General features: G+C 48.4%; 1 protein-coding gene across 4 annotated transcripts; it reads left to right on the top strand.

Moving 5' to 3' along the window:
• The first annotated feature begins 17,203 nt into the window (after nt 1-17,203).
• Nucleotides 17,204-56,131, top strand: LOC140732212 (HEPACAM family member 2-like). Of its 4 annotated transcripts, none has more exons than XR_012100019.1 (6): nt 17,204-17,294; nt 38,675-38,815; nt 44,561-44,905; nt 46,252-46,521; nt 47,901-51,084; nt 52,674-56,131. XR_012100019.1 is itself a non-coding variant. In XM_073054518.1 (6 exons), exons 2-6 carry the CDS (start codon nt 38,761-38,763, stop codon nt 52,712-52,714), a joined length of 834 nt encoding a protein of 277 aa, XP_072910619.1. In that variant the 5' UTR covers nt 34,518-34,622; nt 38,675-38,760; the 3' UTR covers nt 52,715-56,131. The 4 variants fall into 4 exon arrangements, 1 of the variants encoding a protein (XP_072910619.1); XR_012100017.1 differs by lacking the exon at nt 17,204-17,294 and adding an exon at nt 34,518-34,622; XM_073054518.1 differs by lacking the exon at nt 17,204-17,294 and adding an exon at nt 34,518-34,622 and having other exon boundaries at nt 47,901-48,023.
• The last annotated feature ends 15,747 nt before the right edge of the window (nt 56,132-71,878 follow it).

The raw sequence follows: 71,878 nt of genomic DNA, 5'->3' as shown, positions 1-71,878 counted from the left end.
GACACTTTGGATACTATCGGGCTGGGGGATTGGGGGAATGACCTAGAAGAGGAGAGCCATCAAGTCTCTGGCACTGAGTCTGATTCTATGACTGAAGGGAAGTGGGGAAAAGAAGCGAGCTGTGGTGGTAGAGGTTTCCCTTCTCCCATCATCAATGATGCCCTCACCCGCATCTCCTCCATTTCCCACAATTCCGCACTCACCCCATCCTCCCATCACCACAACAGGGACCAAGTTCCTCTTGTCCTCACCTACCACCCACCAGCCTCCAGATCCAGCATATTATTCTCCGCAGCTTCCGCCACCTTCAACAGGACCCCACCACTAAGCACATCTTTCCCTCTCTACCCCTCTCCGCTTTCCGCAGGGATCGTTCCCTCAGCGACTGCCTGGTCCACACGTCCCTCCCCGCAGAACTCCCACCTGGTGCTTATCCCTGCAAGCGCAAATGCTACACCTGTCCCCACACCTCCCCCCTTACCACCATTCCGGGCCCCAGACAGTCCTTCCAGGTGAGGCAACACTTCACTTGTGAGTCTGTTGGGGTAATCTATTGCATCCGGTGCTCCTGGTGCGGCCTCTTCTACATCGGCGAGGCTCGACGCAGATTGGGGGACCACTTCGTCGAGCACCTCCACTCCGTCCGCCACCGTCCGGGAGACAGGATCTCCCGGTTGCCACCCACTTCAACTCTGCTTCACATTCCCATTCGGATATGTCCATACATGGCCTCCTCTACTGCCATGATGAGGCCAAACTCAGGTTGGAGGAGCAACATCTCATATACCATCTGGGTAGTCTCCAGCCCCTTGGTATGAACATCGAATTCTCCAACTTCCGGTAATTCCATCCCCCTCCCTTCCCTCATCCCAGTTTCACTCTGCCTCCTCCTCCAGCTGCCTTTCACCTCTCTCATGATCCCGCCTCCTTCTACTACCCATAGTGCTTTCCCCTTACATTCCTTCTTCACCTTTCCTGCCTATCCCCTCCCTGCTTCCCCTCCCCCACCCCTTGATCTTTCCCCTTACTGGTTTTTCACCTGGCACCTACCAGCCTTCTCCTTCCCATCCTCCCCCCACCTTCTTTATAGGGCTCCTGTCCCCTCCCTCTTCAGTCCTGACGAAGGGTCTCAGCCCAAAACGTTGACTGCTCGTTTCCACGGATGCTGCCCGACCTGCTGAGTTCCTCCAGCGTGTTGTATGTGTGATAGAGGATTCGTTAGTTAGGGGAACAGAAAGGAGGTTCAGTGGATGAGAATGAGATTGCCAGATGGGATGTTGTCTCCTAGCTGTCAGGGTCCAGGATATCTCAGATCGAGCCCTCAGCCTTCTCAAATGGGAGAGTGAGCAGCCAAAGGCCATGGTGAAGGGACCAATGACATAGAAAGGACACATGACAAGGTTTTACAAAGTGAGTTTTGGGAGTTAGGTTTCATGTTAAAGGACAGGACCTCCAGGATTGTGATCTCAGAATTGCTACCTGTGGCATGTGCTTGTAAGGCCAGAAATAGGAAGATTATACACTTTAACATGTAACAAAGGATTTGTTGAAGGAAGGAAGATTTTTGGATCATTGGCTCTCTCCAGGGGAGATAGGACCTGTACTTTTCTCAGCTGAACTGAAGGGGTACAAATACACAATGTTTGTGCTGCATGGTGGGGAAGGATAGGGTGTGGGGTGAGTTTAAACGGTGGTTGCAGGGAGCTGTTCGAAAAGATAGTGGAAAGGTTGTGGAGACAGATGGTGTTATGAACTCAATACGAGTTCAAAAGGCATAACTAATATCCTGAACTGCATATATTTTAAAGCAAGGAAGCTGCATGAGCTCAGGGCATGAATGAACAGCAGGAGTTATGATATTGTAGTAAATAGCGAGACTTGGTTGCCGGAGGGGCAGGGCTGGCAGCTCAATATTCCGGTGTTCCATTGTTCCAGATGAAGCATGAGGGATTAAAGGAGGAGGAGAGGTGTTACTAGTCGGGGAAACGTCACAGCATTGCTCCATCAGGACAGACTGCAGATCTCATCTAGTGAGGCTTTATGGGTGGAACTGAGAAATAAGAAAGGTATGATCTCGTTAATGGGGTTATATTATAGACTACCCAACAGTCCGTGGGAATTAGGGGAACAAATTTGTTGGGAGATCACAGTATTGAAAGAAACTTAATGTTATTGTAGTTACAGATTTTAACTTTCCACATATTGACTGGAACTCTCATGCTATAAAAGGACAATATGGGATAGAATTTGTCAGATATATTCAGGAAGGTTTCCTTAATCAGTACATAAAAGTTTCAATGTGTAAGTGTGCAATACGTGACCTGTTTATGAGGGATTGAGACAGGGCAGGTGATAGAAGTCAGTGTAGGGGAACACTTTGCATTAGGGCCCACAATGCATTAGTTTCAAAGTAAATAGGAAAAAGCTGGGTCTGGTCCATGGGTTGAGATTCTAAATTGCAGAAAGGTGAATTTTGATGGTATCAGAAAGGAATTGGCAACTGTGGGCTGGGAGAGGCTGTTTTCTGACAAAGGAGAACCTGGTAACTGGGAGGCCTTCAAAAGTGAAAGTTTGAGAATACAAAGCTAGTATGTGCCTTTCATAATGAAAAGTAAACATAACGGATATAGGGAGCCTTAGTTTTCAAGAGATATTGAGGCCCTGGTTAAAAAAAAAGGGGTGCATAGCAGTTATGGGCAAATTGGAACAAACAAGGTGTTATGGAATATAAGAAATGCAAGATAACACTTAAGGAATTAATTAGGAGGGATAAAAGAAGAGATGGGTTTGCTCTAGGAACTGCAAGGAACAAAATTGGTCCTCTTGAAGATCAGAATGGTAATCTATGCATGGAAGCAAAAGAGATGGGGGAGAACGTAAATGGATTTTTGGCATCTGTATTTAATTATGATATGGATACAGAGTCTATAAAAGTGAGGCAAAGCAACAGCAAGGTCATGCTTCCTATACAGATTACAGCGGAGAAGGTGTTAGCTGTCTTGAGGCAAATTGGATTGGACAAACACCCTACGCCTAAGTGTTCTCTCAGACTCCATAGGCGGCGGGTACAGAAATTGTAGGACCCCTAGCAGAGATACTTAAAACATCCGGAAGTACTGGAGGATTGGAGTATAGCTAATTGGAGGATCCTCTCTGACTGGAGGGATCGGAGCTGGGTCCTTTGCTGTTGGTCATCTATATCAATGATCTGGATGATAATGTGATTATCTGGATCAGCAAACTTTTTTAGATGGCACCAAGATTGGGAGTAGTGGATGGCGAGGAAGACTATCAGAGCTTGCAGCAGAATCTGGACCAGCTGGAAAAATGGCGGATGGAATTTAAGGCAGAGAAATGCGAGGTGTTGCACTTTGGTTGGAGCAGTGTTGTGATGGAAATGAGAAAGGTTCTTTGGGTCTCAAAGGCAGCAGCTCTGGACACACAGTTTTAACAATAAGGAGCTTATTTACAAGGGAACAACACAAGCGGCTACAGTATTCGTACAAACGCGCTTAGGATAGAGGAGCGTGGGAAAAGTCGGGTCGGCAGTACAATACACGGGAAAATAGTGTGGGGACAGAGTACAGGTACACATACAAGCAGGGGAAAAGTAACTACAATACTTGCCCCCCTTGGCTATGGGCAAGCACGGCTCTTTGCTAAAGGGACAACAATAAATGCTCCCACAACCCTATTCAATGCACACCTTATCTGGAGTGAAGCAGGGTGGTCCCTCGAGGATGGCAAAAGAGAGCGAGCCAAGCCCATGTAGCACCCTTTATAGGTCAGGAGCCAACGGCTTGGTGCTAGACAGGTTAATCTAATTAAGGTGGCCAATGGTTAAGTGTGCATTAATTAGTTGGGAGGGGCGAAATGTTGACTGGCAGGTGGTCTGACCTCCGACAAGGTGAGGGCAGTACTGTCACGGGGCAGGCATGGCTCTCTGGTTACAAGCATCCAGGGTAGGTCTTACACAGGTCACTGAGGAGTGCAGTAGAACGAAGGGATCTGGAAATACAGGTCCATGATTCTTTGAAAGTGGCAGCACAGATAGATAGGGTCATAAAGAAAGCTTCTGGCACATTGGCCTTCATAAATCAAAGAACTGAGTGCAGGAGTCGGATGTTATGTTGAAGTTTTGTGAGGTATTGGTGAAACCTAATTTGGAGCACTGTGTGCAGTATTGGTCACCTGCCTACAGGAGGGATGTAACCAAGGAAGAGAGAGAGCAAAGAAAATTCACAAGGACGTTGCCAGGATTGGATGACCTGAATTATAAGGAAAGATTGAATAAGTCAGGACTTTATTCTTTGAAACATATAAGATTGAAAGGAGATTTGATAGAATTATGCAAAATTTTGAGGGGTATATACGGGATAAATACAAGTAGACTTTTTCTAGAGGTTGGGTGGGACTACAACTAGAGGTCATGGGTTAAGGGTGAAAGGTGAAAAATTTAGGAAGAATATGAAATTTAAAAGGGGATTTCAATTTTTAAGAGAAGTTTGGATAGGTACACAGATAGTAGTGGTGTAGAGAGCTATGATCCTCATGGGGTCATAGCCTCAAGATTCATGGAAGTAGGTTTAGTACGGAGATGAGGAGGAACTGCTTTTCCCAGAGAGTGGTGAATCTGTGGAATTCTCTGCCCAACAAAGCAGTGGAGGCTACCTCAGTAAATACATTTAAGACAAGATTGGATAGATTTTTGCATAATAGGGGAATTATGGGCTATAGGGAAAAAGCAGGTAGGTGGAGATGAGTCCATGGACAGATTAGCTATGAACTTATTGAATGGCAAAGCCAACGAGTCAGGTTGCATGCTCCTGCTCCTATTCTTATGTTCCTATGATCCATGTCGATGGGAGTAGGCACTTTAAATGGTTCGGCACAGACCAGATGGGCCGAAGGTCCTGTTTCTGTGCTGTACTATTCTATGACTCTGTGACAGGTCCCCCAGGCTCCAGGACAGTTCTCCTGCCTCCATAACAACCCTTCAACTCCTGGACAGTCTTCCAGCCTGCAGAACAGAGCCCCAGCCTCTAGCCTCCATTCTCCAGGCTTTGTTCACCTGACGTCTGGACCTCTGATCGAACTTTGGGTTTCAGTCATCTGTATCAACCCCCAGACCACCCGATGACAGGGTCCTAAACTTCAGGTTTGCCAACTCACCAGCCTTCCTGTCTTCTGCTCGCATGTATATCTGATCCCAGTACCCACCAGCCTGGGATAGCCTGACATCTACAGATGTCCTTCTTCACCTGTTCGTGTCACTGACTTTGGAGCACTGAGCAGAAATTTAGACTGTGACCTAACTTTAAATTCCTCAAACTCCCTAACCCTAAACCCTACGCCGGCCTCTAATTCCCCACTCTGTGCCAAAAACCAGCCCAACGAATTGAAAAATCAATTACTCCTGAACCACAATCTCAACAGAAAGCACTTCTTCCCATTCAGGAAAAGGCCTAGACTGGTTAAGTACATTCTGGAGTTACATGAAGCTCCTGTGGTTGTTGGTTATCAGCTTGCTTCAGTAGTTTATGGGAATCAGCATCTCAGAGGATCTCTGAACCCAACATATTGGTGCAATTATGAAGAAAGCACGTGAGTAGCGATACTTCATTAGGCATTTCAGGACCTTGATGATGGAGAGCATTGTCACTGGTTGCATCTCTGCCTAGTGAGGCAGCTCCAATGCACAGCGTCAAAAGCGGCTGCAAAGGAATGTAAACTCAGCCAGCTCCATCGCAGACACGAACCACCCCACCATTTAGGACATCTTCATCCATCAATAAGGATCCTCACCACCCAGAATATGCGATCTTCTCACTGCTGCCATCAGGAAGGACGTACGGGAGCCCAAAGATCCACACTCAATGTTTCAGGAACAGCTGCTTCTGCTCCACCACCAGATTTCTGAACGGACAATAAACTGATCAACATTACCTCACTATTCCCCCTTTCCTCTATATATTTTTATAATTTACAGCAATGTTATGTCTTTGCACTGCATTGCTGATGCAGGTCAACAAATTTCACTTTCTACCAGTCACTGGTAGCAAACATTATTTCAGTACTGAGTTGTTGTCGTAGTGTTGCAGCCTCTGTAGTGTAACAGTTACACTGGTGGCAGGAGTGCCATTGTAAAGGTTGTGATACTGGTGGTGTTGGAATTGCCGTTGTTGTAAAGGTTGTGATACTGGTGGTGTTGGAATTGCCGTTGTTGTAAAGGTTGTGATACTGGTGGTGTTGGAATTGCTGTTGTTGTAAAGGTTGTGATACTGGTGGTGTTGGGATTGTTGTTGTTGTAAAGGTTGTGATACTGGTGGGATTGTTGTTGTTGTAAAGGTTGTGATACTGGTGGGATTGCTGTTGTTGTAAAGGTTGTGATACTGGTGGGATTGTTGTTGTTGTAAAGGTTGTGATACAGGTGGGATTGCTGTTGTTGTAAAGGTTGTGATACTGGTGGGATTGCCGTTGTTGTAAAGGTTGTGATACTGGTGGGATTGCTGTTGTTGTAAAGGTTGTGATACTGGTGGTGTTGGGATTGCTGTTGTTGTAAAGGTTGTGATACTGGTGGGATTGCCGTTGTTGTAAAGGTTGTGATACTGGTGGGATTGCTGTTGTAAAGGTTGTGATACTGGTGGTGTTGGGATTGCTGTTGTTGTAAAGGTTGTGATACTGGTGGGATTGCCGTTGTTGTAAAGGTTGTTGTGGTTGCTGCTCTTTCTGATAATTTCTCTGGTTTCTTTGGAATTACTATGTCTATCCACTGGTGCTCAAACTGAGGTAATCACAAAACAGTATATGACTGAAAATTCCAAGGTATTGTTCACACAGACCTTTTCTCACACACCCACCCTCTCTCCAGCCTTTGTCAATGGTCTTGTAGACCATCTGAACACTAAAATTACAGATGTCATTTATGCAATTGCCCCCACAACAATAAAACTAGTTTCTGGAAAAAAAAAGAAACAGGACGGAGAAACATCTTGCTGGTTAAACTGGAAAAAGAGAGTGTCGAAAAGAGAACGTGGTGGCGGAAAACAAAGCTCCAGGTCCATTACAACATTTATAAAGAAGCTCTTCACATCTATATTTTATAGTGGAGACGTCCAAGGCGGTCCTTTGCTATTATAAACAAAAGCAGCAATAATGCATGTGCCTCATTTGCTACAGTTGTTAGGCTCACTCATCCTCCTGGATCAATAGCATCTGAACTTCCATCTATAAAGTAATGAAATGACCTTGTGTTCTTTTCTGCTGACAAAATTCAGAAGATTAGATATGCTGTCAGTGTCTTTCCATCAAGTCAGAAGTCAGTGTCATCCTCTTAGTCACTTAGAACGAATTTAGTTATGCTGACACAATTCAAACCTATTGACCATAAAATTTTAGAGGAAATTGTGCTACACTTGAAATTCTCTTCCTGTTTCCCTGACATTCTACCTACAACCTTTTCTTAAGAAGTTTTTAGTTTCATGGTGCCAGGCATCCCGCAAATGGACAACACTTCCCTTCTGTCAGGCTGCTTCCCCAAAGCCCTGAAAGCCACAGATATTAAGCCTCTTTTTAAAATGAACAACCTAGATCCTCAGTAATTAATAACTACTGGCCTATATCAAACTTACCATGTTTAAGTAAAATCTTTGAAAAGGTTGTTTATCAGGAACTCAATAGCTCGTTGGTACTGAGAAACTGTATGGATGTTTTCCAGTCTGGATTTTGACAACACCATAGTACTGAGACTGCTCTGGTCAAGGTTTTCAATAACATCTGCTTAAGCTATGATGATGGTAATATTTCACTTTTGTTTCTACTGGGTCTTAGTGTCACTTTTGACCTGTTGACCATGGCACATTACTGGACAGACTGGAAAACTGGGTGGGACTTTCCAGTACAGTCCTAAAGTGGTTCAAATTGCGTTTACAGGCCAGGAACTATTTTGAATTGATAGGCAGCTACATATCTGAGTAAACAAAAATAAAATATCTTAACCTTAATTATGTGGACAACATCCAGATTTATATAACAGTGTCATCAAGTGACGACGGCCCCATGCAATCTCAAAAGAAACTACATTGAACAGATCACAGACTGGATGAGCCAAAAAAGAGTGTTTAAAAGTCAGTGCTCACTTCGAATCCCTGTTACAGTCTGCAAACCAAGCCAGAAACCTTGGTGTTGTGATGGACTCCGACTAAAATTTTAACTGTCACATTAAGACAATTACAAGCTCAGCCTAAATACTATCTTAAAAACTTAGCAAGAGTTAAAGCGCTTATATCTCAGCAAGATCTAGAAGAACTCATCCATGCATTTATTTTTAGTAGGTTTGACTAATGTAATGGCATTTTCACAGTTCTCTAAAAAAATCCCTCAGACAGCTGCAGCACAAAACAGTGCTGCTAGAGTCCTCACTAAAACCAAGAAAGTAGAACATATCACTCCAGTTCTCAATTCACTACACTGGCTTCCTGTCCATCAGACTTTAAAATATTGCTACTGGTTTATAAAGCACTCAGTGGTCGAGGGCCAGAATACATCTCCGATCTCTTGTCGCATTATGAACCTTCCTGAGCTCTCAGGTAGTCTGGGGCGGGTCTGTTTACTGTCCCCAAGGTCAAAACTAAACATGGTGAAGCAGCTTTCAGTTACTATGCTCCGCATACCTGGAATAACCTTCCAGAGGAAGTCTGCCCCAACTTTAAACTCTTTTAAATCACAGCTTAAAACTTTCTTTTCTCTATAGCTTTTAATTAGATGTTCCTGCACTGCAACTTTTCTTCCTCTGCTAATCTATTTATCATGTCTATTTTGGGGTGATTTTATTCTCTAATCTATATTTAATGTTTGATTGTATATCTTGTTTAATGTAAACCACTTTGAATTGCCTTGTGTTTGAAAAGTGCTGCAGATAAACTTGCCTTGCCTAGAGTTGGTGATGGTGGGAGCACTGTGCTTGTAGAGGTTGTGATGCTGCTGCTATTGGCAGTGCTGTTGTTCTGGAAGTCGCTGTTGTTGTTGGGGTTGTTATATGTTGGTGGGGGCTGTAGAGGGTGTTATAGTGTTGGTGGGGGTTGTAGAGGTTGTTATAGTGTCAGTGGGGGTTCTAGAGGGTGTTATAGTGTCGGTGGGGGTTGTAGAGGGTGTTATAGTGTCAGTGGGGGTTCTAGAGGGTGTTATAGTGTTGGTGGGGGTTGTAGAGGGTGTTATAGTGTCAGTGGGGGTTCTAGAGGGTGTTATAGTGTCAGTGGGGGTTCTAGAGGGTGTTATAGTGTCGGTGGGGGTTGTAGAGGGTGTTATAGTGTCAGTGGGGGTTCTAGAGGGTGTTATAGTGTTGGTGGGGGTTGTAGAGGGTGTTATAGTGTCAGTGGGGGTTGTAGAGGGTGTTATAGTGTCAGTGGGGGTTCTAGAGGGTGTTATAGTGTCGGTGGGGGTTGTAGAGGGTGTTATAGTGTCAGTGGGGGTTCTATAGTGTTGGTGGGGGTTGTAGAGGGTGTTATAGTGTTGGTGGGGGTTGTAGAGAGTGTTATAGTGTCGGTGGGGGTTGTAGAGGGTGTTATAGTGTTGGTGGGGGTTGTAGAGGTTGTTATAGTGTTGGTGGGGGTTGTAGAGGGTGTTATAGTGTCAGTGGGGGTTGTAGAGGTTGTTATAGTGTCGGTGGGGGTTGTAGAGGTTGTTATAGTGTCGGTGGGGGTTGTAGAGGGTGTTATAGTGTCAGTGGGGGTTGTAGAGGGTGTTATAGTGTCGGTGGGGGTTGTAGAGGGTGTTATAGTGTCGGTGGGGGTTGTAGAGGGTGTTATAGTGTTGGTGGGGGTTCTAGAGGGTGTTATAGTGTTGGTGGGGGTTGTAGAGGGTGTTATAGTGTTGGTGGGGGTTGTAGAGGTTGTTATAGTGTCAGTGGGGGTTCTAGAGGGTGTTATAGTGTTGGTGGGGGTTGTAGAGGGTGTTAAAGTGTTGGTGGGGGTTGTAGAGGTTGTTATAGTGTCAGTGGGGGTTCTAGAGGGTGTTATAGTGTCGGTGGGGGTTGTAGAGGGTGTTATAGTGTCAGTGGGGGTTCTAGAGGGTGTTATAGTGTTGGTGGGGGTTGTAGAGGGTGTTATAGTGTCAGTGGGGGTTCTAGAGGGTGTTATAGTGTCAGTGGGGGTTCTAGAGGGTGTTATAGTGTCGGTGGAGGTTGTAGAGGGTGTTATAGTGTCAGTGGGGGTTCTAGAGGGTGTTATAGTGTTGGTGGGGGTTGTAGAGGGTGTTATAGTGTCAGTGGGGGTTCTAGAGGGTGTTATAGTGTCAGTGGGGGTTCTAGAGGGTGTTATAGTGTCGGTGGGGGTTGTAGAGGGTGTTATAGTGTCAGTGGGGGTTCTATAGTGTTGGTGGGGGTTGTAGAGGGTGTTATAGTGTTGGTGGGGGTTGTAGAGAGTGTTATAGTGTCGGTGGGGGTTGTAGAGGGTGTTATAGTGTTGGTGGGGGTTGTAGAGGTTGTTATAGTGTTGGTGGGGGTTGTAGAGGGTGTTATAGTGTCAGTGGGGGTTGTAGAGGTTGTTATAGTGTCGGTGGGGGTTGTAGAGGGTGTTATAGTGTTGGTGGGGGTTGTAGAGGGTGTTATAGTGTCAGTGGGGGTTGTAGAGGTTCTTATAGTGTTGGTGGGGGCTGAAGAGGGTGTTAAAGTGTTGGTGGGGGTTGTAGAGGGTGTTATAGTGTCAGTGGGGGTTCTAGAGGGTGTTATAGTGTCGGTGGGGGTTGTAGAGGTTGTTATAGTGTTGGTGGGGGTTGTAGAGGGTGTTATAGTGTCAGTGGGGGTTGTAGAGGGTGTTATAGTGTCGGTGGGGGTTGTAGAGGGTGTTATAGTGTCAGTGGGGGTTCTAGAGGGTGTTATAGTGTCGGTGGGGGTTGTAGAGGGTGTTATAGTGTTGGTGGGGGTTCTAGAGGGTGTTATAGTGTTGGTGGGGGTTGTAGAGGGTGTTATAGTGTTGGTGGGGGTTGTAGAGGTTGTTATAGTGTCAGTGGGGGTTCTAGAGGGTGTTATAGTGTTGGTGGGGGTTGTAGAGGGTGTTAAAGTGTTGGTGGGGGTTGTAGAGGTTGTTATAGTGTCAGTGGGGGTTCTAGAGGGTGTTATAGTGTCGGTGGGGGTTGTAGAGGGTGTTATAGTGTCAGTGGGGGTTCTAGAGGGTGTTATAGTGTTGGTGGGGGTTGTAGAGGGTGTTATAGTGTCAGTGGGGGTTCTAGAGGGTGTTATAGTGTCAGTGGGGGTTCTAGAGGGTGTTATAGTGTCGGTGGAGGTTGTAGAGGGTGTTATAGTGTCAGTGGGGGTTCTAGAGGGTGTTATAGTGTTGGTGGGGGTTGTAGAGGGTGTTATAGTGTCAGTGGGGGTTCTAGAGGGTGTTATAGTGTCAGTGGGGGTTCTAGAGGGTGTTATAGTGTCGGTGGGGGTTGTAGAGGGTGTTATAGTGTCAGTGGGGGTTCTATAGTGTTGGTGGGGGTTGTAGAGGGTGTTATAGTGTTGGTGGGGGTTGTAGAGAGTGTTATAGTGTCGGTGGGGGTTGTAGAGGGTGTTATAGTGTTGGTGGGGGTTGTAGAGGTTGTTATAGTGTTGGTGGGGGTTGTAGAGGGTGTTATAGTGTCAGTGGGGGTTGTAGAGGTTGTTATAGTGTCGGTGGGGGTTGTAGAGGTTGTTATAGTGTCGGTGGGGGTTGTAGAGGGTGTTATAGTGTTGGTGGGGGTTGTAGAGGGTGTTATAGTGTCAGTGGGGGTTGTAGAGGTTCTTATAGTGTTGGTGGGGGCTGAAGAGGGTGTTAAAGTGTTGGTGGGGGTTGTAGAGGGTGTTATAGTGTCAGTGGGGGTTCTAGAGGGTGTTATAGTGTCGGTGGGGGTTGTAGAGGGTGTTATAGTGTCGGTGGGGGTTGTAGAGGGTGTTATAGTGTTGGTGGGGGTTCTAGAGGGTGTTATAGTGTTGGTGGGGGTTGTAGAGGGTGTTATAGTGTCAGTGGGGGTTCTAGAGGGTGTTATAGTGTTGGTGGGGGTTGTAGAGGGTGTTATAGTGTTGGTGGGGGTTGTAGAGGGTGTTATAGTGTTGGTGGGGGTTGTGTTGTTGCTCAAGCAATCTTTGCAGTGATGGTCAGTATTTAGTTGTGAATGCTGTTGTAACTGGCGTTTTTCAGCCTGTGACTAGTTGTACCTGGTGTTTTAGTGGTAGTTGTAGTTAGCTGTTGGACAAGTAGCTCACAATCAGAATCAGTTTTAAAATCACCAACGTATGTCATGAAATTTATTGCTTTCCCACAGCAGTACAGTGTAATGCAGAATAATAAGTTACAATAGTTATAGATAAAAATCACATTCAATAAATCATGTAAGATGAGAGGGTAATAGTGAAGCAGTTCTCATGGGTTCATTGTCCATTCAGCAATCTGATGGCAGAGGGGAAGATGCTGTTTCTAAACAGTTGACTGTGTGTCTTCGGACTCCTGCATTTCCTACCTGACAGCAGCAATGAGTCAACGGCATATCCTGGGTGATGGGGGTCCTTAAAGATGGATGTTGCCACTTAGAGGCGTTGGCTTTTGAATGTGTCTTTGATGCTGGGGAGGTGAGTGCCCATGATGGAGCTGACTGAATTTACAACCTCTTGCAGCTTTTTCCAATCCTGTGCAGTGGCCCCTCCATGCCAGACAGTGGTGCAACCAGTTGAAATGCTCTGCAGAAATTCGTGTTGTGTTTGTTGGTGTACATTTACACCAACATAGAAATGATTGCACATCTAATAGACTGCAATTCATCTAATATTTATTATTCATTTATTTTATAATTTTGATTTTTAAATTTTTGTATTTACACAAATTGTGCAATTTGGTTGTTTATCTTATTTATGAGCAGTTTACATTGATTCTACGGTATTTGCATTTACTGTGAATGCCAGCAAGAACACAAACCTCAGGGTTGTATATGTGGTTTAACAATAAATTTTATGTTCAACTTTGATGATTGAGTGATTCTTGATGTTGATGTGGGTCTGCTCTGCCCTCTCCTGGACAGAGAACAGTACTGCACCTTGTCTCCCTCCACCCGCCATCCTCCCCACCCACAGAATGCACCAAGCCCCTCCCCAACTCACCTTACCCCTCACCTCTGAATCTCCACCCCTCCCAGCACCATATCATTTCCCCACCACTTCCCAAAATCCCCGCACCAACTGCCAGCACGATCTCCACCCCCCCGACCCTCCCACACTCCTAAGACCGAGTACACAGAAACCCACACTAACACCCCATCCACCCAAAGCCCATCCCTTCAACAATTGCCCATACTCTCCCCACCCTCTCAATTACATCCCATCCTACCTGACCCAGGCAGTACGAAGGATGCAAACCCACTCCCACCACACACATACTGACCCGGGACCTAATAACATGCTGAGGAGGAGGTGGTGGAGGAAGCACCCCAGCCAGTGTACACACACGCATGCACGCACACACACAATCACACATATATACACACACTGACACACACACACACACACTCACTCACACACACCAACACATTCCCAGACATACATACACACACAGACACCAACATACTGACACACACATGCATATTGACACACTCACATACACACACACACCGACACACACACACTCACAAACATACACAGTGACACACACACACCAACACACACTCACACACATACCCACACACTCACATATACACAGAGACACACATGCACACACAGACACACATACACACACAGACACACACACACAGACACCAACATACTGACACACACATGCATATCGCACACACTCACATGCACCCACCAACACACACTCACATAGACACACACTGACACACATACATAGTCACAGTCACACACACACACACACACACACACACACACACACACACACACACACACACACACACACACACACACACACACACACGAACACTGACCCATCATCTGCACAATCACCCCAACACCAGCTAATCTAACACACACCCCAAAACACCATCGTACCACAAACACACATTCCCTGCTGCACACACAGAAATGCTCCTATGTACACAGGTGATGAAAACCCACAGGTAGACATGTACACCTCCTGCACGTCACCGATGCTGCGTGTGAGACGTGCTGACTGTGACAGGAACCTGGTGGACTGTGTGGAACTGTAGGTTCTGTGGTTTCCCTCTGCTTCAACCCACATCAATTCCAGGAGAGAGTGACAGGACTTCCTGCCTCATTCCTGGGAAATGCAGGTGCCCAGCCTTATGAATCCTGAGTCTGGTTGCTGGACAGGAACAGAAGGGATCTGGAGATATTGCTGACGTGTGTCCTGACTCTGATCGCCCACCCTGCCCTGTGACTTCCCTCCCATACCCCACACTGAACTATGACATCTGCTGCATACCCCACACTGACCTGAGACACCTATCCCATCCCTCACCCTGACCCATGACCACTGTCCCATCCCTCACCCTGACCCATGACCACTGTCCCATCCCTCAGCCTGCCCTGAGACCTCTCTCCCATACCCCACACTGACCTGTGACATTTGTCCCTTCCCCTACACTGAACTGTGACCTGCTTCCCATCCCCCTCACCCTGACCTGTGTCAAGGCTCCTGTCCCCCACCCTGACCTCTCTTGTCACCCATCCCCCACGCAAACCCATTACCTCGGCTCGATCTCCACCCTGGCCTGTGTCCTGTCTTCCGGACTCCCCCTCCCGCCCTCTCCTTCTCAGAATCACTTTCAGATCCGTTTGTCGTATTTTTCAAAACATACAGTGAAATGTGTTAGAAAACAACACCCTCAAGGATGTGCTGGGGGCTGCTCGCACGTGTCTCCCCTCATTCTGGAACATGCTCATGATGTCCAGCAGAACAACACAACCTGCAACAACAAGGACGACAGAATAAACAGGAGAACAAGTCCCTTATCCTTCCTCCCAATCACTCACACGCAGAGGTCAGCAAACCCTTCCTGGGCCTCCTGCCTCAGGCGCTGGACTCACAGGCGTCAGGCTGCCACACTTCTTCCTCTTCCACCCAACTTCTGAGTCGGCTTTGAACCCATCAACATAACTTCACTACTTCTTTATTTCTGCTTTTTTGTACTTCTTATTTTATCTTAACTATCTCATGGACATACTGTATACTTACTGTAATTGAGGTTCATTTTTCTGTATTGCATTGTACTGCTGCCGCAAAGCTATCAAGTTTCATGGCACACACTGGAAATCTTCAGCATCGCACAGAAAATACCAGAGGAACTCAGCAGGTCAGGCGGCACCTGTGGAAAGGAATAAACAGTCAACGTTTCGGGCCGAGGCACTTCCTCCTGTCTGAAATAAACTCTTTATTTCACACCATAGACTCTCCCTGCCTTGCTGAGTTCCTCCAGTGTTACAACACAATGGACTCTTGATCTCCCAACCTACCTGGCTCTGGCTTTCCAGCTTGTGAGCTACCTGCACGACACGTTCTCTGCAGCCGTTACACTCTATTCTGCATTCTGTGATTCTCTGCAAGGCATGCGAAATAAAGTCCGTAACTGAACGCATGACAACAATAAACACGTTTAATTGGAACCATTCCCAGAACCTGGCCCGGACAAGCATGCGCCTCTTGAGGAAGTGGGGGTGAGGCACCCCCTTGAACCGGCACAGTCCTTGCGAGGAAGGCGCTCTCTCGGGGATGTTGGGAGGTGGGAATGTCAGTGTTCGGATAGATTTTTGAGAGGGGAGGGGGATTCCTACGTTCTCCTGCCATCCTGCAGTCCACATCCTTGTGACCAGGAGAGGTGGCGGGTTGGGCTGAGATGTCACGATGCAAACAAAATTGAGCGAGGTTAACTTCCCACTAGATTTCAACCCATTTTGACCCACTACTTTAAAACTGATAATTGCAAAGATGCTCCCTATTAAAATCAGGTACAGAAAAGGGACGACACCGGCTGCAGACAGGAATCCAGAAAAGCTCAGCCATTTGCAGGTTTCACAGAGTTTCACTCCGTGTCTGACCCCGGGAATGTGTGATGGGACGGTGTGGAGGGAGTTTCACTCTGTGTCTGACTCCTGGTGTGTGTGTATTGGGACGGTGTGGAGGAGGTTTCACTCTGTGTCTGACTCCTGGTGTGTGTGTATTGGGACGGTGTGGAGGGAGTTTCACTCTGTGTCTGACCCCAGGAGTGTGTGATGGGACGGTGTGGAGGGAGTTTCACTCTGTGTCTGACCCCAGGAGTGTGTGATGGGACGGTGTGGAGGGAGTTTCACTCTGCGTCTGACCTGAGGGTGTGAGATAGGACAGTGCGGAGGGAACTTCACCCTATGTCTGACCCCGGGAGAGTGTGATGTGAGGACATGGTCATTTTTGTTGTGTGAAGTGACCTCATTTGAAATGGTGCAATTGCGGGAATGTAAAAAAAGGCCAAAAATTCTGGAAACTCTTCACAATTTCAGCAGGATTTCTAGGAAGAGAAAGAAGTGAAATTCTCGACAGCATGATCGGTTTTGATATTGCTGTGCTGCTCGGAGCAACGTTGTGATTACCAGGGTGATGTGAGTCAGTTTGTGTTAATCTCTTCAGCACATTTTTGCTCTCCTATGGTTTGTACTGGTGCAGGGCAGCACAATGGCATAGAGTTAAACTGATCTCAATTTTTTTGCACAAATCTGCCCTCACCTAGCGTCAAACGTTGGAAACAAGGCAGGTGCCCACTGTACAATTACTGAAGGAGTTCTTATTCGCGCGCGTGTGCACGCACACACACACACACACACACTCTCTCTCTCTCTCTCACACACACACACACACACACACACACACACACACACACACACACACACACACACACACACACACACACACACACACACACACACACACACACACACACACACACACACACAGACCCAGGCAGACACATATGCACTCTCTCTCTCACACACAGACCCAGGCTGACATGCACACACATCACAGGCTCAAGCAGATATGCACTGCACACACATTCTGCTAGTCTCACACAGACAGTCACACAACCTCACCCCCAAGTCACACAAATGTTTGAAGTGAGACAGATGTCAATGGCCCCAAGCCACCCCACTGGAAGAGTGAAAGAGAAAGACTATCGCGTCCCTGGGGAATTCAGCCGGTGGCTCCCAGTCACGTGAGAGGTTTGGGGATTTTACACAACGTCGGTGCCTCGGCCCATCCCATATTAAATCAGCCGCTGTCAGTGAGGCTCACATAGTTCCGTCACCACTCTCATCCTGAGGACTACCTGTGCATACAGCCAAGGTAAGTGTGGACAAGCATAAAAGGGGGTGGTCTCTGGGGAGGGTTCAGAGGATGTTCACAAGGATCATTCCAGGAATGAATGGCATCATGGACGTAGAATGCGCACGTGTTGGCTACATGCCTGTACTTAATGAAGGATGGGGGTGGGGTGGGGGGGGCGTGAAATGCAATGGAAGCTCTTGCACACTGAAAGGCCTGGGTAGAGTGGTCATGGAGAGGATGTTTCCATCAGTGGGAGAGTTTAGGACCAGAGGACACAGCCTCAGAATAGAAGGATGTTCCTTTGGAAAAGAGAGGATGAAGGATATCTTTAGCCAGAGGGTGGTGAATCTGTGGAATTGTTGACACAGATTACTGTAGTGGCCAAGCCACTGATGATATTTAAGACAGAAATTATTAGGTTTTTGATTGGTGCAGTGTTTAAGGATTACCAGGGAGAAGGCAAGAGAATGGAGTTGGTCATGATCGTGTGGGGGAGCAGCTAGATGGGCTGAACGCCTAATTCTGTTCTTGTATCTTATGGCGTCATGAAGTGACCTGGGTAATGATACTGAGGTCACCAACAGCTTTCCTCACCCTCTGTAAAGTCTGAGTTAGACCCCAGCAGGCCTACTGCATCAAGTTCTGATCATCTCACCAAAGGACTGCGGTGACTGCACGAGGGCAGATGCAGGACAAATCCCCCAGGATGTTGCTCGAGAGGGGATCAGAATCAGAAACAGATTTATTATCACTGATGTTTTGCTACTTTGGGACAGCAGTACAGTGCTTGACATTAAATGTTAACCGAACCATGATTAAACTGACCAAAATTCCCATCAAAGCTGATCCCATCTTCCCGCATTTGGACCACATCTCTCTAAATCTTTCCTATCCATCCTACCTATTCAAGTGCTGTTGTGTTTGCAGAGAAAGTGACATGGCAGCTCCTCAAAATTCAGGTTAGACCACATGTGGAATATTGTGTTCCGTTCTGGTCACCTCATTATAGGAAGGATGTGGAAGCTTTGTAGTGGGTACAGAGCAGAATTCCAGTCCCAGATGCCACCTGGACTAATCCTTATGAGGATGGGTTAAGGGAGCTGGGGCTTTTCTCTTTCGAATGAAGGAGGATGAGAATTGCCTTGATGGAGGGGTAAAAGATGATAAGAGGTGTCAGAGTGGACAGGCAGTGCCTTCTTCTGGGGGCAGCAATAGCTAGTGCAAGAGGACAGAATTTTAAGTTGTTTGGAGAAAAGTATTGTGTGGTCTCAGATGTACATTTGTTACACAGAATGGTGGGTATGTGGAACGTCCTGCCGGGGCGCTGGTTAAGGCAGATATATTACGGACGTTTAAGAGTCTTTTAAATACGCACATGGATGATAGAAATAATGTAGGGCTGTGTGGGAGGGAAGGGTTAGATTGATCTTGGAGTAGGTTAACAGGGTGGCACAACACTGTGGACTGAGGGCCTATACTCTGTGTTGTAATACTCCACGTTAAGGAGTTGGAGCTGGAACCGGACGGGCTCCGGATCACTGGGGAGGCTGAAGGAGGGGTAGATGTATATGGGGAAATAGTTACACCCAAGGTGCCGGACACAGGAAACTGGGTGAGGTGACAGTCAGGAAGTGGAAAGGGGGTTAAGGAGTCAGTGCAGTCAGCAGGATGAGTTGCAATGCGAAAGGCGGACACAATCGAAAAGGGTGAGTACAGGGCTGCGGTATTATATTTGAATGTGTGCAGTATACAGGACAAGGTAGATAAATGCAGCACTGCTGCAGATTGTCAGGTATGATGTTGTAGGCATCATTGAATCAGGGCTGAAAGAAAATAGCTGGGAGCTTAATGCCCAAGAATACACATTGCATCAAAAGAACAGGCAGGAAGGTAGAGGCAGTGGCGATGCTCTGTTGGTGAAAAATTAAATCAAATCACTAGAAAGAGGTGACATGGAGACAGAAGGTGTTGAATCATTGTGGATAGAGCTAAAGAACTGAAAGGTAAAGACCCTGATGTGAGTAGTACACAGGTCCCCAGACGGTAGTTAGGGTGTGGCCTACAAATTACAACAGGAGATAGAAAAAGAGCAATGTTACGATAGTCATGGGGGATTTCGATATGCAGGTAGATTGGGAAAATCAGGTTGGTGCTGGATTCCAGGAGGGGGAATTTCTATAGTGCCTATGAGATGGCTTTTTGGAGCAGCTTGTGGTTGAGACCACTAGGGGATCAGCTAGTCCGGATTGGGTGCTGTGCAATGAACTAGAATTGATTAGAGGCCTTAAAATAAAAGAATCTTTAAGGATGAGTGATAATAATAAGATCAAATTCACCCTGAAATTTAGGAAGGTGCTGAAGTCAGATGTATCAGTATTATGGAGAAGTAAAGGGAATTACAGAGGTACGAGAGAGGAGCTGGACAGAATTGAATGGAAAATAATTCTGGCAGAGATGAAGGTAGAGCACTGATGGCTGGAATTTCTCAAAGCAATTTGGAAGGCACAGGATATAAATACCCCAAAGTGCAAGAATGTTCTAAAGCAGAGATGACACAGCTGTGGCTAACAAGGGAAGTCAAAGCCAAAGAGAGGGCGTAGAACAAAAAATAGTGGGAAGTTAGAGGATTGGGAAAATGATGCTGTAGAGGTTGTAATGGGGAGGGGCAAGGACATGGTGGACAAACTGAATCAGTATTTTGCATCAATCTTCACTGTGGAAGACACTAGCAGTGTGGTGGAAGTTCCAGATTTCAGGGGTCATGAAGTGTGAAGTTATCATAAGTAGAGAGAAGGTTCCTGGGAAACTGACAGGTCCGAAGACAGATAAGTTACCTGGAATAGATGGTATACGAGGGGTGATTGATAAATTTGTGGCCTAAGTTAGAAGAAGTCAATTTTAGAAAACCTAGCACATTTATTTTTCAACCTAGTCCCCTCCTACATTTACACACTTAGTCCAGCGGTCGTGGAGCTTACGGATCTTGAACCTCCAGAAAGTGTCCACAGCAAGGGTGATTGATAAGTCCGTGGCCTAAGGTAGAAGGAGATGAGTTATGCTTCACAATCTGTATGCTCCACAACCGCTGGACTAAGTGTGAAAATGTAGGAGGGGACTATGTTGAATAATAAATAAACCCCTGGGATTTGAAAGAGGTGGCTTGAGAGATCATGAAGGTATTCGTAATGATCTTTAAGAATCATTAGATTATGGAATGATTCCAGAAGAGTGGAATATTGCAAACGACACTCCACTCTTTAAGAAGGAGGAGAGGCAGAGGAAAGGGAACTATAGGCCAGTTGGTCTGACCTCAGTGGATGGGAAGATGTTATGAGGTCTCAGAGTACATGAAGGTACATAATCCATAGTCAGCATGGGCTTCCTTAAGGGAAAATCTTGCCTGGAATTGTTGAAAGAAATAACAAGCAGGATTGGTGAAGAATAAGCAATAGACAATGTGTACTTAGAGTTTCAGTTGGCCTTTGACAAGGTGCTGCACACGAGGATGCTTAACAAGCAATGACCCCAGGGTATTACAGGATGGATGGTCTGGACATGGATGGAAGGAATGAGGGATGGAGGGGAGCGATATGGACATGGACATGGAGGGGATGGAGGTGGAAGGAGTGAGAGAAAGAGGAGAGGACGATGGATATTGAGTGGAGGGAGATGGATGGAGACAGTAGAGGGAGAGAGGGAGGGAGACTGGGGTGATGGAGGGAAAGTGGAAGGTATCGAAAGGGGGCGGAGGGTTGTATAGGGAAGGGAGCTGGGGGGTATTGAGCAGGTGGGATGAAGGGGTGGAATCTGTTGGGGATGGATAGAGGAGGCAGGGGAGTTGTGTGAAACGGGGGAAAGGAGTGGTAAGGAAGTTGTTGAACAGGAGGGGAGGGACTGGCAGTGTGTGGGGGGGGGGGGGTTGAGTGAGTGAATCTGAGAAGCTTGCTGAGGAAGGGACTAACCCCACACTTCGCTGAGTCACCGGGTTATATTTATCAGTGGCTGACAGTAAAGAGCCAGCAGTTCCTTCTCAAAAGTTTGAGCTGACTCAGCATCCCATGGGAAGGGAGAGTCTTCTCAGAAATGTGACACAGTATGAGGCTGCTCTGCCCCTCTATCACCTGCACTCTCTTCCAGGGAACACTGGCACCCGCTCCAAAGCCCTTATCACTCTGAGTCCTGTGTTCTATGAGCCGTGCCCAGTGTTCCAGACTTGCCCCTGACACTGCACTGACAGCCAGAGGTAGGAGGCAATCCTAATTCCACCCTGTCATGGCCCTCCCTCACCCTTGTCCAGAAGAGGATTGGGTCCAACTCTGCTGCTGGAAATCCCAGGAGGAATTTTCCAGAACAGCCACAATTCAGACCAATGGATTTCCCCATTGGATGCCCAAAAACATCCCAGCTGCTCCAGTAGGGTCTTCCCTCCATCTTAGAGACGACTAATTCGGAGATGGTGCCTCGCTCGCTCCACCTCTTCCTCCCAACTCCAAGGGTTGAACAGAGCAAGTAGGGAAAGGGTTTGATGGGGTGGGACGGAATGGATGCTGGAGTTTCCAGATTCAAGGGCGAAGGGGGCAGAGGTTGAGAGGAAGTTGATAAGGTCTTGTTGAAGCTGCATTACAGTGCAGAATCCAGTTTTGGCTGCCCTGCTCCAGGTAAGATGCTATTCAGCTGGACAGAGTGTATCAGGAGGATGCTGGTGTGTGTGTGTGTGTGTGTGTGTGTGTGTGTGTGTGTGTGTGTGTGTGTGTGTGTGTGTGTGTGTGTGTGTGTGTGTGTGTGTGTGTGTGTGTGTGTGTGTGTGTGTGTGTGTGTGTGTGTGTGTGAGAGAGAGAGTGTGTGTGTGTGAGAGAGAGAGAGAGTGTCTGTGTGTGTGTGAGAGAGAGAGAGAGAGTGTGTGTGTGTGTGTGTGAGAGTGTGTGTGTGTGAGAGAGAGAGAGTGTGTGTGTGTGAGAGAGTGTGTGTGTGTGTGAGAGAGAGAGAGTGTGTGTGTGTGGACACATGCGCTCATGTGATAATGGCAGATTCTTCATTCAGATCAGTACCACTGAGTCCTTGGTAGGGCTAAGGGAATGTGTTATCAGTAACACACACAAAATGCTGGAAGAACTCAGCAGGTCACACAGCATCTATGGAAATAAATATTCAGTCAATGTTTCAAACAAAGAAGGAAGGCGGAAAATGCCAGAATAAAAAAGGTGGGGGAGAGGAGGGGAAAGAGGCTGGCTGGAAGGTGATAGGCGAAGCCAGATGGGTGAGAAAGGTCAAGGGCTGGAGAAGAAAGAATCTGATAGGAGAGGAGAGTGGACCATAGGAGAAAGGGAAGGAGGGGGGGACCCGGGGGGGGGGGGGGGGGGGGGATGTAATAGGTAGGTGAGAGCAGGTAAAAGGTCAGAGTGGGGAAATGCGGAAGTACAGGATTTTTTTACCGGAAGGAGAAATCGATATTCATGCCATCAAGTTGAAGGGTTATACGGAATAGAAGGTGCTCCTCCACCCTGAGGTATGCCCTTCTCTTGGCACGAGGAGCCCATGGACCGATATGTCAGAATGGGAATTAAAATGTTTGGCCACTGGGAAATTCCGCTTGAGGCAACGGAGCAGAGGGCCTCGGTGAAGCGGTGCCCCAGTTTAACTGCGGATCTCATCAGTGTAGAGAAGGCCACATCAGGGGTACTGGACACAACAGAACAACCCCCGCAGATTTCCAGCTGAAGGGTTGCATCACCTGGGAGGACTGGTTGGGGCCATGAATAGAGGTGAGAGAGGAGGTGTATGGGTGTGTTCAGCACTTAGACCGCTTGCAGTAATAAGGGCCCAGAGAGAAATTTGTGAGGACGGATGAATGGACATGAATGGAATCGAGGAGGTAGTGACCCCTGAAGAAAGCGGAGGGCAGTGGGGAGTACAGAGATGTCTAGCGGTAGAATTTCTTTGAAGATGGCAGAAGGTGCAGAGGATAATGTATTGGATGCAGAGGCTCGGGGGGGGGGGGGGGTGGGTGTTAAAAAAAGACAAGAGCAGCTCTATCACTGTTAAGGCAGTGGGAAGATAGGGTGAGTCTAGATGTTCTAGAAATGGAGGCCATACATCTTCAGAATGTAGGAGGAAACTGGAGCACTAGGAGAAAATCCACGTGGCCACAGGGAGAATGTACACCCTTCTTACAAAACAGAGTCCCTCCAGTGCCAAGGTGCATACTACATTACCAGCGGATAGCAAACTGCAGATAGCACACAGAATGACAATTTCAGAAAAACATGCAGTTAGAAAGAAAAATATAGCCAAAATCTCTGAGTGGCAGGACTGTAGATTTCTGCTGTGCAGTCTCTGCCACCCATGTGCCCTGCTCCCCTCTCTCCCTGCTCCTGTCTCCTTGCTGCCCTGTTTTTGAGATCAGTGCCCAGTTACCGGAACTTTCCTCAGCTCAGGCCGAGCCCGGTGAGTGATTTGACCACAGGCACAGCTCTAATCATTGGCTTCTATCACAAGGCTCAGTCTAAGTCAACAGCTGCTGTCAGACAGGGGTGAGCATGTCCGCCAATCCCCAGGAACTGATGTAGCCTGTGGAATGCCACAGGACATGGTGGAGGCAGGAATGTCAGGTTGTGTCTGGGCGGGGGGAAGGTAAGTGATAGGTCAGAAGGAAGTTTCCCATTGTGGAGGAAGGCTGAGGAAGCTTGGAGACCCAAGTTCAGTCCCAACCTCCAGTGCTGCATATGTCTTTGTGTGTGTGTGGATTGGGGGGTGGTGCAGTCAGCGTTTTCAGTTCATGGATCTGACAACACAAGAGATCAAATATAGATTACTGTATATAATTGGTAAGCACACCTGACGGGAGCTTCATTCTGTGTCTGACCCCGGGAGTGGTGATGGGACTGTGTGGAGGGAGCTTTGCATGATGTCTGACACCAGGAGTGGTGATGGGACTGTGTGGGGGGAGCTTTGCATGATGTCTGACACCAGGAGTGTGTGATGGGATGGTGTGAAGGGAGCCTTAGTCTGTGTCTGACATGGGTGTGTGTGATAGGACAGTGCTGTGGGAGCTTCACTCTGTGTCTGACCCCAGGAGTGTGTGATGGGACAGTGTGGAGGGAGCTTCACTCTGTGTCTGACCCTGGGAGTGTGTGATGGGATAGTGTGGAGGGAGCTTCACTCTGTGTCTGACCCCGGGGGTGTGTGTTGAGACATTTTGTTGTGGGAACTTCACTCTGTGTCTGACCCTGGGTATGTGTGATGGAATGGTGTAAAGGGAACCTCTCTCTGTGTCTGACACAGGAGTGTGTGATGGGATATTGTGGAGCAAACTTTGAACCAATATGTGATGAACATGCAACCTTTGGAGAAGGTGGTTAACCAGGATGACCATTAACCTGGTGGTTAACCAGGATGACCAAGGAAAGGTGAACCTGGAGGTTTTGGGGCAGCGGAAGCTGAAGGGAGACCCAAAAGAAATTTGTAAAGTTATCAGAGGCAGATGTAGACAGTCAGTGTCTGTTTCCTCGGGAAGAAATATCTAATGCCAGAGGGAATGCATTTAACTTGAGAGGGGGTAAATTTGAAGATGTTCCCTGTTAGTTTCTTTACACAGAGAATAGAGGGTGCCAGGGCAAGAAGTGGAGGCGGTACTCTGGAGGTGTTGACAAGGCTTTTAGACAGACAGGCACATTACAGGGACTGGAGGAATATAAACCATGTTTAATCTGGAATCGTAACTGGCCCAGACACTGTGGGCCGAAATTCCTGTAGCTGTACTGAAATATTTCAAGTTCAGTAAATGAATTACTGTTTGTTTATTCTGCCCGTCTCGTCTCACGTAACTCTTTCCCTTCCAGTACATTGTTTATCTTCCCCTCTGCTTTCCTGATAAGCAACACGTTCCTGCTCGCTGTGACCCGCCCCTTTTCAGCGACTCACTCTGGTATGAGGTTCTCCGAAGGTTGGTGGGGGGGAGGGGAAGTCCCTCCGATATCTGTCACTGTGACGTTGAATTGCTTTCTGCTGAATTTCATGGTTGAGCTTCTGAAGAAGTCTGTTTTTATAATGCAGAGTACTTCCTCTTAAAAAAAAACGTGCTTTTAATCAGCTGGTGTCAGGAGGAAGTTAAAGCTGCTGTGTTGGATTTCAGGAACTTGGAATGATCTGTTTGCACGTACTGCAAATGCAACCCTCAGGACATTTGACATTTGCCTTTCCTTTGTTGTGTTCCTCAACCATTAGGCAGAAACCTAATGGAACCCAAAGCCCTCTGGCAGGTTCCCAACATGGCTCCAGTCCTGGCGAAAGCTTGTGGACTGCGGGGTCCTCCGTTACACAGACATCCCAGGCAAGGATGATGGTGGTGGGGAGGGTGCAGGTACGGGAAAGGCCACGGTAACCCCACCAAAAATCTGGGAGGCTGCAGGAGTTACAGTCTCACAGCATGGAAAGAAGCCATTCAGCCCAATTCCTCTGCATGTTCCACAGTGAGCTAGTCCCATCTGCCGCATTTGGTCCACAGCCCTCTAACATGGATTTATCTGGATGGCTTTTAAGCATGTCAAGTGTGTCCACCTCAACAACTATTTCTGGCAGCTTATTCCACCCTTTGTGTAAAGATGTTATGCTTGCTAACCCTTTTAAATCTCTTGGCTCTGATCTTAAACCTATGTCTTCTTGTTTCTATACTCACGTCTCTGGGAAAAGGACGACGTGCTTTCATCCCCTTGTGAACTTATCAGGTCAGCCACCCCTCAATCTCCTACATCCCAGGGAATTCAGTCCTAGGCTGCACAACCTCCTTGTAACTTGGGTCCTCAACTCCACAAAATGTTCCGGTGAATATTTTCTGCCTTTTTTTCTAGATTAATACCACCTTTCCTATGACAGGGAGAGCCACACTGTACACAGTACTGCAAATGAGACCTCAACAATACCTTCTACTGTACATCTGCAGCAAAACATTGCAATGATTGTATTCAAACTTCAAAGTAAACTGATATCAAAAGTACACACACACACACACACACACACACACACACACACACACACACACACACACACACACACACACACACACACACACACACACACACACACACACACACACACACACACACACACACACACACACACACATTCATTCATGGCCTAAGGTAGAAGGAGTCAATTTTAGAAAACCTTGCACATTTATTTTTTAACATCGTCCCCTCCTACATTTACACACTTAGTCCAGCAGTCTAAGTTATTAACTTCAAACTTTCTGCATAATCACTCAAAGAGTTGACCTGCATGTACATGTAACAAGAGCTGTATAACTCATCTCCTTCTACCTTAGGCCACGAACTTATCAATCACCCATCTGTGGGGAACTCAGCAGGTCAGGCAGCATCTATGGAAAACAGTAGTCGACGTTTTGGGCCGAAACCCTTCGGCAGGACTGGAGAAAAAAAGCTGAGGAGTAGATATAAAAGGGGGAGGGGGGGAGGGGAGAAACAGCCGGTGATAGGTGAAGCCTCGAGTGGGTGGGATGAAGCAAAGAGTTAGGAAGTTGATTGCTGAAAGAGACAGAAGACCATGGAAGAAAGAGAAGTGGGTGAGGAGCACCAGAAGGAGATAAGGTGAGAGAGGGAAAAGGGGATCGGAAATGGTGAGGGGGGGGGGGTGGGGCAATTCCAGAAGTTTGAGAAATCGATATTCAAGCCATCAAGTTGGAGGCTACCCAAATGGAAAATAAGGTATTGTTACTGGAATATTGGTGAGACCTGACGTAGATTGGGAGACAGCTTCGCCGAGCATCTATGCTCCATCCGCCAGAACAAGCAGGATCTCCCATTTTAATTCCACTTCCCATTCCCATTCTGATATGTCCATCCATGGCCTCTTCCACTGTCATGATGAGGTCACACTCAGGTTGGAAGAACAACACCTTGAACATCGATTTCTCAAACTTCCAGTAATGCCTCCCACCTTCCCCCCTTCGCCATTTCCCTCTCTCACCTTATCTGCTTGCCAGCCCATCACCTCCCTCTGGTGCTCCTCCTCCTTTTTCTTTCTTTCCATGACCTCTGTCTCTTTCAGCAATCAACTTCCCAGCTCTTTACTTCATCCCTCCCCCTCCAGGTCTCACCTATCACCTGGTGTTTCTCTCTCCACCACCCCACCCCCCACCTTTTATATCTACTCCTCAGCATTTCTTCACCAGTCCTGATGAAGGGTTTCGGTCCACAACGTTGACTGTACTTTTTACATAGATGCTGCCTGACCTGTTGAGTTCCTCCAGCATTTTGTGTGTGTCGCTGGAATCAATGAAAGACTACATCCGACAGGACGGACAAACAACCAGTGTGCAAAAGACAACAAACTGTGCAAAACCAAAAAAAATAAGAAACAATAATAATGAACAAATATGCAATAAATGTCAAAAACATGAGATGAAAAGCCCTTGAAAGTAAGTCTATAGCTTGCGGGAACAGTTCAGTGTTGGGGTGAGTGAAGTTATCGCTCTGGTCTAGAGCCTGATAGTTGAGGGGTAATAACTGTTACTCAGTGCCCTGACTGTTGAAGGCCAGCATGCCCATTTAGCAATCCCGCAATGCTCAGCAGAAAATTCTTTGCACCTGGAACAGCATCTAGGGTGGTGTTGATGTTTCAGGTGGAGTCCCTGCACCAGGAGAGGGAGGGAGCCAGTATCGGGTGGAAAAGAGAGCTACTTGAATTGATCATGACCCCTTTGGAGAAGGGCATCAGGTGGGGTACGGGGAGAGAGTGGTTGGAACTGTCAGAAAATTGAGTGAGGTCAGGCAGGATGGGGAGTGGGAATCCTTTCTCCCCTGCACCTTTGTCTCAGGAGTATTTGGCTGTGATGGAACTGGGAGGCTGGAAGACATGGATAGAGATAGGAGGTAGTTTGGGGGTGGGGGTCGTGAGAGAATGAGGAAGGACAGGCCTTGAAGAGGGTGCGGAGGATGGGGGTGTGAGAGGATTAGTCAGGAGGGAAGGGGTGAAGAGGTGCACTGAGGGAGCAGAGAGGGGCGGTGAGGAGGGAGCCTTTTGTTGTGGGAGCTTCGGTGAAGAGTGAGGGACAGTGAGGAGGAAGCGCCAGTGATGAGTTGGGTGGGCCAAGGAGGGGGCGCCGCCTGCGGGATGGCCCATGAGGAGGGAGCCCTGTGCTGCAGAGGCCCTCGAATGAGGAAGATCACCGCCCAGGAAAGTATACGCTTGGGGCCCAGATTTACAAGCCAGCGCCTGATTGCCGGGACGTGGTGTGACGGTGAATCACCACTAATACAGCTGAGGCTGCTTCCTGGGGAAATCACCGGGCCGCCCCCGGAAACAGGTCCCAGGATCGGGGGTGTTGACTGGCGGTCCTTCCTTTCTGAGCGAACTCTGCATCACCCTCCGTGAGAGCGGAACTGCAATCAGGCGCCCGGCGCTGCAGCACGCATATGAACGGAACGGGCTGCGGGAGCGGGGCTGACAGAGATTCTCCCTCGTCTCGGGGTAAACCTCACGCCTCGGGACCGGTTCCCGGCGAAGGGTTGGGTGGTCGTCGGTCACAGAGACGGTGCAGAGTTGGAGTTACGGCTGAGATTTAACTCTGTCTGAACGATGGCTCCAGGAACAGCCGAGTGTGAAGAGGCGGGGTGGCGAGGGGGGCTTGATGTGGCATAGAGAGACGGGGGGGGGGGGGGCGGAGAGAGAAGAGAACAGGAAGGAGAGACTGTAAGATATAGGAGCAGAATAGGTCATTTGGCCCATTGAGTCTGCTCTGCCGTCATCATGGCTGATCCACGTTTCCTCTCACCCACCCCCATCCCTTCATGCTCTGACCAAACAAGAATCTATCAACCTCTGTCTAAAATTTACACAAAGGTGACCTCCACAGCTGGCTTTGGTAACGAATTCCACAGATTCACCACTCCCCGGCTAAAGAAATTCTTTCTCATCATTCTAAAAGGACACCCCTCTATGCTGAGTCAGTGTCCTCTGGTCTTAGACTCTCTCATCATAAGTAACATCTTCTCCACGTCCACTCTATCAAAGCTTTCACCATTCAACAGTTATCAATTAAGTCATCCCTCATTCTGCTAAATTCCAGTGAGTGCTGTCTGAGAGCCATCAAAAGCTCTTTGTATGACAAGTGGTTCAATCTGGTAAGCATTTTCATGAACTTCCTTTGTACCCTCTCCAGATTCAGCACATCCTTTCTAAGAAGGGGCACAAAACTGCTCATAATACTCCAAGTCAGGCCTCGCTCGTTCTTTATAATGTTTCAACATTCCATCCATGCTTTTATATTCTAGTCCTCTTGAAATGAATGTTCACATTGCATTTGTCCTCATCACTACGTTCATTCATTAACCTTTAGGGAACCCTGTACAAGGACTCCCATATCCATTTGCGCTTCAGTTTTCTTTTGTATTTTCTGTCCATTTAGAAAATTATCAACCCTTTTACTTCTTCAACCAAAATGCATGACCATACACTTCCCAACACATATTCCATCTGCCACTTCTTTGCCCATTCTCCTAATCTAAGTCCTTCTGTAGCCTCTCTGCTTTCTCAAAACTAACTGCCCCTCCAACTATCATCATACCATCTGCAAACTGCAACAAAGCCATCAACTCCATCATCCAAATCATTAACATATAAGGTAAAAAGAATTGGTCCAAGCACAGACTCCTGTGGAACACCATTAGAGGGGTGGGGTAAGGGGAGGGAGAGTGATGGGAAGAGACAGGCAGAGGGAAGAGAGGAAATGGGAGGTTAGAGGGGGAGAGAGTAGAAGAGAAAGAGGAAAGAGAAAGTGAGATGGATCAGAGGGAGAGAAGGGAAGAAGTGACATAGTGACGGAGGCAGAGAGGGGGTAAAATGGAGGGTGGACAGAGGAGTGTGAGACTGTGGGGCAGAGGAATGGAGAAGGGAGCTGGAACTATAAAAAAAACCCTGACCATCCACACCCCCACCCACCTTCACAACCATCTATGAGCTTCCCCCCTCAGTATCTCCCTTGTCCTTCCTGCCCCTTTTGGAAACTCCCTCAATATTCACCACAGCATAAAGGAGGCCACTTGGCCCATTGTACCTCTCCCAGCCCCACCCATCCCCTTCCCATGGGATCACCCTCCATGGCTGTGCTCCTTTCAAACACCCTGGGTAAGGACCCTTCAGTCACCCTTGGGCGGAGCTGTTCACACCCCACCTCCCCACTGCATTCCAGCCCAACACCATCTCTGGGATCCATAGGTCCTCACTCCTGTCCCAATAGGAATGTTGCCCATACCTTTACCATTAAATCCCACATCCCATACCATCCTTGGAGGTGCAGAGGAGTTTCCTAAGGATGTGCTGGGACTCACTGGATAGAGTTATGGAAAGAGGATGGGGATTTATCTGTGTTGGAGACTGAGGGGTGACCTTATTGAGGTGTAATAAAACCACAAGGGGTACAGGTAGGGTGAATGCATACAGGGCAATCAATAATGAAAGGACACACGTTTAAGGTGAACAGTACAGCACAGTACATGCCTTTTGAGCCATGATGTGCAACTAACATTTCAACGTACTACAAGATCAATCCCTCCCACATTGCCCTCTATGTTTCTTTCATCCATGTGCCAATCTAAGAATCCCTCCCGAACATTTAAAATTATGCCCTGGGAAAAAGGCACAGTCTGTGCGTTTGATCTATGCCTCTTCAATACACACAAAATGCTGGAGGAACTCAGCAGGCCGGGCAGCATCAATGGGAAAAAAAGTATAGTTTCGGGCCGAGACACTTTGGCAGGACCGGAGAAAAAAAGATGAGTAGATTTGTTGATTGGTGATGGAGATACAGGGCTGGAGAAGGGGAAATCTAATAGGAGAAGAAAGAAAAGGGAGGAGCACCAGAGGGAGGTGATGGGCAGGCAAGGAGATAAGGTGAGAGAGGGAAAAGGGGATGGGGAATGGTGAAGGGGGGCATTACTAAAAGTTTGAGAAATTGACGTTCATGCAGTTAGGCTGAAGGTTACCTAGATGCAATATTAGGTGTTGTTCCTCCAACCTGAGTGTGGCCTCATCAGGACAGTAGAAAAGGCCTTGGATTGACCTATTGCTTGGGGAATGGCAAGTGGGATTAAAATGGGTGGCCACAGGGAATCTTGCTTCATCTGGTGGACAGAGCGTAGGCGCTCAGTGAAGAGGTTTCCCAATCTACGTCAGGTCTCACTGATGTAGAGGAGTCCGTGGCCTCTTCAACTGTGGTGATGAGGCCACACTCAGGTTGGAGGATCAACACCTTATATTCTGTCTGGGTAGCCTCCAACCTGATGGCATGAACATTGATTTCTTGAACTTCCGGGAATGTCCCCATCCTTCACCTTTCCCTATCCCCTTGTCCCTCTTTTCTTGCCTCCCCATTGTCTTCCTCTGGTGCTCCTCCCACCTTTCCCCCATGGCCGCCTTTCTTCTCTTATCAGACTCTTCCTTCTCCAGCCCTATATCTTTTTCACCAATCAACTTCTCAGATCTTTATTTCATCCCTTCCCTTCCCAGTTTCATCTATCCCCTTGTGTTTCTCTCTCCCCTCCCCCAACTACCTTCTCATCTTTTTCCCCCAGTCCTGTTGAAGGGTCCCGGACCGAAATGTTGACTTTGATTTTATTTAGGCTGCCTGGCCTGTTCCTCCAGCATTTTGTACTTGGATTTCCAACATCTGAAGATTATCTCTTGTTTGTGATTGGACTATCTATGCCTCTTATCATTTTCACTTTCAAGTCACCTTTGATCCTTCTTTGCTCCGAAGAGAAAAGCCCGAGCTCACTCAGCCTACCCTCATAAATCATGCTCTCTAATCCAGGCAGTCTCCTGGCAAATCTCCTCAGCACTCTCTAAAACTTCCACCTCCTTACGATGACCGAAACTGAACACAATTCTCCAAGTGTACTCTAACCAAAGTTTTATAGAGCTGGAACATAACTTTGTGGTTTCTGAACTCAAAGGGAATAGATTTAGCAGGAACCTGAAGGGAATTTTTTTACAGTGAGGGTGGTGTGTGCATTGAATGAGCTATGAGTAGAAGTGGTTGAGACAGCTACAATACCAGCATTTAGAAGACACTTGGACAGGAATGTGGATAGAAACGGTTTAGAAGGATATAGGCCAAACATGGACAAAAAGACTCGCTCAGATGGGTGCCTTAGTTGGCAGGGTACAGATGGGCCGAATGGCTCGTCTCCACCTCTTTCAAACCCTGGCCCCTTCTTCACAACTCCCAACAATGTGGACTTCCCAGCTGTGGGCAGACCAATGTTTTCACTGTGACCTACACTGATGTTTGCTACCCTGTTAACTTTTCACCACTTCCTCAGGCCATTCTGCCAGTTTAACATGTTTGCTCTGTTGGAGTCAAGGAGACACTGGCCCTTCATCCCATCTAGTCCATGCTAACCATCCAGTCCCCTCCTACACTTGGCCAGTTTCTCACCACTCTGCCTGTACCCTTCTGTGCATTGGCCTTGTAGTTCTAAGATGTCGTGTGAGTGTTTGCCTCCCCCACCCTCTCTGACAATGTGATCCAGATCTCAAACCCCACTGCCCCCCAGCTCCCCCAATCGTTCTATCTGGAAGCCTCTGAGGAGGTTTTGATTTCTGGGCCTGTAATCAGGGAATTCAGAAGAATGAAGGGGGATCTCATTGAAACTTTCCAAATACTGAAAGTCCTGGAGATGTAAAGGATGTTCCCTATAGTGGGGGAGTCTGGGACAAGAGGACACAGCCTCAGAATAAAGAGATATCCCTTTAGAATAGAGGTAAAGAGGATTTTTTTTCAGCCAGGTGGTGGTGAATCTGTAGGAGTTGTCACATATAGCTGTAGACACCAGGTCACAGGGTGTATTTAAGGCAGAGATTGATAGGTTCTTGATTGGTAAGGGAGAGAAGTCGGGAGAATGGGGTTGAGAAAAATCTGCTATGATTGAAATTGGAGTGGACTCGACAGGCTGAATGGCCTCACCTTTCTCCTGTATCTTATGGTTTTAGACACCTCTACTACAGGGGAATGTTCCCTTCTCCCCACCCCATCTCTCTGCCTCAGTCAGTCTTGAACACCCCTATCAGATGCCCCCCCTCCACTCCAGGAAGAACAGACCAGGCCTCAAAATGGAGATTCCCATCCCAGGGGAATCTCCTTAGCACACTCTACAGTGTAGTCACCTCCTCGCCATAGTGGGGTGACCAGAACTGTATGAGTACTGCTCTGATCTAACTAACATTGTACAAATCTGTGGTGTAACCTCCATAGACCTGTGCTGACCCCCCCCACCCCCGCAGCTTATGAAGTGATAACCCACTCACCTTCCTCAACTTACCCATCTGCACTGCCACCTCCAGGGAGTCAGGTCTGAGGTACCCATGTTTCTCAGCAATGCAACTCCCCCCACCCCGACCACCATCTTCCCAGGTTCCCGTTGTTGACGGTGTACGTTGTGATCTGAACTGATGTCCTTAGGTTCATTACCTCACCATCATCGGGGTTACATTGCCCCTTCCTGGGTGAATAGTCCAGCATGACCACACGGCTCACTGTCAACACCACCACCAGCTCACAGTGGGATCGGCCAACGTGTATTATATAATGCGTACACGACGCTGGAAGAACTCAGCAGGTCAGGCAGCATCCGTGAGAAAAGAGTAGCCAACGTTTCGGGCCGAGATGTGTTTTGAGTTGTATTTTTGTGTATTATATAAGTTGCTCAGTGGGTTGGGAGATATCTGTAGAGTCTTTGGGATGGCCGAGAACCTCCATATTCCTCCAGCAGCTACATGTTCTTTGTGTCTCCTCCAATCTCTCGGATCTTTCAACTTACAGTGCTCAAGGGTTTGCCTTGGATGGGAGGGGTATGGAGAGAGAGACAAAGAGAGACAGACCAGGTGAAATGGAGAAAGATGAAGAGGGGAAAGATCAGTGAAGAGGTAGACAGGAAAGGGAAGACTTTCTGGGCAGAATGGCACACCACCCTATGGGCGGTGTACTTCAACCGTGCCCAGTTCCAGAGCGGGGAAACGGGGCGTAGTGAACTGCTTTGGGGTCGGCCGTAGGGTGAGAGGAGGGGGGGGGGGGGTGGGGTTGGTGTGACGGGAGACCGAATGTGAAAGGGACAGATCCCGTCAACCAGCCTCAGCGCTGTCCTGTCGTCCAATAAAAAAGTTGCAACATCCTGTTCCCGAAGTATGAGTCTAATTCCCGGTAATGTGGATTCCCCACTTTCGGTTTTATCTAGATTACGCATTCGAAACGCAGAAAAGCAGCGCTCCGGCTGCACACTGCAAACAGCCTCAGCCGGAGCGCACTCCAGCGTCCCGGCAGGAAGCTGAGGTGAGGTGAGCGTGGGAGCAGGAGCGTCCGGGAGTTGGGAGGACTCTTTGTAACACATTATGTTGCGCGGAGGATGGAATCCAGTACTTGCGAAGGCGAGTAGATAGAGATAACGTATCTCTCTCTCTCTCTTTAAATATATTTGTGTGTATATATATAGATGGATCGAGAGAGAGAGAGAGTGGGAGAGATAGAGTGCCGATAGACAGAGATGGAGACGGAAAGATAGAGAGTCAGAGAGAGAGAGAGAGAGAGAGAGAGAGAGAGAGAGATGCGGAGATAGGAGAGGGAGATGGGGTGGAGCGATATGGTGGGGATCTGAGAAACCGAGCTGTTGATGTGTGTTGGGATCTTTGGTTAAGGGACTGTGCGATTGTGTCTCCAGTCCCGGGACGGGGAACAGGGCTGTGTACTGGTTGTCTCCGATCTGGACTGTTGACATTATCCCGTGAGGTGGTCCAGAACTGACAACGACATGCCCGAGGTCGGTTGGTGATGTAGGAGGAGTCTCCTTGGCTAGGAACGGCGGAGGACACGGAAGGTGCGGGTTCACCACCTGAGACCTGGGTCCTGCGGAAGCTGCGCCGGGTCGGGAGCCTGTGGTCTGGGTCCGATTCTCCCGGGTGGTCCCGAGAAGAACGTGTCAAGGTCCGAGGAAGCGTGGACCTGCGACGGGAGTAGTAGAGTGAGGGAGGGAGGGGCGTATGTGGTGGTATCACCCTCCGCTGGTGTCTGTCCACCCCGGCCTATTACTGGGACACTTCAGCACCACTCTCCATCCCCCAGACCCTTTCCTCCGCCTCAATCCCTCCCAATACAACCTCATCACTCATCCTCAATTCCATTCCGTCCCCTTCCCCCTAACACTACTCAAACCTACCCATCCTTGCATTTTAACCTCCCCTCCCCTTCCCCCTAACACTACTCAAACCTACCCATCCTTGCATTTTAACCTCCCCTCCCCTTCCCCTCTCCTTTCCGCCCCTCATCCACCCCCACTCCACCCCATCCCCTTCCCTCCCCTCCCCTCCTCTTTCTTCTCTTCCATGCCCTCCCTCCCATTCCCTCCCCTTTCCTCCCCTTCCCCCTCTCCCCTCCTTCTCCCACTCCCTCCCCTCCCACACCCTCCTCCATCCTCCCTCCATCTTCCTCTCCTACACCCCTCCCGGACCAACCACTCCCCCTAACTCCCCCTCCACCTCCTCCATATCCTCACTCCACTTCCCTCCACCCCTCCCCTTAATTCCTCCTCACCCCCAACCTCCCTTCCCCACCTCCCCTCTCCCTCCCTCTCCTCCTCCCTATTCCCCTTCCCCTACCACTCCCTCCCTCTCCCTCCCTCTCCTCCTCCCTATTCCCCTTCCCCTACCACTTCCTCCCTCTCCCTCCACTCCTACCCCTCCGCCTCCATCACTCCTCTCCCACTCCCTCCTCCAACCTCACTCCCAAACTCCCCTCATCCCAACCCATCCCATACCCTTGCTCACCTCCACATACACCAAGACTCCTCCCTCCCCTACTGCACCCTCCTTCCCCCCTCCTCCACTCACCTGCTGCCCCTCCTCCACCCTCCCTCCCCTTCCCTTCCCTCGTTCCCTACCTCGCCCTCCCCTTCTTCCCCTTTTACCTCCCCCACCCCTCCTCCCTATTCCTCTACGCCCTCCTCCCCTCGACCAGTCCTCTTCCTCCCCTTTCCCCTCCCCCTCCTCCCACCCTCCACACCCATCGCCCCCTCCCTCCACTCCCTCCCTTCCCACACCCTCCTCCATCCTCCCTCCATCTTCCTCTCCTACACCCCTCCCGGACCAACCACTCCCCCTAACTCCCCCTCCACCTCCTCCATATCCTCACTCCACTTCCCTCCACCCCTCTCCTTAATTCCTCCTCTCCCCCCACCCTCCCTTCCCCACCTCCCCTCTCCCTCCCTCTCCTCCTCCCTATTCCCCTACCACTCCCTCCCTCTCCTCCTCCCTATTCCCTTTCCCCTACCACTCCCTCCCTCTCCCTCTCTCTCCTCCTCCCTATTCCCCTTCCCCTACCACTCCCTCCCTCTCCCTCCCTCTCCTCCTCCCTATTCCCCTTCCCCTTCCACTCCCTCCCTCTCCCTCCACTCCTACCCCTCCGCCTCCATCACCCCTTTCCCACTCCCTCCTCCCTTCCCTCCTCCAACCTCACTCCCAAACTCCCCTCATCCCAACCCATCCCATACCCTTGCTCACCTCCACATACACCAAGACTCCTCCCTCCCCTACTGCACCCTCCTTCCCCCTCCTCCACTCACCTGCTGCCCCTCCTCCACCCTCCCCTTCCTCCCCTCCTCCCCTTCCCTCCCCTCCTTCCCCTTTTACCTCCCCCACCCCTCCTCCCTATTCCTCCACGCCCTCCTCCCCTCGACCAGTCCTCTCCCTCCCCTTTCCCCTCCCCCTCCTCCCACCCTCCACACCCATCGCCCTCCACTCCCTCCCTTCCTACCCCTCCCTTCCACTCCTCCTACTCCTCTCCATCCACACCCTCCCCTCTTCCCCTTTCTTTCCCTCCCTCCTGCTCCCTCCCATCCTCTCCCTCCCCTCCCCGTCACCTTCCGCCCCACACTTTCTTCTCCTCCTACCTCTCCATCCTCCCCTCCTCTGCTCTCCCCTCCACTCTTCCCACACGTCTCCATTCCCCTCTGCCCTTCTTCCCATCCTTTCCTCCTTCCTCATCTCCTGACCTCCCTCCCATCCTTCCTCCCATTCCTACACTCTCTCCTCTGTCTTCTCCATCCCTCTCTCCTCTTCCCTTCCCTCCTCTCACCCCTGCCCTCCGTCCCAGCCTCCCCTACCAACCCCTCCATCCCTACCACCCCTCCCCTCGTCCCCTACCTCCCCTCCCCCACTCCACCCCTCCCTCCTCTCCAACTCCACCCCCATCCTCCCCTACCCCTCCCTCTCCACTTCCCATCTTTCCCTACCCCTACCCCTCCCTCTCCCCTCCACTCCACCATTTTTCCTCCCCTCCTCCTCCCCTTTTCCCTCTGTCCTCCCCCTTTTCCCTCCCCCTCCCTCTTCATTCTCTCACCCCCCTCCGTCCACTCCTCCCTTCCCCCTTTTCCCTCCACTCCCTCCTCCCTCCCCTCCTACACTTCCCTTCCTCCCCTCCTACAACTCCCTCCATTCCCACCCTCCCCTCCTTCCCTTCCTCTCCCTCCTCCTCCCTCCCCTCCTCTCCCTCCCTCGCCACTTCCCCCTCCCCTACCCCCTCACTCTTCCTCTCCTCCTACCCCTGCCTCCTCCCCTCCACTGCTCTCCCCTCCACCCTCCCCACACCTTTCTGTTTCCCTCTGCCCTTCCTCCCATCCTTTCCTCCTTCCTCATCTCCTTACCACCCTCACATCCTCCCTCCCTTTCCTACACCCTCTCCTTCCTCTTCTCCATCCCTCCCTCCTCTTCCCTTCCCTCCCCTCACCCCTCCTCCCCTCCCCCTCACTCCATCTCCCCTCCTCTTCCCTTCACACCCTTCTTGTTCCCATCACTCTTCTTCTCTCTCCTCCTTTCCCCCTTCCCCGTTTCCTACCCTCCATCATCTTCTTCCCTTCCTTCCCCTCCCCCTCCTCTTTCTTCTCTTCCATGCCCTCACTCCCATTCCCTCCCCCTCCTCTTCCCCTTCTACCCTTCCCCTCCTCTTCCCCTTCCTCTTCCAACCCCTCCTCTTTCCCCCTTCCTCTTCACTCCCCTCCTCTTCCCACTGCTCTCTCTTCCCCTCTCTCTCCTCCCCTTCCCTTTCCTTGTTTTGGGCTGTCCCACCCTTCTTCCTGAACCCTTTCCTCTTTCATCTCCCTCCCTTCCATCTCCCTCCCTTCCTTCCCATTCCCTGCCCTCTTCTTTTTCCTTGCCTCCTCTTGCACTACCACCTTCCTCTTCCAACACTCTTCCTCGCTTTTCTGCTCCCCCCTCTCCTTCCACCCCCTCCAGCCTCCACCTTCCTCCCTCCCCTCCATTCCTTCCTCTGCTCTGCTACTCCCTGCTTCACTCCCACCATGGTGGACCCATTCACACAGGCTGACCTTGACATTTCACAGAAAGCGGAGAGACCAGGATGAGTGACCAGGCAGATGGGGATTCAAGACAACTTGCGAGCCGGACAGTTGGATCCGCACATTGACTTATGGATTTGAGAACAGCAGCCATCTTCATTATCTGCTTCACCCTGTTGTATCTGGGTAAGGACAGAGGCGCATCAGCACAACAATCCTTGGAGCCCTCCCTGTTTTTTAACCCTCTCAGAACTCTACAGACCTCCAGAGTTCTGTAAGCTCTTCCAGGCTCGTATATCTTTGAACCCCAGTGACCTCTAAACCCTTCCCTCAGATCCCTACACAAACTGTCTCTTTGAGGCCGCCATCATCTACATCTCTCCCAGTCTTTATAAAACCCTCTGACCCCTCCACCCCGCTGTGTCTCTGTAATCTGCTCCTGCTGATTCAGCCCTCCCTCTCTCTAAGAGATCCTCTAGACTCTACATCCCCTGTTGTCTCTGTCATCCTCTCCAGCCCCTACACGTCCCTGTCTATAGAAAACCCTCCAGCCCTCACACTTCTCCCTTTCTCTGTAATCCTCTCAAGTTGATATAAACCCCCTCTCTCTATGACATCCTCTAGACCCTAAACCCCCCCATCTCTGTCACCCCCTCAGCCAAATACACCCCTGCCCATCCCTGTGACTGCATGTGTGGGAAGTGTTTGAAGATCACAGGCAGCTGTGGGAAGGCTACAGACACCACTCAATTATGCCGGTGCTCGAGAAATCAGGCTTGTAAACGTTCTGGGAGTGAGGTATTGGATCATTACTCCCACTGATTCAATAGAGCAAACAATTAGTTCACATCAATGAGTTATGGGTGAGGTTTTGGGTTACTTGGAGGCATGTGATAAAATAGGCCAAAGTCAGCATGGTTTTCTTCAGGGGAAAGCTTGCTTGACAACACTGTTGGAATTCTTTGAGGAAATAATGTCTAGTGAGGCTTTATGGGTGGAACTGAGGAAAGGTACAGCCATGTTAATCGCAGTATATTATTGACCACCCAACAGTCTGTGGGATTTAAAGGAGCAAATTTGCCAGCGATTGTAGAGTATTACAAGAAGCATAAGATTGTTATAGCAGGTGATTTTAACTTTTCAGATATTGACTGCAACTTCCATACTGTAAAAGGTCTGGATGGGATTGTCAGTGCCTCCAGTTGAACTCTGTGTGTTTTCCCCTCCGCCAGTCTGTGGTGTTGTATTGTCTTGTGCTCCTGTCCCTGCTCCTGCTCTACTCCGACCCCTGTATCACTGAGTACTCTTCTTCTTCTTCTTCTTCTTCTTCTTCTTCTTCTTCTTCTTCTTCTTCTTCCAGTTTAGACGCATCTAGGCGTATTGCTGCCCTCTGCAGGATGTATAATTAGTCTCATTAGCTAGCAGTGCCGCACACTGCTTTTCTTCCCAAATTTTGTCACATGGTTTCCAAGTAATTGCATTCTCAATTACATTGATTAAATCTGCATCATTTGTAAGACTGAAATCTTGTTTAAGAATTCTAATTACTGCATGCTTTACTTTTAATAATTGCAGTTTTTCTAGTGTGCCATTTCCAAGTTTTCCTTCACTTGAATCATAGCCTGTAGTTGTTTACTGAGATCTCGAAGTTCAATTGTTTCCACGTTTTCATTTTATAATCTGAGTGTAGATAATTCACTTTGCAACAATTCCTTTTCCTTTTGTAACTTTGTAATAAGTTCCTCCATTTTCCAATCTCTTTTCCAACTCACAGCTGTTCTTATTGAGTACTTCCATTTATTGTTGGAGTTGTGCACAGTTGCCCCGGGTTTCAACCACGTTTCTTGTGCACATAAAATCTGAGGTTTTCCGTAAGTTCTGATACATATTTCTTAAATTCTTGACCATTTGCGATAATACCTTGCATTCCATTGTATAATACATACTGTCATTGATATCCCGCCTCCCCTGCCTGTGAACTGTGTTCCTCCATTCAGCGTTTCTTCAACTACTTCCCACCTAAGCCCTGTAATGCCAAGATACTTTTCTGCAGACTTGACTATAATTTTAATTTTTTTCAGTTCTTTTGTCTGTTTGTGCTGAACAGTTAATTGCACCGAACACAAACAGTACAAAATCCTTTCTACTCATTATAAGTGTATCCCTATTTATCATCTTGTAGCCCTCACAGTTCACCAGTTTTTTATTCCCTGTATTCGTTTGCTTGATCGCCTTCTCCTTTTCCGCAAATCCTCTCACTGCCTCCGCGTAACTGATCCATTGAGTTGCTTTTCCATATTGTATCTCAGCTGCCATCTTGCTATTAACACCCTCGATAAGTGTTCCTCGCCACAATTGCAGCACTTCAGCCTAGCACCCGCCTCACATTTCCCGTATTCATCTCCCACATCTTTGTTTCCCTCTGCAGACCGCCACAATATGCCCGAATTTCTGACATTTAAAGCATCTTAAAGGCAGTGGAATACATATTCTGACCTCATAACACATATACCCTAAATAAACTTTAATAGGCAATTTCTCTTCATCAAAGTTAATCATAACCGATAAAATATCACACTTTTTCCCGTTTCTTGTAACTTTCAAACGTTTGACTTCAATAATTTTGGCTCCTTTTATGTTCTGTTTAATCTCATCCATAGTACCTTTCGTTGGTATCCCTGAAATAATTCCTTTAGTCCAATTTCTATTGTTGGGAATTGAACATTGTACTTTTTTGCCGTCTATTTTATTCAATCTTATCACTTTGCCTTGCTGAGCACTATCCCGACAAATCACTAATTTTGATCCATTTCGTAATACCTTTGCTCTTTTGACCTCACCAATAAGTTTGTTGATCATCTTCATCAAATGAATCAGGTTCCAATCACCAAAAGACGCCCTGTCTTCGCTCAATTTTATAATTGCTTTAATCTCATCTTCTTTCCATTGTTTTGCTGTCCTATTTTGATCATCCCCTTATTCCTCAGAGTTCGACACCTGATACCTCTGTTTTCTTTTCTTACTCCTTCCACTCCATTCCTCTTTCCCGCTGGCCTCCATCTCTAACTCACTTCCGTCATCCAGTTAATCTCCGACCCACGACCGACTCAAGTTCTTCCAACCGGCGCTCCATTGAAGCGACATCTTGCTCAACCCACTCAGCAGTTTCATCCCGTTCCACAACAGCCCAGCCCTCATGACCAACTGAGTACAGTACTCTGTCTCTCATCTGCTTCTCATTATTACCTGTGTCTCACTGTGCTCCACCTATCATCTGCCTCTCTGTTTATGGCTCAGTGTATGTCAGTCCTGTGTTTTCACCTGTTTGTTGCCAGATTGTGCCAGTGAATTTTCCTGAGCCTTTCCAGCGTTTGTATCTGTACTCTGTCCGACTGAGTATTGACTCTGCCTGTTTCCCGATACTGGTTTTTGAATTTCTCTAGATGTTTTGATCTCTGCCTGAACTTTGACGCTGACTTTGTTTGCACCTCAGGATTTGTTTCTCAATTAATATCACTGTGTGCACAGTGCTGGGTCTGTGATTGGATCCCTGCTCCAGTGTCCTGACAGGGATAGACTTTGTCAAATGTGATCAGGAAAGTTTCCTACAGCAGTACACACTCTACTTGAGAGAGCGTGATACTAGATTTCCTGTTAGGGCAGGTGATAAAAGTCTGTGTAGGGGAACACTTTGCATCTGCTGATCACAATGCCATTAGTTTCATGGTAATTATGGACAAAGGTAGGTATCGTCTTCTGGTTGAGATTCTAAGTTGGAGAAAGGGTAATTTTGTTGGTATCAGAAAGGATCTGGCAAGTGTGGTTTGGGACAGATTGTTCTCTGACAAAGCTGTTCTTGGTATGTGTGAGGTCTTCAAAAGTGAAACTTTGAGAGTACAGATCTTGCTGGTTCCTGTCAGAATAAAAGACAAGGATAACATGTTTATGGAACCTCGGTTTTCGAGAGAGATTGAGATCCTGGATAAGAAAAAGAAGGAGGTGCATAGCAGGTACAGGCAGGCAGGAACACATGAGATGTATAAGAAATGCAAGAGAACAGTTAAGAAGGGAAGCAGGAGAGCTAAAAGAAGACAAGAGGTTGCTGTAGCAGAAAAGGTGAAGGAGAATATGGGGGCTTCTACAGACATATGAAGAGAACATGGATAACAAGGGACAAAATTGGTTCACTGGAAGATTAGATCTCTATGCGTGGAGCTGTACAGATGAGGGAGATATTGAATACAGTCATAGAAAAGTGCAGCACAGAAACAGGCCCATAAGCCCACCTTAGTGCAAAGCTATCTGCCTTCCACCCTCCCTCCAATGACCCTCCTGTACATGACTCTAGGCCAGTACAGGGGTGGGGGGGGGGGGGCGGTGACACTGCAGTGCCCTTGGCATTGGCCATTGGTGCAGGGTATTTAAGGAAGTGCAGCCATATGCTGGACAAGACATCCCTGCCCAAATCCCCAAAATGAATTGGACCATAAGACCATAAGAAATCAGATAAGAATTAGACCATTCAGCTCATTGAGTCCACCCTGACATTCGATCATGGTTGATTTATTATTTCTCTCAATATTCTCCGGCCTTCTCTCTGTAACTTTTGACCCACCAATTAATCAATAACCTGTCAACCTCAGCTTTAAGTATACCCAATGACCTGGCCTCCACAGTTAACCGTGGCAATGAATCCTACAGATTCACCTCTTTTGGGTGAAGAAAAATCTTCCTCATCTCTGTCCAGAGGAATATCCTTGTATTCTGATGCTGTGCCCTCTGGACCTAGGCTCCCCTATTATAGAAGACATCCACACTATCTCGGCCTTTCAGTATTTGATAGTTTTCAATGGAAACCCTTTCATTCTTCTAAATACCACCACGTACAGTCATCCCATGGCAGGGAACCCTGGGTTCTACATGAGCCCTTCAAATCTGGGCTCCTTCTGATGGGGCACAAGGGTGTTTTGGATGGTTCAGTTGTAGATAGCTGGCATTTGTTGCTTAATGAAAGGATCAGAGAGGGTATCTCTCAGTGGGGACCAACCCAAAATTAGACTTAAGATTCCCATTACATTTTCCCCTTTCACCTTCTATCTAGTTGTAGACTCCTCTCCCTCTAGGGGGAAAGCTGACACCAATCCTACACCTAATCTGTTCCAGCACATCCATGTCCGTACCAACACCCCACCCACTCCACTTTCTACCTCTCACCTATACACCATAGGGGGCAATTGGTTTAACCCACTGACACCGCACATCATTTAGATGTGGGACGGAACCGAAGGCCCTGAGGGAAGCCCACAGGGTCTCAGCGAGAAGGCACCAACTCCACGCACAGATGTGTGCACACACTCATAGACACACACTCACACACACACACACTCATTCACGTAGAGACTCACATACAGACACAAACACAGAGATGCATATTCATGTGCGCGCGCACACACACACAGATGCATAAAGTCACATACTAATGCACACACGCAAACATGCAAAAATACACATGATTCACACACATGTACACATTGAACCTTGCAGACACAGACTTATACAGAGAGAGACACACACACATCACGTACATATGTGTGCAGAAGTGCGTCGAACCAAGGTCTCTGGGGCTGGGAGACAGAAGTTCTACCCGCTGCCCCCTGCCCCAGTGGGATTGACCTGAATCTTGGTCATGCCTGTGTACAGTGATGTTCTGTTACAGGGAGTCAAGTGAAGGTTCCTTAGTGGGACCCACAGAACCACTCCATTTGGTCCATCTATGCCTCACCACTCCCACTTCCCAACTCTCGGCTCCCACACTTCTCTCCACTTCGTCCGTTCCTGTGGGGGTCCAGGAGGTCCAGCTGTGTTGTGGGAAGGGTCTGGGGTGGAAAGTGCTGGGACCAGCTGACTGTTCCTGCTATCTTTCTGTTGCAGCCCCGACCTACTGCCTGGAGGTGAGGCTGAGTGAGCAACTGGTGTGGGGACAGGTGGGGGAGCCGGTGGAGCTGAAGGCCGAGTACCAGCTCGGGGTCTCCGAGCGCTTGCACAGTATCACGTGGCGGGTGGATAAGGACTTCCCCACCCGCATCCTGCAGTACATCGCCAGCAGGAACGCCACCCTCCCCTCTGCACCATACCAGCACCGCATCCAATTCAACAGCACCACCGGCTCCCTCTGCATAACCCGGTTCACCGAGAGTGACCATGGCCTCTACCACATCACCATCACCGCCGTGGATGGCACCGAGGTCAAGGCAGAGGCACGTGTGGCTGTCTACGGTGGGTCAACTCGAGGGGAGGGGAAGGGGATGAGGATGGGAGAGCAGGCTAGGGGAGAGAGGAAAAGGGAGGATCAGTGGAAAGAGGGGGGTTAAGGGAACAAGGAGAAGGAGAGAGAGGCTGGGTGAGAGAGGGGGGACAGTGGGATTGGGAGATGGAGAAGAAGGTAGGAGGCGGGGAGGGAAGGTTAGGGGGAGAAAGAGAAGGGCAAGGGGATGAGTGGAGGGGAAGCAAGAGAGTAGAAGAAGGAGATGGGTAGTGGGAACAGGGAGAAGGGAAGGGGAAAGAGGACAGTAAGAATGAGGAGAAGGGAGGGTGAGGAAGTGGGGAGGGGTAGAAGGAGTTAGGGGGCAGGGAGTCAGGGAGTAGGGAAAGGATAAAAGAGGGGGGTAGGACTGGGAAAGGGATAGTGCCAGAGAGACAGCGAGCAGGAGAAGAGGGAGGGAGAGTCGAGAGTGAGGGGAGAGGAAGGGTGAGAGGCAAGTGAGAATGAAGAGGAAAGGGAGGGATGGGAAAGGGATGGTGTCAGAGAGACAGCGAGCAGGAGAAGAGGGAGGGAGAGTTGAGAGTGAGGGGAGAGGAAGGGTGAGAGGCAAGTGAGAATGAAGAGGAAAGGGAGGGATGGGAAAGGAAGGAGGAGGGAAGGGGTCCTCTTCAACCATGAGGAAGAGAGTTTTCGAGGGGGAGAGAGAGTGATGGGCCATTTGATGGTGAAGGGGAAATTGCATTAGGGTTAATGTTAGGGTCCCATTGAGTGGGAGAGAGGGGATGGGTAGAGGAAGTGAAGGGAGGGAGATGAGTGGCCCCATGATGAAGAGGAGGGAAAGGGTCAGGAAGAGGTCTGGCCACATAATGGATGGAGTACTGGGAAGGAGCTTCACCTTCCTGTTTGGAGTGTGTGACGGGACAGTGTGGAGATAGTCTCACTCTGTGTCTGATCCTGGGCATGTGTGACAGGACAGTGTGGAGGGAGCCTCCCTCTGTGTCCCAGGGAGTGTGTGATGGGACAGTGCGGAGGGAGCCTCCCTCTGTGTCTGACCCAGGGAGTGTGTGATGGGACAGTGTGGAGGGAGCCTCCCTCTGTGTCTGACCCAGGGAGTGTGTGATGGGACAGTGCGGAGGGAGCCTCCCTCTGTGTCTGACCCAGGGAGGGTGTGATGGGCTACATGAAGAGAGCTCCTCTCTGTGGACTCATGGGGTAGGGTTTTTTAGTCATAATTCCGGACTCCGAATGACACTCAGTTCCCACATGGAATGCCTGTGATGATCTGGGATTTCTCATGGATGGGACAATGGTGGGAGCTGTCAGGGTTGAGGAGGTCTGACCCTTGTCTCTTTTTTTTCAGAGCCAGTTTCACAGATCATCGTTTCCCTATCCCCAAACAGGACATCCCCTCAGCAGAACGTGACACTCAAGTGCTCGGTGATGGGAGGGAGCAAGCTGCAATTCACCTGGTCCAAGGATGGCCAGAATGTCACGGCGAGGGGCTGGGTTGTGCAGCGGGACATGGGTCAGGACCTGGTGCTGCCTGAGCTGGGCTGGGAGGACTGTGGTACCTACACATGTACGGTCTCGAACAAAATAAGCAGGCTAAGCTTCAACCTCAGCCTGACAGGTAGGAACGTCACCTGTCTCTCTCTCACTGTCCATCTGCGCATCTCCCCTCTGTCTCCCTGTTTCACACATCTACCATGTCTTGCTGTAACCCCCTTTCATCTCCACACTCTCACGTCTCTGTAGCCCCTCCTGGCCACTACACCCCTCCCCATCTCTGTAATTCCTCCTGTCTCTGGAACTCACCCCACCCCTCCTGATCTGTGAGAACCCTCCTGGTATCTACATCCCTCCCTATCTCTGTGACCCCCTCCAGTCCGTACAACCTTCCCCATCTCCGTGATCCCCTTTGGCCCCTACACCCAATGTTCCCTCTAACAATTTCTTAGAACTGTGCGGATCAGCCATTTCTCTGAGCAAGAAATTCTTTTATATGGCCTGAAAACTGCATTACATTTTCAATGTTTGTAATATGCATACTAAGATTACTTAGAATGAAAATTGAAAAATCACATACTTCTTACAAAAGCATACAGAGTACAGGAGGATATATATCATATATCAATTACAATATATTCGAATCACACTTATAGTCTCATTACCCCATATTCATGTAAATTGAATTGACTCCTAATATTGAAAAGTAATAATTTTGTTATACAAAAAAGAATCTAATCCCACTACCAAGAAAAGCTGTTTGGTAGAGAAAGAAAAAAGGAAAAAAAATCTTTTCTTAAAAAACATATACTTGATAGCAAATCAAGGATTTTGAAAATATTTCAGAAAAGATCCCCACAATGTTAGAGAGTCTTGTCTTGATTTGGAAATTGAACAAAAAACCTTCTCTAAATTTAAGCATCGCTTAACCATTGAACATGAGTAGGGGGAGTAACATCCTTCCACCTAAGCAATAATGCCCTTGTAGCTATAAGAAAAATAAAAGCCAAAATGTGCAAATCAGGTGTCTCCAAGATAATATCTTTTCCTCCAACAATACTGAATAAGGCAGTCAAAGGGTTTGTTTTAAAATGATTTATTAATTGAAGGATATAATGAAATACAATACAACAAAGAAAATCTTTCATGTTTCGTAAACTTTGTCTGGCTGCATCCAATTCCAGCTGTGAGGCAACAGAGGATCCATGCACAGGAGCATTTCAGTTGCTACGTGGCCTTGCACTCACACAGCTTCGAGGGAGCAATGTCAAACCCCTCCCCATCTCTGTGACACCCTCTGCCTCCAACACCTCACCTGGTTGTTGGTGTGTGTGTCTGTGTCTATCTGTCTGCCACTGTGTAAGTGCGTGTCTGTGTGGGTGTTTTGTGGGTGTGTGTGGCTGTGTCTATGTTCCTGTGTCTGTCTGTGTAAGTGTGTGTGAGACTGTGGTAATTAGCTGTCCCCAGTGATCCCACTGACTGCTGCACATCTGCTTTCTGCAGCCTCCTCTGACGTGCCGGTGTGCCAGACCCAGGACATGCCAGAACGGCTCCGATTCCTGCTCCTCACTCCGGTCTTCCTGTGTTTTCTGCTGCTGGTTGTTCTGCTGTTGCTTTCCATTGGAGGTGAGCTCCCACTAACCTGGTGTTCCGGGAAATGTTCCCAGGTGTGGGCAGGAGGCGGATTCCATTCTCGTGCGCGGGACCCCTGATGTGGGACTGTCCTGGGAATGTGATGTCCCGGTCTGGTGTCTCTGTTTCAGGAAGGATGGACCTGTCACAGACGGAGGGCGGGAGAAGGTTCACTGGATCGATTCCCGGGACATTTTCTCATCCCATGAGAAGAGGGCAGGATTTCCTGCAGTTAGAATCACAGTATTGAAACAGGCCCTTTGGCCAAACAGCACGTGCCGACCATGACTTTCATCTAAGCCAGTCCCATCTAACTACGTTTGCCCATATCCCTATAAACCTTTCCTATCCGTGTATCTGTTCAGCTACCTTGTAAATGACCCAAAGTCCCTGCCTCAGCCACTTCCTCTGGAAGCTCATTCCACATTCACCCTCTGCTCCTCATTCCACCTCCACCCTGTCTGCTCCACTTGTGCCTTCCAGCTCTTTGTTTCTCAACCCTGGGAAGGAAGACAGCAATCATTCACCCAGTCTATTACCCTGATGGTTTTATACACCTGTATAAGGTCAGCCCCTCTCAGTCTCCTATATTCTAGGGAATGAAGTCCCAACCCACTTCACCATTCTCCATATCTCAGTCCCATGAGTCCTGGCACCTCCGCACAGAGAAACACAGCATTAAACACTCTTTCCAGCTCTATAACCTCTTTCCTGTAAAATGATGATTAAATATTAACACAATACTCCAAGTATCCACTCACCAATTTGTACAATTCCAATATAATGTCCCAACTCCTGTACTCAAAGCCCTGACTGAAAAAGGCTAGTATGCCAATCGCCTTCTTCACCTCCCTGTCTACTATGATGCCACATTCAGGGAACCCTTGTACCCATAATCCTGGGTACCTTTGTTCTACAACACCCTTCAAGGCACCATACAGCATATAGACCATAGAGCATATAGAACATAGAGCATATTGACCATAGTCCATATAGACCATAGAGCATATTGACCATAGACCAAATAGAGCATAGAGCATATTGAACCTAGAGATGAACCTAGAGCATAGAGCTTAGGGCCTAGAGCATAGAACATAGACCATATACAGCATAGACAGCATATAGAAACTAGGGAATACACCATGGAGACAAAAGCATAGAGTATAGAGGCTAGAGCATAGAGTATAGAGGCTAGGGCACAGAACGCAGAGCCTAGAAAATAGAGCATAGACCTTATATAGTATTGATTCTAGACCATAAGCCCTAGGGCATGGAACCTAGAGCATCAAGCATATATAGCATAGATACCAAATCGTGCATAGAGCCTAGAGACTAAAGCATAAACCATAGAGCATAGAGGCTAGAGCCTAGACCATAGAACATAGGGGCATAGGCCATATAGGGCATGTGGACCATTGAGCATAGAACATACAGCCGACAGCCTAGGGCAAAGCATAGAACATAGAGTCTCGAGCTTAGAGCATTGGATATAGGACACGGAGCATGGAAAAGATACTGAAACATACAACATGGAACAGTACGACAGAGGATCAGCTCCTTTGGCCAATACAGTTGTCCCTAAATAATTAAATTACTGAAGTTCTGCACGTACAGCTTCCATATCCCTCTGATCTCTTGCACAGAGCCTCCTAATCACCTCTATTTTATCTGCCTCCACCAGCACCCCTGGCAACACATTACAGGTACCCACCACTCTCTGTGGAAAAAATGTTGTCCCACACATCTCGTTTCAACATCCCCCCTCTCACCTTAAAGGCATGCCCTCTGGTGTTTGACATTTCGACCCTGTGGCGAAGGTACCAACTACACAAAAGGGAGTGATGAATAGTCCCTAATGGGAGTCTTTCCAGAAGCCATGGGTTCAACCAGCAGGTGTCAGTGGTAATCTCACACACAGAGACCCACCCCAGGGTGCTGCTTGCTACACAGAGCTCCAGAGGTCACAGTGAACTGCCGCTGTGTGGAGGGTGCCTCAACTAGCACTCTTCTCTGCCTTGAAGCAGCTGGACAACAGCAGGCTGCTGTTTATCGATTACAGTTCAGCATTCAACATCATCACCCCCTCAGTACTAATCAACAAGCTTCAAAATCAGGGCCTCTGTACCTCCCTCTGCAACTAGATCCTCATTGGGAGACTTCAGTCAGTACGGATCGTAAATAACATCTCCTCCTTGGATGCACCTCAAGGATGCGTGCTTAGTTCACCATTCTACTCTCTCTACGCTCACGATTGTGTGGCCAGGCATCGCTCAAACTGTACCTCTAAATGTGGCAACGACCCAACAGTCATTGGCAGAATCTCAACAAGGCAATGAAGAGGCGTATAGAAGTGAGATAAATCAGCTGGTTGGGTGGTGTCAGAACAAGAACCTTATGCTCAACGTCAATAAGACCAAGCAATTGATTGTGGACTTCAGGAAGGGAACGTCAAGAGACCACACTCTGGTCCACATCGAGGGGTCAGCGGTACAGAGTGTGAGCAGCTTCAAATCTCTGGGCATCAACATCTCAGAGGATCTGTCCTGGGCCCAACAGATTGATGCAATTATGGAGAATGCACATCAGTGGCTCTACTTCATGAAGAGATCACAGGAGATTTGATATATCACTGTGGATTCCAGCAAATTTCTGCGGATGTATCTTGAGGAACATTCTGACTGGTTGCATCACCGCCTAGTATGCAAGGCGATCAGAAGAAACTACAGAGGAGTGTAGACTCAGCCAGCTCCATTACAGGCTCAACCCACCCCACCACCAAGGGCATCTTCAAGAGGAGGCACCGATCAGTAAGGGCACTCACTGTCCAGGACATGCCCTTCTCTCGTTACTCCAGAGAGGAGCTATAGGAGCCTGATTCTTGCCCTCTGCCAACAGAATTCAGAATAGTCCATGAACACTACCTCTTTTACAATTTTAATTTATTTTTGTAACATAGTACTATTTATGCATTTGCACAGTACTGCTGCTAAGCACCAGATTTCATGTCAATGCCTGTGATAATAAACACGATGCTGACGAAGAAGCGGAGAGATTGGTGAGCGATGTTCTGGAACGGGTAGAATGGTGGGGATGGAGCAAGATGTGCGGGGGTGGTGGGAGGAGAGAGCAGTATAGCAGAATTGCATGTTGATCACAGAACGATACTGTATAGGAACAGGCTCTTCAGCCAACAATGTCTGTGCTGAACACAATTCCAGATCAAACTAAATCTTCTCACCCTGTACATGGTTCATATCTGTCCATTCCCTGTACCTCAATGTGCTTGTCCAACAACCTCTTAATTGTCTCACTTGCCCCACTACCACCACATGTAGCACATTCTGGGCATCCACCACTCTCTGTGTAAAACAAAAACGTGCCCCACACACCTCCATGGAACTTTCTCCTCTCATCTTAAATCCATGCCCTTTGGTGTTGGATATTTTGACCTTGGGGGTGGGGGAGGGGAGATACTGGCTGGCACCATATCTGTGTCTCTTATGATTTTATAACCCCCCCCCCCCAAAATCAGGTCTCCCCTCAGCTTCCTCCATTCCAGAGAGAGGAAAAAAAAACAGGTTTCCCCAACCTCTCCTAGCTCATAGTTCATGCCCTCATCCCGCACCTTCTCCGCAGTTTCCACATCCATCCTGTAATGGGGTAACAGAACTGAATACAATAGTCCAAGCCTAAGCAGAGTTTCATAAAGCTGCAACATAACTTCCCGACTCTTGAACTTGGTAACTCACTGACTCAGCTGGCAGGGTAGTCTTGGGCCATAAGGCATAGACTCAGAAAAGGACATCCCTTTGGGACAGAGATAATGAGGAATTTCTTCAGCCAGAGGGTGATGAATCTGTGGAAATGATGGCCACAGATGGCTGCGGAGGACAAGACATTAGGGATATTTTAAGCAGAAGTTCATAGGTACTTAATTATTAAAGACATCAAAGGTTACAAGGAGAAGGCCAGAGGATGGGGATTGAGAGGGAAAATAAATTAGCCACGTTCAGATTGAGGAACAGACTTGATGGGCCGAATTAATCTTATGGTACTCCTCTGTCTTAAAGTCTTAGGACTAATAAAGGCAAGCATTATCAATTCTATCCACCTCTGAAGCAACTTTCAGGGAGCTATGGACTAGTATCCCTCTGTACATTAACATATTAATGTTCCTGCCTTTACTTGTGTACTGTCCCTTGATATTTGATCTCCCAAAGTATAACACTACACTCTTAGCCAGGTTAAAACCTCTACCATTTTTCTGCCCGTATTTGTAACTGTTCTATATCCCACTGTATCCTTCTACACTAACCACATCACCACCTGTTCTTGTATTGTCTGCAAACTGATAACCCACCCATCTACATGAACGTCAGGGTGACTGATATATCTCGCACCCACAGCACAGGTTCTAGTACACAGACTTAATAGGTCCTAATGGCCTCCGCCCTCTGTCCACCGTGGGCAAGCAAGATAGGCCAGAGGAAGTAAGACCTGGGTGACTGGGACAGCAGGCTGAATGGGCTGAAGGTTGTGCAGCTGCCTTTACTGCTCTACTACGAGGTAGTCGGGCTGGGTGATGGGGTGGTGGTCATGATGGCATGGAGTCTGAAACTCTCCCCTTGTCCCTCTCTCCGGCAGTTGGGAAGAAGATGTTTCAGAAGGCAAGGATGAAGATATAGACCTTTGAGACAGAAGCTGTGATCCCTTTCCTCCTAAACCTGTCACGGCTGCCCTTCCCCTTGTTCCCACCATGTTCCAGGACCAGCAGTGTTCCATGGGGCTTGGAGAGATGCCAGGGAGAATGGTGTTGTATTGAGTCATGGTGCCTTATGGACATAACTTGACTATTTATTCGAAGGCATGAACGCTTCAACGACTTCAGGGTAACAGGGCATGTGCCATGCATGTTTGGGAGGTTTGGACCTACACAGAGACAGTGAGCATTGCGTGACCCATCTCCAGGAGCAGGAAGCATGGCTCTGTCAGGTCCCACCATCTTGCCACCCATCATCACCGTACTGGGGATCACCACTGACCAGATATTCCACTGGAGCAACCACATAGACATCAAGGTCACAGGCTGTGAATTTTGTGGATTTTGACTCTCCTCCCTGCACCTGAAGTCTTACTCCCAACTCCCTACTCACCCAGTCAGGAATGAGATGGAACACATTTAATTCCCTGGGTGGTTATAGTCAATTCTCCATCTACAAGAATGTGAGGGGACACTTCCCTAGTCCATACACTCAGCTTCCGCCGCATTTCCCAGCTCTACAGAGCAGAAGACAGGAGGATGATGGGACAGAGTTAATCCACACACTCAACACTTGCCTCATTACCTCCATCTAAAGGTCATGAGTGTGAGAGGATACTGGGTGGAAATAATCCATTCCTCCATCGACAGAGCAGGAATTCGGGAGTGTGATGGGACATTTCCCACTTCCCTGGAAGAAGATAGTCCATTTCCCCATCCACAGGGCAGGAGTTTGGGAGTGCGGTGGGACACTCCCCACTTCCCTGGCTCAGACACTTCTATCTGGTTGCCAGAGGCAGCCATGCGTGGTGAGGCTTGAAGAGAAAGGATGGAACCGCCCTATTTGTGCTGAAAGCTGTCAGCGGGAAAGGAGCCCTGCTCGGCTCTTTCTCGTCTGCCAGGCTGCTGCCTGGGGACAGTTTGTGATAATTGCTGCATGTATTAGTGTTTGTGGTTCAGGCTGATGGTATGTTAGTGAAATACCAATGAGACTGACGTGGGGACACCAGAGACAGCAGAAAATAGAACTCAGGTGGGGTGGGGCGGAGGCACATGTGACCTGCCTGACAGGTTCAGGTGGGTCGGGCGGTGTGTGGGAGGGAAGCAAGAGACTACCAGCATCTCACGTCAGGACCCTGCATCAGGGCTGAGATTAGAACTGGGTTCCATACCGACAACCCCCTGCTCAGAGTGGTGGGAAGGAAGTGGGAGCGAATGAGCAGTCACGGAGCCATGCAGCATAGGTACAGCCCACTGAGTTCCCTGCTACCTCACTTGAACTCACCCCATTCCGTTCCCTCCAGCGTTCACCCCATGCTGTAACATAATGTTGGTGAAACTCAGTGGGTCAGGCAGTATCTGAGGAGGGAAGAGTGGACAGCAGCCTTCCCTCGGATGAAAGTCAGAGCCTCACCTGTCCACCCCCAGCTCCCTGGATGCTGCCCAACCTGCTGAGATCCCCCAGCACCGTGATGGTTGTTCCAGGTTTTCAGATTCAGAATCAGAACCGTCACATGTAGATCAAAACATCCAGAGATCTGTGTTGTTTGTGTATCCACCAACACAACTGAAGGGCGTGCTGGGGAACAGTCCGCAAATATCACTGCACGTCCCGATGCCAACATAACATGCCCGTAGTGTTCGGCAGAACAACACAAGCAGCAACAACGACACAAAACTAAACAACAGCAATGTCCCACACGCACACACCGAGTTTGGGCTAGTGTTAGGGTTAGGGTTAGGGTTACAATCCGAGGACAGGCCGCCTCAAGAAATCTAACCTCCAGTCCTCGATTGGGAATGAAAAACATCGGCCTTCCGACCTCCAGATTCACTGACTTCTACCTTCACCCTTCAGTTATCGCACACAATGATTGTTGATCACAGGATTTTGATCTGGGGGCCTCAAACTCTGGACTCTCATGGGCCTCCATGTTCTTGCCTTGCTGGCGTGTGGTTCATACGTGTCCCAGACTCACAGATTCACAGACGTAGGTTCACCGACTTCTCGATTTGCCGACACAGGGCCTCGATGTCTAGAAGCCCAACTCCTATCCTTGACCTTTGGACTCGCCGCTCTCTGGACTTTGACCTTTAGCTTTTGGGCTCACAGACTTGCAGGCATTCATTCTCTGACTTCTGGACTCCCCAACATTTGGGCTTTAACCTTTGGTATTGATCCCAGCACTCGCAGATTATGGGATTGTGACAGCATGGCCCCACTGGCAAGGAGAGGCCATTCAGCCCATTGGATCAATTCCCATCCCTGCATTTGCTCTTCTCTCTCACTTCTGCCGCCCCTCAACCACAGACTTTTTTTGGGTGGGGTGATGTGGAATAGGGATGGGATTATCCACCCAGCCCCCATGTGGCAGAGGGGGCAGAAAGGGTTGGGGGAGGTGAGTCAATGTGTGAGGAATAATGGGATAGTCTCAGGCCCGGTAGATGGACGTGGAGGAGTTGACTGCCTGATCAGTGCTTTCTACTGGCTGATACTGGTCACTGCCCTATCCAGTCCGAGTAAGGCCAACTCACACACAGTAAGATCCCATGGGCCAGAAGAGGGAGCAGGAAATTCTCCGTGCAAGGACATCCCAGACGGAGGCTGGCAACAGGAGGAGTGAGTGTAGGGGAGGAGCATAACTCCTTTAGATCTCAGGGCATGGAATATCTGTATGAGTGCTTCCTCCTCATCACTCCTGCCCTCTCACTGTCCCTTCCCCCTCAATGCCCCTCCTTTCTCACTGCCACTCACCCCTCATTGCTTCTCCCTACTCACTAGATCTCCCTCTTCTCTGCTTCATCCTTTAGACTGCCCCCCTCCTCAACATCCCTCCCCCCTCGTCATGCCGCCTTCCCTAATCACTTCCCCTCCCCTTCTAATGGCCCCTCAACCCTCCCCATCCCTCCTAGAGTGCACCCTTCTCAGCCCCCATCTCCTCAGCGAACTCCTCCACCCCACTGCTCCTCAACAGCCCTCCATCCTCAATGGCCCTTCCTTCACAAGCCCCTTCTTTCCTCAGTGCCTCTCCATCCTCAACAACTGTCCCTCCTCACTGCCCCACCCCACCAAACATCTCTGTGGTCAGTCTGGGTGGGGGCTGCGCTTGCAGAGACTGCGAGCCGAGCGGAGGGAGGCCTGGAAAAGGAACATTCGGATAGCTTGTTTTGTACATGTCATCAGGCATTAACTTTGCATTGTTAAACTGTTGATCCTGCACTTTAACCCCACCTTGTGTATGCCATTGTAAATTATAAGAGCTATATATATTTCAGATTTCTTTATTGTATATTTGATCTGTATAGGTATACTAAATCTGTAATAAATGTGCATTGAGCCAAATGTTTATTCATATTCCCTCTGTGTAGATGTGTGAAAAAGCACGAACACCAAAAATAAAGTGGACAGTCACAGTTTTCTCCCCAGGGTCGGGGAGTCTAAAACAGGAGGGTGTAGTCCTACTCACCCAGATCTAGGAAGGATGTTAATGTTTTTTTAGACAGAGTGCGTGGAATGCATTGCCAGTGACGGTGGTAGAGGCAGATACAATAGGGTCTTTTAAGAGACTCTTAGATAAGTACACGGAGCTTAGAAAGTTAGAGGGAAATTCTCTGCAGTTTCTAGAGTAGTTCACATGGTCAGCACAACATTGTGGGCTGAAGGACCTGTACTGTGCTGCAGATTTCTATGTTGTATGTTGAATGTTAATAATCTGGAAGGTGTTCGTCAAGGTTCGGGACTGGAGGGTTTGACTTATAAGGAGAGACTGGTCAGGCTGGGACAGTTTTCCCTGGAGCGACAGAGGCTGAGGTTTATAAAACCATGAGGGCTGTCAATATGATGGATGGTCACAGTTTTTTCCCCAGGGTAGGGGAAGTCTAAAAATAGAGGGCTTATTTTAAGGTGGGAGGGGAAATATTTAAAGGCGACCTGAGGGGCAGGTGTTTCTCCCAGAGGGTGGTACATAAATGGAATGAGCTGCCAGAGGAAGTGGTTGAGACGGGTACATTAACAATACTTAGAGGATGTTTGGATAGGGAAGGGTTAGAGGGATATGGGCTCATGCAGGTAGCTGGGACTAGTTCAGGCAAGCACAATGGTTGGCATGCATGAGTGGGGTTGAAGGGCTAGTTTTGTCTATGACTCTTGTTTTCCAGAATGTTTACAGGACCCAGCAAAGAGCCGGAATAAACAGACTGATGAGCAAGGGGGTATGATCTGGTGGAACCAATCAGAGTGAGGCTGCTGCAGTTCTGAGTCTTGTTCTGCTGGTCTCTTATATTTAAACAATCTCTCTCAGAAGATAATTAACATGTCAGCTTTTTGAACTATGCTCCTAATTTGTGCAATTCAATGCCTATAACTAAGGGATGAAGACTCAGTGGGCACTTAAACACCAGCTCAAAACCAATTTATTTAACCTTGCTTTTAACTAACATCTTTTTGTCTTTTACTTTAATGTTTATCTTTATTTTGTTTTTTTTCCAAAATTTTATTTTCATGTTTGCACTTTATTCTGTTGTTGCGTGAATTAAGTTACCAGGGAGAAGTACTGGTAGCTATGAAGAAGTTTCCTTATTCAACAAAATATCTCAACCTTTGGAGTCATAAGCGAGAGATAGGAGAGAAAGGCAGAGATCCTTTCCGAGCAAGAAGTCTGCTTGACCCAACACTACACAAATTCATGTGCTGAAGATCAAAGATAAATTCAATCCAATTCAAACTACTCCATATTTACAACCACAGACTAGAGAAAATCTGCAGGTGCTGGAAATCCAAGCAAAACAACAAAATGCTGGAGGAACTCAGCGGGCCAGGCAGCATCTATGGAAAAGAGTACAGTTGGCATTTTGGGTCGAGACCCTCCATTAGGGTCCTGCTGAAGGGTGTCGGCCCGAAATGTCACTGTACTCTTCTCCATAGATGCTGCCTGGCCTGCTGAGTTTCTCCAGCATTTTGTGTGTTTGCCCATATTTACAATGCTCCTTTGAACTACATGCAACAAATTCAAAACACAAAGTACACTGCAGATGCTGGAGTCAAATCAACACGTACAAACAAGCTGGAGGAACTCAGCAGGTCGGGCAGGGTCCGTGGAAACGAGCAGTCAACGATTCAGGCCAAGACGTTCGGGCGTCCTGATGAAGAGTCTCGGCCCGAAATGTTGACTGCTCTTTTCCACAGACGTTGCCCAACCTGCTGAGTTCGTCCAGCCTGTTTGTACGTCTTGATGTAACAAATTCAAATGCCTGGATCTTCCCGTCATCGCACCTCCCTCTTTGCACCTATAATACAGACACCCAAATACATGCAAGTAACAAGTTTACATCAGCATTGTCAGCTCTTCCAATTTAATTTGGTCCACGGTTCTTAGGAACCAATTGATCAGAGCTGTGCTTTAGATTTAATCCATAATCCATATTAATCTGAAGGCTAGTGGCAGAAGTCAGTTAAAGTTATTTGCTTCATGTGCTAACCCCTAAAATCGCTCTAACAATTCTATAATAAAGCACTTTGAGCTAGATTGTCTGTATAAAAGTACCCTGCAGTAAAACTATTACTATTATTAAACCTTGGTTAGTTGGATGCATATCATTTACGTACATAAATAACAACTAACAAAGATCCCACACTGACCTCTGTGGTATACTACTATTCACTAAACTCTTTCAATGCCCTCCTTCGGCTTCCTAAATCTGATCTTATTAGTGGTCCACCTAACTAGTGCTCTCTGGATTCCGTGCGACATCACCTTTCCGAGCAGCCTCATGGGACCTTGTCGACGTGGAGACGATATCCTCCAGTATGAGAGTCACATTCAAGCGGATAGAATTACAGAGTTGGAGGTGATGTAGTGAGATGGGTTGGCACTTCTGGCAAGGATAGGGAATCTTGGAATTCTCTGCCCTGGAGTTGGGGTGGAAGAGGGATCACAGGGGGGATGGAGTTAGATAAACGTTTGAAAGGTTGGGATCGATTGAGGGTGATGGGGAACTGGGATAGAAAGTCTAGATAGATAGATTGATGGATGTGTACAGGAGAGCATATTGCCTGGCTGCATCATGGCCTGGAATGGAAAATCTTACAAAAAGTAATGTACACAGCTCAGTTCATTGTGGGTAAAGCCGTCCCAACCATTGAGCCCATCTACATGGCGTGTTGCCGCTGGAAAGCAGCATCCATCATCAGGGACTCCATACCACCCAGACCATGCTTTCTTCTCACTGCTGCCATCAGGAAGAAGGTACAAGACCCTCAGGGACACACCACCATGTTCAGGAACAGTTATTACCCCTCAGCCATCAGGTTCTTGAAGCAGAGGGGATAACTCCATTTGCCACATCACCGAACTGTTCACACTGAACTGGACTCGCTTTCAAGGACTTTTCATTTCATACTGTTGATATTTATTGCTTATTTATTATTACTATTATTATATATTTTTTCTCATCTCAAGCTGGTAAAACCTGAGGTACTGGCATAGCCAAGTTGCCTTTTTATCCTCGATTGCTATGTCCAGACAGTTATTCTGGATTGTCTTATCTGTAATAATGAATTGGACATTATATAATTTGTGGTATTCCAACTCTAAACTGGACCAGGCTTGAATTTAGAGAAAGGTATGATTTCTTTTATGAGTTTGCGGTTTAAAGCAAAATTTTGATGAATGATTTTTGTCACTTGATTGTGCCTGTGTATGTAATCAGATTGTGTTAAACTACTGCAGGATCTTGTAATATGTTGGTTGGTTTATGGTTTTCCTCAGCGTTTTCTACATTCACCATCTTGAACTTGTTGGCCTTTTGTTATGTATTTTTAATAAGTTTTTGTGTTAATCACCTGGTCCTGTATTACCACAACAAACCCTTCTGTTTCTGGGAAGAGGCCTCCAATTCTGAGCCAGGAGTCTGATACTTGCTCAGATAGTGGGGGTGTCTTCCACGGATGGTCATGCTCTGCCACTGGTTAACTTCTTCTTCAATAGTGATGTCTTCATTTTTCTGGGCTGTGCTTTGATTTAAGTTTAGTAGTGCATACTTCTTATCGGAATTGCATAAGCTTGTGTAGAGTGCTGATTCCTGTTTTGGTTGATGAAAATATATCCTTAAAAGTTTTACCTGCCTGTTGTGTAGATTTCTAATGTTTGTTATTCCTCTTCCCCCTTCTGTCCCAGGCAGAATTAATCTAAGTGCATTTGAGTACATAGAACCTAAGTAGACAGAGTTTTCTGAAACTTGTCATTTCAGTTCTTATTTTTCTTTGTAAATTTTGCAGATTGATTTCAGAAAAATATATTATACCACAAAAATATGTTAATTTGGGTATCACAGAAGTGTTTATTGCCTTTATTATCTTTTTACAAATATAAAGCTCTGTTTGGCATATTTTTTCAAGCCTTGAAGTAAATTCTATCAAAAGTTTTTCCTTCATTACCCTACGATCTATTTTCTTTGTTTGTTGGTATCCCTGATACTTATATGTTCCATAGTTATCCATCGGTTGTATTGTATCCTGCAGCTCTGTTTTGTGTTCTATTAGCTCTACTGCACCTTTCTTTATGTTTAATATTCTGCTTTTATCCAGTCCAAAGTTAATGATTATCATTTATTTCTCTTTGTACAGTTTGTTGTCTTTTGCAAGCTGGTTGAATATGAGGTCGTTCATTGATTTTATTATGGATTCATTGAGTGTGTCCACAAGAAAATAACTTTTGGGGTATGTACCTTGATAATAAATTTACCTTGAAATTGAAGGTGGATCCTGTTGAATGGTGGGACAGGATAGACAGGCTGAAAGGCGGCTTTTCGCTATTGTTTTCCGGTAAGTCATTTCCTCTGGTTGTCTCCCGCTCTAAACTCACTCCCCGCACTCATCCCCCAAGTACAAGTCATGAGCTCCTGGGTTGCCCATCCATTCTGTTTGACCATCAACCTTTCACCTTCTGTGTTGGAACCAACATTCAAAGGGCTGGGTATCACTGTTGAGTCATCACCCGATAATGAGACCTGACTAACTGTGTACTGTGGCCATAAAGTACAACTAGTGATCAGGACACACCCTCTTGGACATGGTTACTCACTCAGCTTTGGACCGAAGCCTTTCACCCTTATCCAGGAATTGTGGTTCAAACTCCACTGCCTGAAACTATCAGTATGTCACGCTTCATCTAGGGGAGGCAAACGGGGAGGGGAGGAGGCTTTCAGCAGGTTGGGCAGTATCTGTGTGGATAGATAGATCCCAAACGAAATTACAGTGTCACAGTAGCATTACAAGAGCACAGATATACAAATATGCTATTAAAAGAGAAGTAAGAAAGAATTTTTAAAAATGTTACCTCAAACAGTCTAGCAGGAGGGGTTATCGCTTCCCTGGCTACAGGTTGACTCATTACAGAGCCTAATGGCCAAGGGTAAGAATGACCTTATGTCATTATGACCTTATGTAGCATAGTAGTCTTAGTCTATTACTAAAAGTGCTCCTCTGTTCAGCCAAGGTGGCACGCTGAGGGTGAGAAGCATTGTCCAGAATTGCCGTGATTTCCATTGGGTCCTTTGCTCTACCACAGCCTCCAGTGTGTCCAGTTTGACTCCTATGTCAGAGCCGGCCTTTCTAATCAGCTTGTTGGGTCACCTATGTTGATGCCATTGCCCCAGCACGCCACCACATAGAAGATTGTACTGGCGATAACAGACTAGTAGAACCTATGCAGGAGAGGCCTGCAAACTCCAAAGGACCTCAGTGTCTTCAGAAAGCTGAGGTGTCTCTGGGCCTTCTTGTACACTGCCTCAGTGTTGGTGGCACACCAAAGCGGCCTTTGACTCGTTCAAAGACCCTTGTAAAACTGGTTTGTGGGTATTAAAGGGTTAAATACTCCAGGGGTCAGTCCACACTTTGTGTATTGTGTGCAGCTCTGGTTGTGGAGGCTCTGGAGAGGGTGCAGAAGAGGTTCACCACGATGCTGTCCAGATTAAAGGGTAGACCGTCTTGGATTGCTTTGACAGGGTGGCTAAGAAGGTGGATGGTGTGGTGGCTTTCATTTTTTGGGGACTGAGTTCAAAAGCCGTTGCATAATGTTGCAGCTGTATAAAGCCCTGTTTAGACCACACTTGTAATATTATGTACAGTTCTGGTCACCTCATTTATAGGAAGGGTGTGGGAGCTTTAGAGAGGATGCAGAGGAGATTTGCCAGGATACTGCCTGGATTAGAGAGTGTGTTCTGTGAGGATAGGTTGAGCGAGTTTGGGTTTTTCCCTTTGAAGTGATGAGAAATGACCTGATAGAGATGCAGAAGATGAGAAGAGGCATAGATAGAATGGGTAGCCAGAGGCATTTTCCCAGGGTAGAAATAGGTAACATAGAAGGGCATAATTTTGTGTTTGGAGAAAAGTACAGGCGGTGGGGGGCAGATATCAGAGGTAGTTTTTTTTAACAGAGAGTGGTGGGTGCATGAAATGTGCTGCCAGGGGTGGTGATGGAGGCAGACACATTCGGGACAGTTAGGAAACCCTTAGATAGTCACATGGATGTTAGAAACATGTAGGGCTATGTGGAGGGAAGGGTTAGATTTTTCTTGCAGTCGTTTAAAGGGTTGCCACTGTGAGCCTGTACTGTTCCAGTTTTACTCTGGAGCGACGAAGGCTGAGGGAAGGCCCAAGAGAGGTTTCTAAGGTTATGAGAAACACAGATAGGGTGATTCAGTAAGGTGCATCGTCCTAAAACACTAACAATTTCTTTCCTCCCAGAAATGCTGCTTGACTCGCTGATTTTGTCCAGCAGATGGAGTGTTGCTGAAGAACAGAGGTTCTTAACCCGGGGTCCACGAATGGATTCCAGGCTGTCCACGAACTTGGATGGGGGGAAAAAAAAATACACCCTTATTTTCACTGACCTCTAACTGAAATTTAGCATTTCCTTCAATGACGAATGTTGGCAGCAAACCACAGTAGTATTAGCAGTACCTGCGACTAAGTCACCTATAGAAATCACAGATATTTTCATATCACATTACAGTTGTTACAAATATCTCAGAATATCTTTTACGGCACGCTCATCACTACTGCAACATTCTGGTGGTTACTAGACAGTAGATCAACAGTGATCGATGTCTTCCTGTCTGGGGATGGTTGTGCAACGTAGCTGGCCAAGTATCCAGCAGTCATGAGCCGAGCAGTCGTCCAGCCACCGAACGGTGAAGTCGCCTGTTTGTGACCTAGACATCCACCTTAATCTTAACTTGCCTATAATTTAAATGTATCATCTTACTGTGTTAGTCAAGAAGCAGATAAATTGCTAAATCGCAAATTGGGTTTGTTTAATATTTTTTTAACTGCTTTGAACTGGTTTCTTTTGTAATCCTATGTATTTACATTTTATATTCAAACAGATTATTCTGGAAAGGGGTCCATAGGCTTCACCAGACTGTAAAAGGGGTCCATGGCATAAAAAAAGTTAAGAACCACTGCTCCAGAAGGAAGGGATTGTCTATTAGAGGGTGGAAGTAAGTGGGAGTGAATCGTGAGGGGGAGTAGCCAAGAATACAGAAAGCCCGAAGCTCTCACGGAATGTGGTGAAATGCATCAGAGGTTATGTATGCCCACACCCAGATTTAATTTAGTTTATTCTCATTGCTCCAGATGACGAAGAGATATTTACTTTTTAAAGTCCTATTATTGCCAAGGCAGAGTCTGAATTACTCAGCCTTCAGCAATTTAAGATAGGAGCGAGAGCTGAGAGAAAGAGTGGAGAGGCAAGAGAGATAGAGTGGAAAAAGGGGAGAGTGAAGAAGAGTAAAGAGGGAGAAAAGCAGAGAGGTGAGAGAGGGAGGGACAAAGAGGGGGTGAGGGGGAGGGAGTGAGAATGTGAGTGGGAGAGAGAGGGGAAGGAGAGAGGCGGTGAGGAGGTGAAGGAAAGGCAGAGAAGGACAGGAGGAGAGAGGGAAGAGGGGAGGAGAGAGGAGGCCAGGGAGAGACAGAGGGGGAGGAGAGAGGAAGAAAAAGAGGAAGTGAGAGAGAGAAATAGAAGGAGAGGGCAATGGTGAGCCTGTGGATTATCATCAATTAGAGGACCCCGTGATGCTGTGCCAGTTGTTTCCTGTGATTTTGGCTGCACTACTGATTTCAACAGGTAAGGTTTGTTTTTGGACTTGCCTTTTGCCAGGTTCAGTCTTATAGGCCCTTCAGCCCACTATCAATACTGACCCACCTAAACCTGTCCCATTTCTCAGCACTGAACCCATACTCATCTGTGACGTAGCCGTTCTAACACTGGTTTGGAAAATTCTCTGTCTTGTGTGACTCTGTCATCCCACCCCCTTAGCCAGCACGGTCCAGTCTCTAACCTCCCTCTCGCCCACCCTCCACATTAGAGAATCCCCTCTGAGATCCTTTCTACCCCTTCATGCCAAAGTCACCTGTCTGGTTGTGGACAAGCCTACTCTATGGAAACTGTATCCTACAAACTTGCTGGTGATAGTGGAGACCATTTAGCCCATTGAATCTGTGCTGGATTACAGCGAGAGCCCACTGCAGCAGCAGATTTCCATGTCTCACACCCCAGCATATGAATCTGTACTTTATGTAGTAAACGGCAGGATCATGAGGTGCATTGCCATACTGAGAGATCTTGGGGTGCAGGTCCACAGCTCCCTGAGAGTGGCTGTTAAGGAACGTGTCCTGTATCTTGCCTTTGTCAGTTGGGGATGAGTACAAACACCGGGAAGTCACATTGCAGTTGTATTGAATTTGGTATGTTGTGTGCAGTTCTGGTCACTCCACTACAGGAAGGGTTTGGGGGCTTTGGAGATGCAGAAGAGGTTCACCAGGATGTTGCCCGGATTAGAGGACATGAGCTATAAGGAGAGGTTGAACAAAGTTGGGTTGTTTTCTCCAGAGAGTCAGAGGATGAGACGAGGCCTAGGAGCAGAATTGGGCCATTTGGCCCATTGAATAGCTCCTTCATTTGATCAACGCTGATTTATTTCCCCTCTCATCCCCATTCTCTTGCCTTCTCTCTGTCACCTTTGACTCCCTGGTGATCGACGAACCCATCAAACTCTGTTTTAAGCAGACCCAATGACTTAGCCACCACCATCTGTGGCGATGAATAACTCTGATTAATCACTCTCCGGTTCAAGAAATTCCCCCTGATCTCTGTTCTAAAGGAACGTACTTGAATTCTTAGGCTCTGCCCTCTGGTGCTTGGCTTCCTCATTATAGGAAAAACCTCCCCTTATCTGCTCTATGTAGGCTTTTCAGTATTGGATAACTTTCACGGAGGGAGACCTGATAGAGGTTTATAAGATTATGAGAGATAGAGTAAATGGTCACTAACTTTTTCCCCTAGGGGAAGAAGTATCTGATATCAGAGAGCATGTATTTAAGGTGAGAGGTGATAGTTTAAAAGAGATATGTGGGGCAAGTTTTATTTTTAAGCAGAGTGGTTGCTGCCTGGAATGACCTGCCAGAGGTGGTGCAGGAGGCAGAGATGACAGTGATGTTTTTATCTTCTACAGGCATGTAAACAGTGAGGAATGGAGAGAGATTCTATGTGCGGACAGATGGGATTAGATTAAACTGGAGTCATGCTCAGCACAGACATAAGGTTTGGGGCTGGTCACGCTTGAGGAGACTCACACTGCCCTGGTGTTATTGGATGGCCGAACTTGGAGTATTGGGTACAATTCTGGTCACCAAATTATAGGAAAAATGTCAACAAAATAGAGAGAGTACACAGAAGATTTACTAGAATGTTACCTGGGTTTCAACACATAAGTTACAGGGAAAGATTGAACAAGTTAGGTCTTTATTCTTTGGAGCGTATAAGGTTGAGGGGGGACTTGATAGAGGTATTTAAAATGATGAGGGGGATAGATAGAGTTGACGTGGATAGGCTTTTTCCACTGAGAGTAGGGGAGATTCAAACAAGATCACATGAGTTGAGACTTGGGGGGCAAAAGTTTAAGGGTAACATGAGGGGCAATTTCTTTACTCAGAATAGTAGCTGTGTGGAATGAGCTTCCAGAAGTGGTAGAGGCAAGTTCAGTATTGTCATTTAAAGTAAAATTGGATAGGTATATGGACAGGAAAGGAATGGAGGGTTATGGGCTGAGTGCGGGTCAGTGGGATTAGGAGAGAGTAAACGTTCAGCACAGACTAGAAGGGCCAAGATGGCCTGTTTCCATGCTGTAATTGTTATATGGTTATATAATGGGAGATGGACAAGGCTCCTAGCTCCATCCCAACCTGACCTCAGTTTGGCCAAAACAGGACGCAGCACCACACATTACTTCCAAAATCAACCCCACATCTGCATCTGTAACCCCTCTGGCCACCATATCCCTCCCCATTTCTGCAACCCGACTGGTTCCTACATCAGTCCTTGTCCCTATAATCCCCTCCAGCCCTACACTCCTCCCTGTTTCTGTATAAAACTTCATCCCCTAAACTCTTCCCTGTAATCACCATTAGCCCGTACACCCCTCCCTGTGTCTGTAATCCCCTCTAGTTCCTACACCCCTTCCTGACTCAGACGTTCCTCCAGTCCCTTCTCTGTGACTCCACCAGCCCATATACCCCTCACTGTTTCTGTTATCCCTATGAGCCCCTACAACCCTTCTCATCTTTGTAACACCATCCATCCTCTATTCTTTCCCAGTCTATGTGACCCCTCCAGCCACTACACTCCTTCCTGTCTCTGTAAATCCCTCCGGCTGCTACACCCTCCCTATATCAGTAAAAGCCTCCGTCCCTTACATCCTTCCCTGTCTCTGTGATTCCCTCCAGACCCTACCCCCTTCCCCATCTTTGTAAACCCCTCTGGTCCCTGTGCCCCTCCTTGACTGTGCAACCCCCCCACTCCAAGAACTACACTCCTCTCCATCTCTGTGATCCTCTCCAGCTCTTACACACCTCCTCTTCTCTGTAAGCCCTCCAGCCATATATTCCTCCCTGTCTCTATAACTGCCTCAGGCTCTACATACCACCCCTTCTCTGTGACACCTCTGGTCCCTACAACCCTCCCCAACCATGTGAACCCTCTTGCCCCTACTCCCCTCCCCATCTCTGTGAACCTTCTGGCACCTACACCTCTCCCCGTCTCTGTGAACCCTCTGGTCCCTACACCCCTACCCGTCCCTGTGACCCCTCTGGCTCCTACACCCCTCCCCATCCCTGTGACCCCTCTGGCCCCTACACACCTCCCCGTCTCTGTGAACCCTCTGGCTCCTACACCACTCCATGTTTCTGTGAAACCTCTGGCCTCTACACGCCTCCCCATCCATGTGAACCCTCTAGTCCCTACACCCCTCCCCATCTCTGTGAACCCTCTGGCTCCTACACCACTCCATGTTTCTGTGAAACCTCTGGCCTCTACACCCCTCCCCATCCATATGAACCCTCTGGACCCTACAACCCTCCCCATCCATGTGAACCCTCTTGCCCCTACACCCCTCCCCGTTTCTGTGAACTCTCAGGCCCCTACACCCCTCCACATCTCTGTGAACCCTCTGGTCCCTAAACCCCTCCCCGTCTCTGTGAACTCTCTGGCCCCTACACCCCTGCCCGTCTCTGTGAACCCTCTGGCCCCTACACACCTCCCCGTCTCTGTGACCCTCTTGCCCCTACACCTCTCCCTGTCTCTGTGAACCCTCTGGCCCCTACACCTCTCTCCGTCTCTGTGAACCCTCTGGTCCCTAAACCCCTCCCCGTCTCTGTGAACCCTCTGGCCCCTACACCCCTCCCCGTCTCTGTGAACCCTCTGGCCCCTACACATCTCCCTGCCTCTGTGAACCCTCTGGTCCCTACACACCTCCCCGTCTCTGTGATCCTCTTGCCCCTACACCCCTCCCTGTCTCTGTGAACCCTCTGGCCCCTACACCCCTCCCCATCTCTGTGAACCCTCTGGCCCCTACACCTCTCTCCGTCTCTGTGAACCCTCTGGTCCCTAAACCCCTCCCCGTCTCTGTGAACCCTCTGGCCCCTACACCCCTCCCCGTCTCTGTGAACCCTCTGGCCCCTACACATCTCCCTGCCTCTGTGAACCCTCTGGTCCCTACACCCCTCCCCGTCTCTGTGAACCCTCTGGCCCCTACACCCCTCCCTATCTCTGTGAACCCTCTGGCCCCTACACCCCTCCCCATCTCTGTGAACCCTCTGGCCCCTACACCCCTCCCCATCTCTGTGAACCCTCTGGCCCCTACACCCCTCCCCATCTCTGTGAACCCTCTGGCCCCTACACCCCTCCTCATCTCTGTGAACCCTCTGGTCCCTACACCCCTCCCCATCTCAGTGAACCCTCTGGCCCCTACACCCCTCCCCATCTCTGTGAACCCTCTGGTCCCTAAACCCCTCCCCGTCTCTGTGAACCCTCTGGCCCCTACAACCCTCCCCGTCTCTGTGAACCCTCTGGCCCCTACACCCCTCCCTGTCTCTATGAACCCTCTGGCCCCTACACACCTTCCCGTCTCTGTGACCCTCTTGCCCCTACACCCCTCCCCGTCTCTGTGACCCTCTTGCCCCTACAACCCTCCCCGTCTCTGTGAACCCTCTGGCCTCTACACCCCTCCCCGTCTCTGTGAACCCTCTGGCCCCTACACCCCTCCCCATCTCTGTGAAACCTCGGGCCCCTACACACCTCCCGTCTCTGTGACCCTCTTGCCCCTACACCTCTCACTGTCTCTGTGAATCCTCTGGCCCCTACACCCCTCCCCGTTTCTGTGACCCTCTTGCCCCTACACCCCTCCCCATCTCTGTGAACCCTCTGGTCCCTACACCTCTCCCCATCTCAGTGAACCCTCTGGCCCCTACACCCCTCCCCGTCTCTGTGAACCCTCTGGCCCCTAAACCCCTCCCGGTCTCTGTGAACCCTCTGGCCCCTACAACCCTCCCCGTCTCTGTGAACCCTCTGGCCCCTACACCCCTCCCTGTCTCTGTGAACCCTCTGGCCCCTACAACCCTCCCCACCTCTGTGAACCTGTGACCCCTATACCCCTCCCTGTCTCTGTGAACCCTCTGGCCCCTACACACCTCCCCGTTTCTGTGACCCTCTGGCCCCTACACCCCTCCCCATCTCTGTAAACCCTCTGGTCCCTACACCTCTCCCCATCTCAGTGAACCCTCTGGCCCCTACACCCCTCCCTGTCTCTGTGAACCCTCTGGCCCCTAAACCCCTCCCCGTCTCTGTGAACCCTCTGGCCCCTACAACCCTCCCCATCTCTGTGAACCCTCTGGCCCCTACAACCCTCCCCGTCTCTGTGACCCTCTTGCCCCTACAACCCTCCCCACCTCTGTGAACCCTCTGGCCCCTACAACCCTCCCCGTCTCTGTGAACCCTCTGGCCCCACAACCCCTCCCTGTCTCTGTGAACCCTCTGGCCCCTAAACCCCTCCCCGTCTCTGTGAATCCTCTGGCCCCTACAACCCTCCCCACCTCTGTGAACCCTGTGACCCCTACACCCCTCCCTGTCTCTGTGAACCCTCTGGCTCCTACAACCCTCCCCGTCTCTGTGAACCCTCTGGCCCCTCCACCCCTCCCCATCTCTGTGAACCCTCTGGCCCCTACACCCCTCCCCGTCTCTGTGAACCCTCTGGCCCCTACTCCCCTCCCCGTCTCTGTGATGCCTCTGGTCCCTACACCTCTCCCCATCTCTGTGACCCCTCTAGCTCCTACTCCTCTCCCTGTCTCTGTGACCCATCTGGCCCCTACACCCCTCCCCGTCTCTGTGACGCCTCTGGCCCCTTCACTTCTCCCTGTCTCTGTGACTCCTCTGGCCCCTACACACCTCCCCATCTCTGTGACCCTCTGGCCCCTACACCTCTCCCCGTCTCTGTGAACCCTTTTGCCCCTACACCCCTCCCCGTCTCTGTGAACCCTCTTGCCCCTACACCCCTCCCCATCTCTGTGAACCCTCTGGCCCCTACACCTCTCCCTGTCCCTGTGACCCCTCTGGCCCCTACACCCCACCCCGTGTCTGTGACCCCTCTGGCCCCTTCACCCCTCCCAATCTCTGTTATGCAGTGATAACCAATGTTACTTAGTTTTGGTAGAGTTTAAAAATATCAAAGTGTTGAACCATTTTGTAATTCTGTGCATGACAGGGTCAAAGGTTTGCATGGCATGGAACTTATACAGTATACTCAGTGTGAGTGTTATTTATTGAACACAATGTGGAGGAATGAATCAGGCTCTGACAGGTGGGAACAGAGATTATGGAATGTGGGCATGATGGGTTCAGGGGGGCAGAGTTCAGCAGGGGGCAGAGTTTGGCAGCTTGCTTCGTGAAGTGAATGACTGCCGCCTGACAACCTGGTAGCTCGAGAGATTGTGAAGACAGAGAGCATGAGGAAGACTGACAGGGAATTGCACTCAGGTTCATTATCGCGGGCTTATCAGATGAAATATGCCGTTTACTGCAGCAATACAGTACAAAGGTGTAATTACAGCAATTAATAACAAAATACTTAAACAGCACAAATGAAGTCATATTCATTAGTCATGGACCATTTAGAAATCTGATGGTGGAAGAAAGGAGCTGTTCCTGGATCACTGATTCACGATCTTCACACTCCTGGACCTCCTCACTGATGGCAGTAAATTGAGATGTATTTATCACACGCAGATCAACACATGCATCATTTGTTTCAGCAACAAACACCAAATGTTGTGCTAGGGGCAGATCAAAAGTGTTAACACACATTCTACCTCCAACATCGCATGGCCACAACAAAACAACAAGATTGAGCATGCACATATTCAGAAAGAGGATGTGCAGGGGCGTTTGGAAAGTTGGATAAGTCTCCAGGACGGGACGAGCTGTACCCCAAGCTACTGTGGGAGGCGATGGAGGAGATTGCTGAGCCTCTGCCGATGATCTTTGCATTGTCAATGGGGACGGGAGAGGTTCTGGAGGATTGAAGGGTTGCAATAGTTGTTCCATTATTCAAGAAAGGAAGTAGAGATAGTCTGGGAAATTATAGACCAGTGAGTCTTACTTCAGTGGTTGGTAAATTGATGGAGAAGATCCTGAGAGGCAGGATTTATGAACAATTGGAGAGGCATAATATGATAAGGAATAGACAATAGACAATAGGTGCAGAAGTAGACCATTCGGCCCTTCGAGCCTGCACTGCCATTTTGAGATCATGGCTGATCAATTCCTATCAATACCCGGTTCCTGACTTGTCCCCATATCCCTTGATTCCCCTATCCATAAGATACCTATCAAGCTCCTTCTTGAAAGCATCCAGAGAATTGGCCTCCACTACCTTCCGAGGCAGTGCATTCCAGACCCCCACAACTCTCTGGGAGAAGAAGTTTTTTCTTAACTCTGTCCTAAATGACCTACCCCTTATTCTCAAACCATGCCCTCTGGTACTGGACTCTCCCAGCATCTGGAACATATTTCCTGCCTCTATCTTGTCCAATCCCTTAATAATCTTATATGTTTCAATCAGATCCCCTCTCAATCTCCTTAATTCCAACGTGTACAAGCCCAGTCTCTCTAACCTCTCTGCGTAAGACAGTCCGGACATCCCAGGAATTAACCTCGTGAATCTACGCTGCACTTCCTCTACAGCCAGGATGTCCTTCCTTAACCCTGGAGACCAAAACTGTACACAATACTCCAGGTCTCACCAGGGCTCTGTACAAATGCAAGAGGATTTCCTTGCTCTTGTACTCAATTCCCTTTGTCATAAAGGCCAACATTCCATTACCCTCCTTCACTGCCTGCTGCACTTGCTCATTCACCTTCAGTAACTGATGAACAAGGACTCCGAGATCTCTTTGTATTACTCCCTTACCCAACTCTATACCGTTCAGATAATAATCTGCCTTCCTGTTCTTACTCCCAAAGTGGATAACCTCACACTTATTCACATTAAACGCCATCTGCCAAGTATCTGCCCACTCACCCAGCCTATCCAAGTCACCCTGAATAGTCAGCATGGCTTTGTGAAAGGCAGATCATGTCTTACGAGCAAGGTATTTGACAAGGTACCCCATGCAAGGCTTATTGAGAAAGTCAGGAGGCATGGGATCCAAGGGGACATTGCTTTGTGGGCACAGAACCGGCTTGCCCACAGAAGGCAAAGT

Source organism: Hemitrygon akajei, chromosome 1 (assembly GCF_048418815.1).
Source record: "Hemitrygon akajei chromosome 1, sHemAka1.3, whole genome shotgun sequence".
NCBI lineage: Eukaryota > Metazoa > Chordata > Chondrichthyes > Myliobatiformes > Dasyatidae > Hemitrygon > Hemitrygon akajei.
The sequence above is the reverse complement of the archived record's forward strand: the minus strand, read 5'-3'. Positions and strand labels throughout refer to the sequence as shown.

Excerpts from the sequence above, each read along its gene's own strand:
- LOC140732212 (XM_073054518.1), top strand. The coding sequence starts at position 38,761 with ATGGATTTGAGAACAGCAGCCATCTTCATTATCTGCTTCACCCTGTTG. Across the intron at positions 44,906-46,251 it reads GGCACGTGTGGCTGTCTACG|AGCCAGTTTCACAGATCATC; the intron begins GTGGGTCAACTC and ends CTTTTTTTTCAG. Across the intron at positions 48,024-52,673 it reads GCTGTTGCTTTCCATTGGAG|TTGGGAAGAAGATGTTTCAG; the intron begins GTGAGCTCCCAC and ends TCTCTCCGGCAG.